The 62,919-nt window shown below is 30.7% G+C and overlaps 8 protein-coding genes across 9 annotated transcripts; 2 read left to right on the top strand and 6 right to left on the bottom strand.

Annotated features, from left to right (window-relative positions):
- Positions 1–38: 38 nt before the first annotated feature.
- LOC121217319 (serine carboxypeptidase-like 44) lies at positions 39–2,872 on the bottom strand. Its single transcript, XM_041092845.1, has 7 exons — positions 2,704–2,872; positions 2,119–2,190; positions 1,744–1,836; positions 1,562–1,654; positions 1,074–1,159; positions 344–646; positions 39–176 (listed from the first exon to the last, which is right to left on the bottom strand). The coding sequence occupies exons 1-7, from the start codon at positions 2,870–2,872 to the stop codon at positions 39–41; spliced, it is 954 nt and encodes a 317-aa protein (XP_040948779.1).
- Positions 2,873–7,921: 5,049 nt separating this feature from the next.
- Positions 7,922–10,970, bottom strand: LOC107902901 (serine carboxypeptidase-like 42). Its single transcript, XM_041092549.1, has 7 exons — positions 10,882–10,970; positions 10,363–10,448; positions 9,633–9,935; positions 9,332–9,465; positions 8,997–9,092; positions 8,725–8,839; positions 7,922–8,226 (listed from the first exon to the last, which is right to left on the bottom strand). The coding sequence occupies exons 1-7, from the start codon at positions 10,952–10,954 to the stop codon at positions 8,089–8,091; spliced, it is 945 nt and encodes a 314-aa protein (XP_040948483.1). The 5' UTR covers positions 10,955–10,970; the 3' UTR covers positions 7,922–8,088.
- A 61-nt stretch (positions 10,971–11,031) lies between these two features.
- LOC121217318 (serine carboxypeptidase-like 44) lies at positions 11,032–12,352 on the bottom strand. The gene is made up of 3 exons (XM_041092844.1): positions 12,021–12,352; positions 11,403–11,507; positions 11,032–11,156 (listed from the first exon to the last, which is right to left on the bottom strand). Exons 1-3 carry the CDS (start codon positions 12,259–12,261, stop codon positions 11,032–11,034), a joined length of 471 nt encoding a protein of 156 aa, XP_040948778.1. The 5' UTR covers positions 12,262–12,352.
- An 11,736-nt stretch (positions 12,353–24,088) lies between these two features.
- LOC107902164 (heavy metal-associated isoprenylated plant protein 47) lies at positions 24,089–25,088 on the top strand. The gene is made up of 3 exons (XM_016828385.2): positions 24,089–24,155; positions 24,323–24,401; positions 24,493–25,088. The coding sequence occupies exons 1-3, from the start codon at positions 24,150–24,152 to the stop codon at positions 24,762–24,764; spliced, it is 357 nt and encodes a 118-aa protein (XP_016683874.2). The 5' UTR covers positions 24,089–24,149; the 3' UTR covers positions 24,765–25,088.
- Positions 25,089–28,492: 3,404 nt separating this feature from the next.
- LOC107902162 (serine carboxypeptidase-like 44) lies at positions 28,493–32,946 on the bottom strand. Its single transcript, XM_016828384.2, has 10 exons — positions 32,656–32,946; positions 32,038–32,142; positions 31,629–31,721; positions 31,447–31,539; positions 30,925–31,010; positions 30,197–30,499; positions 29,896–30,029; positions 29,572–29,667; positions 29,301–29,415; positions 28,493–28,799 (listed from the first exon to the last, which is right to left on the bottom strand). Exons 1-10 carry the CDS (start codon positions 32,894–32,896, stop codon positions 28,662–28,664), a joined length of 1,404 nt encoding a protein of 467 aa, XP_016683873.2. The 5' UTR covers positions 32,897–32,946; the 3' UTR covers positions 28,493–28,661.
- Positions 32,947–38,018: 5,072 nt separating this feature from the next.
- Positions 38,019–42,488, bottom strand: LOC107902900 (serine carboxypeptidase-like 44). Its single transcript, XM_041092548.1, has 10 exons — positions 42,182–42,488; positions 41,565–41,669; positions 41,156–41,248; positions 40,974–41,066; positions 40,451–40,536; positions 39,723–40,025; positions 39,422–39,555; positions 39,098–39,193; positions 38,826–38,940; positions 38,019–38,325 (listed from the first exon to the last, which is right to left on the bottom strand). The coding sequence occupies exons 1-10, from the start codon at positions 42,420–42,422 to the stop codon at positions 38,188–38,190; spliced, it is 1,404 nt and encodes a 467-aa protein (XP_040948482.1). The 5' UTR covers positions 42,423–42,488; the 3' UTR covers positions 38,019–38,187.
- Positions 42,489–47,551: 5,063 nt separating this feature from the next.
- LOC107902161 (serine carboxypeptidase-like 42) lies at positions 47,552–52,020 on the bottom strand. The gene is made up of 10 exons (XM_041092547.1): positions 51,715–52,020; positions 51,098–51,202; positions 50,688–50,780; positions 50,506–50,598; positions 49,984–50,069; positions 49,256–49,558; positions 48,955–49,088; positions 48,632–48,727; positions 48,360–48,474; positions 47,552–47,858 (listed from the first exon to the last, which is right to left on the bottom strand). The coding sequence occupies exons 4-10, from the start codon at positions 50,576–50,578 to the stop codon at positions 47,721–47,723; spliced, it is 945 nt and encodes a 314-aa protein (XP_040948481.1). The 5' UTR covers positions 50,579–50,598; positions 50,688–50,780; positions 51,098–51,202; positions 51,715–52,020; the 3' UTR covers positions 47,552–47,720.
- An 8,269-nt stretch (positions 52,021–60,289) lies between these two features.
- Positions 60,290–61,576, top strand: LOC107902899 (heavy metal-associated isoprenylated plant protein 47). 2 transcript variants are annotated; one of them, XM_016829007.2, is made up of 3 exons: positions 60,290–60,356; positions 60,983–61,061; positions 61,159–61,576. In XM_016829007.2, the coding sequence occupies exons 1-3, from the start codon at positions 60,351–60,353 to the stop codon at positions 61,422–61,424; spliced, it is 351 nt and encodes a 116-aa protein (XP_016684496.1). In that variant the 5' UTR covers positions 60,290–60,350; the 3' UTR covers positions 61,425–61,576. The 2 variants fall into 2 exon arrangements, with proteins under 2 accessions (XP_016684496.1, XP_016684497.1); XM_016829008.2 differs by having other exon boundaries at positions 60,297–60,842.
- Positions 61,577–62,919: the final 1,343 nt, after the last annotated feature.

Genomic DNA, 62,919 nt, shown 5'->3' with positions numbered 1-62,919 from the left:
AAAAAAAAATCAATTATTTTCAAATTTTAAGGGAGAACTTACGTGAAATAACCCTTCCATCTATATGACAAGTTTGTTTGATTCCCATGGAAAGCTTTTTGAACTTCTGGGAGATTAAAGTAAAATTGCACCCTTAATGGATGGTACATGTCTACTTCTGTGCTAACTATAGGAACCTGGACCAAAAAATAAAGTTTTATGCTTTTGCTATGACCAATAAAAGAAAAATAACACAAATTAGTTGTACTCGGTTGATCAGTTAATTCGATTCTATACGAACATATGTTATTTGTAGTTTCAAATTGAAGTAAAGTAAGAGGAATGTAAAGAAATAAATGAAAACCTGTTTTCCTAAGTTCAAATCTTGCTCCGTTTCAGCACAAGGAGGGTGAAAGACATCAAATAGCTTCTGTGGGGAGAAGTTATGAGCATCGGTCTTGAAAGCAGCCAAATCGGCCTCAAACACAAGGTTTTTGCATTTTGCGCTCCAAGTGGTTTTGATGCTAGAAAAGTAATTATTTTCATCAATGGCATTGCATTCTTTCTTGATTTCGTTATAAAACGAGTTGTTTATTATCTTCCGAGAGAAAAAGAAATCAATTTTTGCAAGATCGTCTAGCTTTTTACGAAGCATTGGGTTTCCCAGCTGTTCAAAATAGTTACAATTAAGAAAATAAAAATAAAGTTCACAATAAAATATTTAAATTAACATTGAATTGAACCTAACCATGTTTGCGGGAGATTTGGACTGCAACACATGTTATTTTTGTTTTACCTCGGCCCGATAAAATTCTTAATAATATTTTAGTGTAATTTTATTTTTTTTATGTTAGTGTGGATGCTTGATTTAAATAAAAATTTAGTGTCTATGATGTAAGCTAATGAACAATAATCAAAGTGATAATGGTTTGATCCAAAACGTAGAAGTCAGTATCCTAATCCAATAAAATAAAGCTAAGCCTTCTCGAATTAGGCAAGTTACTCAAGCATGAACATTTCTAACTAATCCTTTTTATGCAAATATATATTAAAGTGGCAATTAAATTTGACTAATTAGATAAAATTTTACTTACAACCAATCCTTTGAGGTTAAATTTCGACTGCTTGGATTGCTTGTTGTCGTTGAGTAAAGCATTAGCAAGATTTGGTACGAAGTGTCCTGAAATAAAATCCTCAAGTTTAATTAGAGTAACTAAACATGTTATACTTTTTGTATTGTTGCATAGAGACTTATCCATAACTTGTATTAAGACAATATCATTTGATTGTTATATTTCTATTAAATAATTAGTTTGACATATTCAATTAAAGAAGTACGTTTCAAAAAAAATTATGAAAATATTTATATTAATTTAATAAGAAATTTGATTAATTATTTGAGTTTGAATCTAAAAATAATAGTGTTGCAAGCTTGATATGTAAATAATAAAGTACAATATATAGATAGAAAAAACTATATGCTAGAGACATTTTGTTTAGTTATTCATTAAGTATGTTTTGGTGTATTAAAAATATGTTGATATATAACCAGATAAGAGAAAAGAAGCAAGAAATTGTTCACCTGCAAAACTTGATCCAGCTAGATATAGATCTTTCGACTTGAAGACTGGATATTTTTCATACCATTTTTGCATAAATGCAAGCAATATTTTATCTGTACGAAACAAACAATTGAAAACTATCAATATATATAATATCCAAACTATTTTAATTAATAATGAAGAATATATACTATGATCTTACTAGTGCTATCATCTCCGTTATTATAATCACTACTTGTGTTTGAATATGACCATCCAGATCCAATAGGGGAGTCGATAAACAATAGATTTGACACTGAAACATATATTAGCCAGAATTTTATATAGATATAGAAATACAAAAAAAAAACAATATAAGAAAGACAATGCAATTCATTTAATCACAATAAAGAAAACGAGACGTACTGTAACATTTTATATATAGTTCTAAAACATTTAATATATTTTGATAAATTTATACGGATATGAAAAAAATAAGAATGAAACATGACGTATATACAAAAAAAAAATATCAATAAAAGATAAGCGTAGGAAGTTAGACAACCTTTGTTCCAAGATATGAAATTTGTTTGGAGACCATGAGCATCTCTCGTAACAATAAAAGGACCAACACTTCCAAAGGCATCTCCAACTGAAGAACACCCTGGTCCTGAATAGTATTACACTAAAGATTTTATTATACATGAGTAATCAAACAAACTTATCGGCTAGACTCAAGTAAAGCTAGAAAAATAGAGTAATGGTTCGATCTAACATATTGACTAGTCTAGTTCGACAAGTATTAAATATATGTTTAAACGTATCGCTTTCCAGTTGAGGAACAAATCATAGTCAGAGCAAGGCTAAAAATTTTGTGTTAGGGATGGAGATAAAGCTAAAGTCTTTGCATGGAAATGGCCTAAATTGAATTATTACTTTCTAACAAGGGCAGAAAGTGATAATGTTTCCATTTGAAGGGGCAAAAGGGGGTTAAATTGAATTCTAATTTTTTGGGAAAGGCTAAAAATGCAATTGTAACAATTAACCAATAGGGCCGAAGCCCTAGCTTCCCTTTGCTTTGGCTTGCGCATGGTAAATTTAAGCTAACTTATTCATATAGGATACCTTCTGGAAAATCCGCATAACATCAGAAACTACAAGAAAAAAATTCAAAGATGTTAACCTCCAGTTAACCAAACAGTGAAGGGTTGAGTTAGGGGATCTTTTTCAGCTTCAACAAAATAGTAAAAAAGACTTCGACCAACGACATTTTCATCCACATCAATATATCCAGCAAATTGTTTGAAATTAACATCTGGTTGTCCTGGCAATTTGCTTATCAAATCATTCATTGGGAAGGCATTGGAGTTAACTCCAAGTTGAAAAATAAGAAAACTAACAAAGATTACTCCCCGAAATTCCATTTGAAATTATTCTAATATCAAAGAGATAAGGGTAACAAATGTTTATCGAATTCTTTACTTTCTAATGCCTAAAATTAATGGAGAGAGCTACCTTATATATTGTGTTTTTTTCTGTTTTAAAGTAAATATATTGTTTTAATAGCTAACATTTTGAAACCGTGAAACATAGGTTTCAAGTTGTCATTGTTTTCAGCCATTATTTGGTTATGTTAGTTTGCCTAATAATTGTTTTTGTGATGAATAACCTTTATGAATTATAGGTTTACTTGATATAAACATATTATAGGATATAGCATCAACACATTCATTAATTTTGTGGACAAATATGATTCCAGGTAACTAATGAAATGAAATGTAAATTTCTTCCCATTTTTTTAAACTTCATATTTCAAGTATATTTTGAATTTTGAATTTAATAGGGTGAGATTTTTTTCTCTTTCAGTAATGAAAATGGCCGAGTACATTAATAGAAAATGCTTTATTATCCACAAAAGGGTTGGGCTAAGAGAGTTTCATGCTGGACCTATTGTGCTTTCCTTTTGGAAAAGATAAGATATATATGGTGGTGTATTTATTTGATTTGGACTCTTTTCATTTGCTATTCCCTTTTTTCTATTGTGCTTATATTTTCTTTTAGGGAAATAAATATTGTCATATCCCAAAATTCGGGTTAGTAGAAATTGGGTTAGTGAACCGAGAGTTGTAAAGCCCAAAATTTTATAATTGATGAGTTTAATTGTATTAATAAATTTGATTTGGCTCAGTAGTTAACTGTTTTGGTTTTATGGTAGAGGTCCTGTGTTTGATTCCCTTCCTTGACTTTTGTTGATATTTCCTGGTTCAATGGTAAGGCTTCAGCTTATCCTTAGGTTTCGTGTTTTGTTGATTCTGATTGTACTGATTCACTAGTAAATCAATTGGCTTGTTTTGGTTTTTTTGTGTTTCAGTTTATGTCAGCTTATCCTAGCCCATACTGTAACGCCCCAAAATTTCTAATTTCGTTATTGTGAAAATATAACACAAATATCTGTTAGCTTTAGTGGTTATGTGTTTTGGGAGTGCTTGGGAGGTCTCAAGTTTAAGCCTTCGCTTGAGCAAATTTTGGTATTTTGAATGAATTGGGTCTTACTCTTGTTCAGTAGGCTTTTATTTGATTGTTGGGTAAATTACATTAGTATGGGCCTGCTGGTCTGGTGGTTAAATGGTGTATTATTATGGTGGAGGTCATGGGTTTGAATCTTTGGGATGGCAAGGGTTGAATTTTTTTTTTTTTGCTCCTAATTTCAGCAAGAGTTGTAAGGAACTGGGTTTCTGAGCGGTGGATGTGTAGTGAAGTGGGGGAGAGATTTTAAGAGTGAATTAGGGGAGTATATCCAAAATCTGATTATTTTTTCCTTTTTCAAAAAAAAGAGAGTTGCTTTTCTCTCCATCTTTCTGATGTTTTCTCCTCCATCTCTGTCGAATTTTTCTTTTTTCTTTGTTTCTTACTCTGTTACCTTTTCTTTTTCTTTCCTCTACTACGGCTGAAGTTCCCTTGTTTCCCCTATTTCATTCTTTCCTCTTGATTTCGTAGCGTTAAGCAGCACTTGTGCAAATTCAGTAAGTTGTTGGGTATCATTTTAAGATATTATTTTGTGTTCAATAGTCTATTTCTGGGGTGTTGGTAGCAGCATTTCGCGAGGATTAAGGCTCTCATCGTGATTTTCGTAAATGTACCGATTTAAAGTTTTGCGGTAAGTGTTCATCATTTTATGAGTAAGTATTTTTGTTTTGGGATTTTGATTAATCGCGAGGTAAGACTGATTATGATGTTATTTGTTCAATTATAGGCTTTGGAGTGCTCGGGGACTGTTTTAGCATCATACAAAACCAGATGTGTACCCGAAACGCAAAAATAAGGGATTCAGCGAAATGACGAAATTCCTTGCTGTTTGGACAACAACAATAGGCTGACTTTGAAAATTTGTCATAAATTTTGGAAATTGAATTAGTGGATGAAAAAAATGTGGAATTAAAGCTTGTTGAGTTTAGTTTCTCATAGAAGAAACGGTGTTAGTAATGGAATTTTAAATCTTGAGATATAACAAACTTTGTAAGACAATGTTAGAATAAATTCGAGTTCCCCTATTTTGACTTTGGAAAATTATTAAAAATTGGAGAAAAATAATTAGGGGTTAAAATTTACATGTTTAAATTATTAATTAGTCTATTTTCAATAGAAACAAATGGAAACATCATCCAAATTATTAACTTATTGGCTAAACCAAAAATTATAGAAATTTTATGGTAGAAAGGTACTTGAGTCTAGTTTCAAAGACATCAAGAGGATCTTAATTCGAAATTCTATGGCTCAAGATATAAATAATTTAGTAACAGTGACTCAAGTAGACAACTTTGAAAGATCATATAAGTAAATAGTGGAAACACTTGTGAATAATTATCTAGCACGGGTTACATTAAAATGGATCACGAGGTCAAGGCCAATTTGGGCCATGTGGGCCACACGGGCATGCGGACCTACATGGGCAAACATCATGGGCTTGTAGGCCCATTTTCACTGTTTTATTGCTAAGGTTGCATTGGTCGCCTGAGTTGACTGTGGACATACTGTAGGATCGGTAAGCTTACCTAGACCCCTAGCTGACTGAAATGACTTTATGACTAATATGATTAAGCCTGATGGTGTCCCACTGATTTGATACTGTATGCCCTGTTTACATGCATGATATTATGTTATAGCAAGTCATATATGTATGTTACATTGCATTGGGCTGGGGGATTGTAATGTTCGGAGGAAGTGTACTGAAAGGCCTCGAGCCTAATTTACTGGCAGCTCAGCTGTAAACTACTGTCTAGTGCCACATTTGGTACTACTTGGAGTGTAGGGATGAGTGGGTTGATTATATCCCCACATGGAGTGTAAGGTTGGACGAAGATGGTTTGTAGAGGTTGGTTGGGTAGGATATTTGTAACTACATATATGCTACTGCTATTGATACTGTGATGGGCTAAAGCCTTACGCATGCCTATTTTTGTACTGAGATGGGCTAAGGCCCAAACTGGACTAATACTGAAAAGGGCTTAAGCCCAGACTGTGATTATCTATTTCCTATCTATACATTTGTACGAGGATTACACACTGGGTTTATGTAAACTCACCCCTTCTGTTTAATCTGTACAGGTAATCCCCAAATATAGGTGGATCAGTGCGACGGAGGACTCAGTGGTGGCCACAAGACTTCTTTTACACTGTTTATTACCTATTCATGATTTTACTTTTATTTGGGAGCAGTTTGTTGTAATTATGGCCTTTACGGATTTTGGTTTAAATTTGGATTTTATACGGTTTTCTGATTTAAATCTGCTAGTGTTAGGTAAAACTCGGGTTTTCAAATGAAATTAATATTTTATCAAAAATACCACGAATATGCAAACTGTTTAAAAGCTTCCGCAATAAAAAAATGTTTGGATATTTAATAACGATTTCTAAAATAATGTTTTGGAAACGAAAGACACGATTTGAAATTAACATAGGAAAATGAAAAAAAATGGTTCAATAGAAAAGGGGATTTAGCGACGACATAGTTTTCAAAAAGCACTACCATGTGACATCGTCAGATCCGGCCATAATGTGTAGGCCGGGTTCGGGGTGTTACACATAACGATTGGCATAAGATATTCACAGTTTCAGTAAAAAATTTACGCTATTTTGTCTTAAAAAGTAAGATCTTTATTTTATAGTTACATTTAGAAATAAAATATAATCATTCGATGCAATTAGTATTTAAAAAAATATATATAAATAAATTGTTAAATGTATATTGTTATGGTATATTTGCATATATAATATATTTTATCGAGAAACTAAGATATAAACAGGAAAATATATTTAAGAAACAACAATAAGGCTGAAACAAAACATAAAATACACTAGTACGATTACCAAAACAAAAACTTTGCATCCACTAGTATGATACTGACTACTTGATCTAGCTAGAGAAGTTGAGCTATTGAGAAATGAAGATAAAAGAAGAGAGCGTAATTGATTGGAGAAATGAAGTTATTGACATATTTTGATAGTCGCTTAAGTACATGGATTGGGAAATTGTGTAATTTTAACAAACCAAAAGAAACTTTCATTAAAGTAAAAGTTGTTGCATAAGCATTTGACGATATAAAAAGGTGGTAGAATGCATCGAAAATCGAACAAAATAACTCTTGGAACAGGGCCTGCAAATACTAGGATTTCCTTTACAAATTTATTGAAAGCATGGAGGAAAGTAATTGGAGAGAATTGGTGCATCAAGTCATTATGCATTCACAAGCCTTTCTCTTGCATGCAACCGGATCGTATTTATTGACTACAAAAGCAAAACTAAAATTTAAAAGACAAGGGAGACACTAGAGTCGAAAAAAAGAACTAGGACAAAGAAAGGCCAAGACACAACAAACTTGAAAGCCATTTGTTGTCCACCCCAATGTGCCATAAAATCACACCCATCTTGTTCTTTGATGTTTCCACAACAATGCCAAATTTGTAATGAAAACAAGCACCCTGATGCAGGAGATGAGACAGCGGCTATGAAACAGGCTCAATCGTGTTGCTTCCCGAAATTGCTCTTCCAAAACCACCCCGACAAGGGGTAACGAAAGAAATCGAAAAAAGTAAAATTAAGAGGGAAGTAATAGAAAGGAGAAGGTGGTGGCCAATCACACAACAACGCAAATCTAAGGTTAAGTTTTCTTTTGTAGGAGAGTTTAAGGAAAAAGGGTTTTGTGTGCATATTGTTATCGTCTTTTATAATAAGTACACTTATGATCAAGAAAATATAAGAAATTACTATTCACATTGTTTTAGAGTATGTATCAGTAAAACATTGTTACGCATATTAGGTTGAGTTCTCTTTATTTGTTAATTTCATGTATGAAAATTGCACGATTTTATTAAAATAATAATTATTCGTTAGATATCAGATTATTTAACTAATTATATTATTGCATAATATAAAAATTTATGATCTCCATGCATCATAAAATAATACATATCATCACAATAAATTATTACAACGACAAGTCTTATTATGGTGAATGATGGATTCAACATGAATCATGATCGTGTGCTCCATAAGTTTCATTACCAATCCTCAATGCATCCATTTAATTGTGAAACTTGTGAAAATAGAAAAAGCTTGCAATGGTCGAGAAGATGTAACATGATGATTACCTCCCTTCACCGTCAAGAATTTTAGTAAGTCTCCAAATTCATACTTCAACCCTCCTTCCTGTTAAATATTTATAGTTAATTTTATAGTATTAAAATAGAAATTTATAAATATAAATAGTAAAAAAGAAAACCCATTCCATTGTTCGATATATATGAAATGTTGTAAAATTATTTTCTTCTAATATATTTACTTTTTTATGATTAAGTTAGCTCGAGCCAACCTATTGGCTCGACTAACTATTAATTAGTAAATATAAAATATGTTTACATTAATATTTTAATGTTTAAATGAAAATTCAGGATGAGTTGCCCAAAATTTGTGAAAAATCTTGTTCACGGCCCGGCACTTATTGGTCAAGCCTATTGAACTAGGTAAGTAGTGTGAGCTTGCCTTGAACGCGCTAATCAAGCCAATCGAGTCAACACTTAAAATTTCTTGTTCAAGTTTAGATCCAAATTGGTAACCATATCCGGCCGATAATTTGATGCTTAAATATATCTAATCATAATATATAAAAAAAGCTAATATATATAATTAAATGTGTAAACATAAAACCTTGGTTCCAAAACTCCATGTTTCCTTTTTTGTTAACTTGATGTTTAACTCCTCGGCCAACTTTTCCAAATGTTGTAAGGTTCCCTCTATCGGTATTATACCGTCTTGATCTCCACTATAACATTGTAATCATATTAATAAGATAAAATAAAAAATCAGTCAAATGGCACGAGAATTTCTTTTCAAGATCGTTCACTTCGATTCTTCATACTTATTTAACTTATTTCAAGAAAGTATTGGGAAAAAGTAGGGCGTACAAATACAATACCAACCTGAATATTGTAATGGGAACGGATAGTTGAAGAAGATTTTTAAGCGCAGGAAGCATGTCAAGGTCCTTATCAGCTTCGTTGTATTTAAAATTAGCTCTAAATAAATAAGTGTGGCATATAATGAAAATTTCAAGGTTAAAAATTTTTACACATCATCCACCTCAATAAACAAGTAATTTATTTATTTTACCAAAACAAGAGGTGACAATATGGAAATAAGGAAAATTGACCGCTGAGTCTTAAAACTTGAATTTAAAATAATTTCTAAAAAGTAATTATATCAACATATCTAGAAAAAAAAATCAATTATTTTCAAATTTTAAGGGAGAACTTACGTGAAACAACCCTTCCATCTATATGACAAGTTTGTTTGATTCCCATGGAAAGCTTTTTGAACTTCTGGGAGATTAAAGTAAAATTGCACCCTTAATGGATGGCACATGTCTACTTCTGTGCTAACTATAGGAACCTGGACCAAAAAATAAAGTTTTATGCTTTTGCTATGACCAATAAAAGAAAAATAACACAAATTAGTTGTACTCGGTTGATCAGTTAATTCGATTCTATACGAACATATGTTATTTGTAGTTTCAAATTGAAGTAAAGTAAGAGGAATGTAAAGAAATAAATGAAAACCTGTTTTCCTAAGTTCAAATCTTGCTCAGTTTCAGCACAAGGAGGGCGAAAGACATCAAATAGCTTCTGTGGGGAGTAGTTATGAGCATCGGTCTTGAAAGCAGCCAAATCGGCCTCAAACACAAGGTTTTTGCATTTTGCGCTCCAAGTGGTTTTGATGCTAGAAAAGTAATTATTTTCATCAATGGCATTGCATTCTTTCTTGATTTCGTTATACAACGAGCTGTTTATCATCTTCCGAGAGAAAAAGAAATCAATTTTTGCAAGATCGTCTAGCTTTTTACGAAGCATTGGGTTTCCCAGCTGTTCAAAATAGTTACAATTAAGAAAATAAAAATAAAGTTCACAATAAAATATTTAAATTAACATTGAATTGAACCTAACCATGTTTGCGGGAGATTTGAACTGCAACACATGTTATTTTTGTTTTATCTAGGCCCGATAAAATTCTTAATAATATTTCAGTGTAATCTTTTTTTTTTTTATGTTAGTGTGGATGCTTGATTTAAATCAAAATTTATTGTCTATGATGTAAGTTAATGAACAATAATCAAAGTGATAATGGTTTGATCCAAAACGTAGAAGTCAGTATCCTAATCCAATAAAATAAAGCTAAGCCTTCTCGAATTAGGCAAGTTACTCAAGCATGAACATTTCTAACTAATCCTTTTATGCAAATATATATTAAAGTGGCAATTAAATTTGATTAATTAGATACAATTTTACTTACAACCAATCCTTTGAGGTTAAATTTCGACTGCTTGGATTGCTTGTTGTCGTCGAGTAAAGCATTAGCAAGATTTGGTACGAAGTGTCCTGAAATAAAATCCTCAAGTTTAATTATAGTAACTAAACATGTTATACTTTTTGTATTGTTGCATAGAGACTTATCCATAACTCGTATTAAGACAAGATCATTTGATTGTTATATTTCTATTAAATAATTAGTTTGACATATTCAATTAAAGAAGTATGTTTCAAAAAAAATAATTTATGAAAATATTTATATTTTTTGAATTATTTTTACAAAATTATTAATTTAATAAGAAATTTGATTAATTATTTGAGTTTGAATCTAAAAAATAATACTGTTGCAAGCTTGATATGTAAATAATAAAGTGCAATATATAGATAGAAAAAACTATATGCTAGAGACATTTTGTTTAGTTATTCATTAAGTATGTTTTGGTGTATTAAAAATATGTTGATATACAACCAGATAAGAGAAAAGAAGCAATAAATTGTTCACCTGCAAAACTTGATCCAGCTAGATATAGATCTTTCGACTTGAAGACTGGATATTTTTCATACCATTTTTGCATAAATGTAAGCAATATTTTATCTATACAAAACAAACAATTGAAAACTATCAATATATATAATATCCAAACTATTTTAATTAATAATGAAGAATATATACTATGATCTTACTAGTGCTATCATCTCCGTTACTATAATCACTAATTATGTTTGAATATGACCATCCAGATCCAATAGGGGAGTCGATAAACAATAGATTTGACACTGAAACATATATTCGACAGAATTTTATATAGATATAGAAATACAAAAAAACAATATAAGAAAGACAATGCAATTCATTTAATCACAATAAAGAAAACGAGTCGTACTGTAACATTTTATATATAGTTCTAAAACATTTAATATATTTTGATAAATTTATATGGATATGAAAAAAATAAGAATGAAACATGACGTATATACACAAAAAAAATATCAATAAAAGATAAGCGTAGGAAGTTAGACAACCTTTGTTCCAAGATATGAAATTTGTTTGGAGACCATGAGCATCTTTCGTAACAATAAAAGGACCAACACTTCCAAAGGCATCTCCAACTGAAGAACACCCTGGTCCTGAATAGTATTACACTAAAGATTTTATTATACGTGAGTAATCAAACAAACTTATCGGCTAGACTTAGGTAAAGCTAGAAAAATAGAGTAATGGTTTGATCTAACGTAATGATTAGTCTAGTTCGACAAGTATTAAATATATGTTTAAACGTATCGCTTTCCAGATGAGGAAAAAATCATAGTCAGAGCAAGGCTAAAAATTTTGTGTTAGGGATGGAGATAAAGCTAAAGTCTTTGCATGGAAATGGCCTAAATTGAATTATTACTTTCTAACAAGGGCAGAAAGTGATAATGTTTCCATTTGAAGGGGCAAAAGGGGATTAAATTGAATTCTAATTTTTTGAGAAAGGCTAAAAATGCAATTGTAACAATTAACCAATAGGGCCGAAGCCCTAGCTTCCCTTTGCTTTGGCTTGCGCATGGTAAATTTAATCTAACTTATTCATATAGGATACCTACTGAAAAATCTGCATAACATTAGAAACTACAATAAAAAAATTCAAAGAAGTTAACCTCCAGTTAACCAAACAGTGAGGGGTTGAGTTAGGGGATCTTTTTCAGCTTCAACAAAATAGTAAAAAAGACTTCGACCAACGACATTATCATCCACATCAATATATCCAGCAAATTGTCTGAAATTAACATCTGGTTGTCCTGGCAATTTGCTTATCAAATCATTCACTGGGAAGGCATTGGAGTTGACTCCAAGTTGAAAAATAAGAAAACTAACAAAGATTACTCCCCGAAATTCCATTTGAAATTATTCTAATATCAAAGAGATAAGGGTAACAAATGTTTATCGAATTCTTTACTTTCTAATGCCTAAAATTAATGGAGAGAGCTACCTTATATATTGTGTTTTTTTTTTTGTTTTAAAGTAAATATATTGTTTTAATAGCTAACATTTTGAAACCGTGAAACATAGGTTTCAAGTTGTCATTGTTTTTAGGCATTATTTGGTTTTGTTAGTTTGCCTAATAATTTTTTTTTTTTGTGATGAATAACCTTTATGAATTATAGGTTTACTTTATATAAACATATTATAGGATATAGCATCAAAATATTCATTAATTTCGTGGACAAACATGATTTCAGGTAACTAATTAATGAAATGAAATGTAAATTTCTTCCCATTTTTTTAAACTTCATATTTCAATTATATTTTGAAATTTGAATTTAATAGGGTAAGATTTTTTTTCTTTTAGTAATGACAATGCCCGAGTACATTAATAGAAAATGCTTTTATTATCCACAAAAGGGTTGGGTTAAGAGAGTTTCATGTTGGACCTATTGTGCTTTCCCTTTGAAAAAAGATAAGATATATATGGAGGTGTATTTATCTGATTTGGACTCTTTTCATTTTCTATTCCCTTTTTTTATTGTGCTTATATTTTCTTTTAGAGAAATAAATATTGTTACATCTTAAAAATTGAGTTAGTAAAAATTGGGTTAGTAAACCGAGAATTGTAACGTCCAAAATTTTATAATTTATGGGTTTAATTGTATTGAGAAATTTGATTTGGCTCAATAGTTAATTGTGTGCTAGAGGTCCTGTGTTTGATTCCCTTCCCGTGACTTTTGTTGATATTTGCTTCTTCAATTAAATAACTCTACTTATTTAAAATACTTCTCAAGCAGTTTTGCAAGGCTCGAGCCGTGAAAGTATCACAGCTTTCTTCTTTACTTATTGAATCATCAACTTGAGCAACCTGGGAAGATCAAATTCCTCCCCTGAAACACTCACCCATATCTTCACATCGAAATAACAAATAACTCTATCATCCTTGTATACCAATTTAGCCACCGTAGTTTTCCCTAGACCACCAATTCCAACAATGCAAACAGCAGGGAAATTTCGATCCTCACTTGGTTTCATCAAATGACGAGCAATTTTCTCTTTATGTTCACCTCTACCACAAACATCCCAAGAATTAACAGAAGAGTGAGTCTCTGTGTAAAAAACATGTTGGTTTTCCCTACATTGTCTCAGATTAAAGCTGTCCCACTCAGTAGTAAGTTCATTTAGCCTCTTATTGGTATCTTTGAGTTTCCAAGCCAGTTTTAAAGAGGACGGATGACCAGATAATGAAGTTAAAGGTCGCACCTTTTTGCTGATGTTGTGATCATGGACAACCTGTTTTCGAAGAGCTTTACACTTGAAATCATCAACTACATCTTCAGCATCGTAAAAGATTTCTCTAAGCTTCCATATACAGAGGTGTAAGCTTTCATTTTCGTGTTGCTGCCGCTCAGCATCCAAAAGCACAGCTTGAATGCGGCTCATGGTCTCCTCGAGCTTTTCGAAATCTTTTCGGACATTATAGGCCGTGCGAATTTCTTCTGACACATTGGTGGCCATTTGCTCCAGTACCCTTGCTGCAATAGAGGACAAGAAAGCTTCTGCCATGTTTGAACTCTTAATTAGCAGCAAAAAAAAATTAAAGAAATGCGATTGTTTTTAGAGATAGACAAGGTAATGAAGCACTCTTTTTTCTTCTCGAGAAAACCTTCTGGTTTGATCGACCAAAAATGTTTAGTTCTTCGTAGTTGACTTGACTTCAAGGGTGTCCAGCCAAGCTGCCAAAGACGCGTCTACTTCAATTCTCATTAATTTTTTGATGTAGTTTTTCTTACATTATTAAACATTTTTTCATCAAATATGCTTTTTATGGGAGGATAGCTGGTGTAAAATTATTTCAGTTTTATATCATTTTGTAATATTAATATTTAAACTTTTTATTAAATTTATTGATATAATAACTTCTCATGCATGTAAATTTCTGAACCTATCTGATGTATCTATGATATCGATCTAAAATACTTAAAGGATTATAAAATGCGTTAAAATATTAATTGTACAAAAATATATGAAAAGATGTAAAATGATTTTAAATTTATACTTATATAAATAGATGCCTTCCTATAAGCATTTGATAATTTATTTTACAAAAATTAAAATTATATTTTAACTCTTAATTTATTTTAAATGAAAATGTAAAACAAACATAAAAAAATATAAGTTAAAAAAGAAAAAAAAATCTTGTACGGGATGCTTGAAATGAAGTAATGCAGGCCAGGGCAATGGTTATACATACTTGTCAATAACAAATATAGACAGTTAAGTCTTAATTAATCTCTATCTTATATATTCCATTCAATATATTATGCCAGCATACAATTCAAGTTAGTATTGTGTGAGTTTTAAGTTGATTGATACGAAATTTAGGGTTTAATTCTTGTGTTTATACACTCTTTTTCCTTCCTCTTTGTAGTCAAGTGAGCCAAATGTTCACATATATAAAAAGAAAGAAAACAAGTATATCAATTAAGGAGGCTTAAAAGTGAGGCTTAAACTAAGAAGGAAAAATCGATTAGCTTGCGATATGTTCTGCAAATATGGGATTTTACATAAGGTGTGCTATTGTTGAGGTAGGTTGAGCAATGGATAGGGAATGCCCTACAAGGAAACTCGAATAGCAACAACTCAACAATTTGGTGAAACCAAAAGCTTAATAGTGGAGCAGGTATTTTACACACACACACACACGAGGGAAAGATGTGAAGCTTGAAAGGGGATGGTAAGAGCATTAATGAGACAACTATTGGTAAATGGATTTAGATACGACTATAAAGCCCCATTATTGAGCTAGAAGGCCTACTTTCATAAGGACTATAAATGGGTCTTTTGATGGTTTATCTATAACCACTTCATATAAAGAAGAAATTTTTCTAGCAGAATGGGATTTTGTTTTACTTATAACAGGAACCATCATAATTATGAAGTAAATTCTTTAATAAATTAATTTTCTATAACAATCTATTTTCTCATTTTTTAATTAAAACTATAACTATTTCGTATAAACAAACCCATTAATTATCATTTATTAAATAAAAATGATCTTAGTTAAGATATTACTTTAATAAAATGTTTAAATTTCACATAAAATCATATTAATTATATTTAATTAAATAAAAATATTATTTAATAAATGAAATTAAAGATTTCAATTTAATAAACTATTGGAAATATGACCATGCGTTGCGTGATTTGACTTTTTATTAGTTTAACATAAAAAAAATTCTATAATCAATTTTATTTTTATTTTTTAAAGCATATAAATATTTTTTTCATTCAATATTATCTTTTACATTTTATAATTTGACTTATAAATAATCTATTTGATTTTTTAAAACCCAATATTTAAAATTAACTATTTATGAAGAAAATGGCAAACGTTTCCTGCTTTAGAAAAGGAAAAAAAAAACTCTACTTGAAGAGTGACATTAAAATGTAACTCTAAAATAATTAAAAACAATTAATTTGATATAAATAAAAATATTGTAACTTTTTTAAAAAAATTTCTAGAAGGTAACTCTCAAAAATTAATAAAAATAATTTGATATAAATAAAAATAATTTAGTTAATAATAAAACAAAAATGTAACTCTCAAAAATTAAAAACAATTAATTTCATATAAATGAAAATCATTTACTTAAAAATAAAAAAATATTAATAAAATATATAATTCAATTAAATTATAATTAGTTATATAATAAAATTTCATAATTTAATTAATATATTTGGAATATCAAGAATACCCTTAATATGTGTTGAAATATCAAGAGTACTCTTATTAACTCCAATGACTTCAAAAAGAATTGAAAACATATAATATAATTATTAAAAAGAAAAAATAATTAATTAGACAAAAAATAATTTTTGAACATTAAATAATAATTAAATCATGAATAATTAAAATGAAATACTAAAATTTAAATTAACCTTATGTAATTGAAGTTAAAAATTTAAAGTTTAATTTTCTTTCTTTTAAAAAGTTAAAACTAATAAATTTTTATAGTAAATCATTTTGAGATTTTATCATTTGTTAATTTCATCTATATTTTTGTATGAACTGGATTAAATTGTTAAATATTTTTTATAAACTAATTTAAAAGAATGTTGATATAGATATTTGTAATGCGATCAATGAGAATATTTACAAAGCATCTCCAAAGTCTTTATTTATAAGCATAAGAAGTATAAATAAAGTAGAGATATAATTCTAATGGCTATTAGAATTTAAAGTACATCAAAGCTTATCTTGATCTTGATAGACATCCCCGTTAGATGTCCATTGGTAGATAATGTGCCTCGTTAAATCCTTATTAGGAAAAACCTAATGAAGAAAAAAGAGTACGCAATCTATAATACGCATAATATGTTACTTTATTAAAAACCTTACCAAGAAAACCCAATGAAACAAAATCTTGAGTATAACGCGTATTTACTCCCACCCATTAAAACATCACATACTTTACCATATTCTTAAAATACAATTAATTGGGATAAATACTACAAAAGTAACTTTAAACAAATTAAAAAACTAATCAAAAGCACAAATAATAAAAAAATAATTAATTAACTTTTATCAAATTTTTTAGATTGTTGTTAATTTTTAATACCTAAATTACCCTTACTCCTAAATTTTAATATCTAAATCACCCTTGTCTGATTCTAGAAATTCATAACTGCTTTGGACTTTTAATTAGTTTATCTTAGATTTTTTTTTTAATTTTGTTTTATATTGAAAAACAGAAGCAGAAAAAGTGAAATAAAAGTAAGGCAGCACTTGAGTCTTGACCAAGCAACATTGAATAATTTGTGTAGTGGAGTTTATTAGATTTCCAATTCAACTACTCTTAGCTTTATCTACATTTCTATGTAATTCCACACTTTTAGGATCGCTTTTGGCTTACTTTGTTACATCTTTCATGTAACAAAAGTCATCTATGTAATTACATGGAATCCACGTATTACTATGTGATATCTGTAATTAATTAATTTTTTAAAATTAAAAATAATTTATTGCATATATGTCACACGTATTAATTTTTTTTATCCATTTTGAGGTGATTTGACAAACCGCGTAAGTTTAAAGGTCAAAAGAGGGAAAAAATTAAATGGAGGTCTAAGATGAGTTTTTCTGTATAATAGTATACCAAAATAAATTTAGGGATAATGTTCAAAAGTACACATGAAATTTCGTCCAATATGCAATGCTATATATGAATTTTCACAAATCACTAACACAATTATCAATATAACATCATTTTACGTTAACATATTGCATACACAAATAATTACATTTATTCGATATAAAAAAATTGATGTATTTATTTCCTCAAGTGTGTATGGTTGAATCAAAATAAAAGTTTTATGTACGCATTGAATTTTAATTAAAGCTTCATATGTATAATTGTACCAAATTAAGATTCGTATATTAAATTACACATTAAATCAAAATTCATGTATAACTTTGATATTTAATTCATTAATTTAATATAGAAAATAAAATAATGTGCACACTTAGGTCTTGAATGTTGATAATATTAATTTAAGACTTTTAATATTGACTAAATAGGGTCAAATTTGGTTTCGGTATGACTTTCTTTTCTATTCCATCAATTCTAGAGTTTGACAAAATCAAAAGCAACTAAATTAATCAAATTAAAATGCATTGTGAACGTTACAATGAATTTTGATGGCATATTGCCGACAGTCATCCTCAAATTTTATAAAAAATTCAATTTTAACTAATAAAATGTTCTAGAAGAAAAATTAGAGATCAAATTTTAGCAAATAGTTGAACTAAAACCTATCTAGAAAATAATATTTACCAATTAACATCATGGTTGTTCGAATCGAATGGAACCAATCAATAAGTTAAAATTTTCATGTCACAAAATTCATCTAATACACGTAAAAAGAATTGGAAAAAGAAAAGAACTCGTGATCACCGAAGATCTAAGTTAACAAAGCAATCTTGCATCAGACTACTTGTTTTCTTGTAGTTGGATCTCCAAGTTTTTGGAATGCTCCAAGTTCCACTTGCGTATCCAAAGTTGGATCAATACTGGCAAAAACATCTCTGAACTTGGTTCTAGCACCATGCCAAATGTGTTCGAAGAAGAAAAGCAAGGCAAACGAAGCATGCCCAAAAGTAAACCAACCCCTCGGACTGCTACGAAAAACACCATCGGATTTCAAAGTAGCATGATCTAATTAAAAAGTTTCACCCAATTGAGCACGTCTAGCATATTTTTTCACAGTAGTAGGATCACTATAACTCACTCCATTGAGTTTGCCGCCATAGAACTCAACAGTTACAATGGATTTTTGTTTAATTTATTTTTAGGCATAATCACTTATTTAACTCTCTATTTTATTTTTCACCTCTTTTTGCCATTGAACTTATATTGTTTGTTAAATCACCTTAAAATGGATGGAAAATTTAACTTTGCTAACATGGAATTCATGTAATTCACATGTATAATATTAACAAATAATTAATATTTTAAGCATTAAAAATATTTTTTATATTTTTAATAATTTTTAAAATTTGTAAATGATTTTATATTTTTCAAAATTTTAAAATTTTTAAAAATAATTGTTAACATGGAATCCACATGTATGCCATGTCAATAAAATTAACAAACATTGACTTTTTTTTATATATATTTTGAGGTGTTTTGACAAACAACACAAGTTTAAGGGCCAAAAGAGGTAAAAAAAAATAGAGGTCTAAAATGACTTTTTTGTAAAGTTGGTGGGCCAAATAAGTCATTATGCCTTTTTTTATGATAGTTGTACCAAAATAAAATTAGGGGTAATGTTCAAAGTTACACTTGAACTTTGGTCCAAAGTGCAATGCTATACATGCATTTTGATTTTGTGTAATTTTATACATTAAATATTAATTTGATTTGATTTTCACGAATCACTAACACAATTGTCAATATAACATCATTTTACCTTAACATACTACATACACAAATAATTATATTTATTCAATATAAAAATAACTTGAAATATTTATTTCTTCAAGTGTGTACAGTTGAATCAAAATCAAATATATAATTATACCAAATTAAGATTCACACATCAAATTACACATTACACTAAAATTCATATATAATTTTAATATTTAACCCATAAATTTAATATAGAAAATAATGTGCACACTTAGGTATTGAATCTTATAATATTAATTTAAGACCTTTAGTATTGACTAAATAATGTCAAATTTGGTGCCCGTATGACTTTCTTTTTGTATTCCAGTACTTATTAATTAATCAATCATCAAATGTAGAATAGAGTAAGAGTGAGTATTTGATCGAATCGAGTTAAAAAAATTGGAGTTAATCGAGTTGACGAATCCTATTTTAGCAACCGAATTCAATTTGAATTTTTTTAATCGAATCAAATCGAGTCAAATGTATATGTCACGTTAGCAAAGTTAACGAGCACTAATATTTCTATCTATTTTGAAGTGTTTTGACAAACAACGCAAGTTTAAAGGCCAAAAGGGGCAAAAAAATAATTAAATGGATGTCTAAAATGACTTTTTTTTTATAAAGTTCGAGGGCTAAATAAGTCATGATAGATATACTGAAATACATTCAGGGATCATGTTTAAAGCTACACATGTACTTTGGTCCAATGTGCAATGCTATACCTGAATTTTAATTTTGTGCAATTTTATACATGTTAATTTGATTCAATTTTTACAAATCACTAATATAGTTATCAATATAACATCATTTTACCTTAACACACTATATACACAAATAATTATATTTATTCAATAAAAATAAATTGATATATTTATTTCTTTAAATATTTACAGTTGAATCTAAATTAAAATTAATGTATAATTTTAATATTTAACCCATAAGTTTAATATAGAAAACAAAATCATGTTCATACTTGATAGTTCTTGAATCTTGATAATATTAATGTAAGACTTTTAGTATTGATTTTATTTTCTATTCACATTATTAGAATAAAGTTTGACAAAATCAAAAGCAACTAAATTAATCAAATTTAAAATGCATTGTGAACTGTGATCCATATGTACCTTCCATTATACAATGAATCTGATGAATTTGCATGGCATATTACCAACTCTAATCCTCAAATTTTATAATAAAAAAATTAAATTTAACTAATATGAATTATCCCTAATATTGCATTTTCTTTTACAATAAATAATTGTTAATTAAGCCAATTCTCTTCTCAAATTCTGAAGTGAACTAACATCCTAACATGATTATAATTTGCATTCAGATTGTTGTGATGAATGTGTTTTTGTTGCTGTTGTTGTGATAAATTTATTTAAATGTGCTCAATTTATTATTATTGTAATTAGTATAATATTTTGTTTATGACTTTGCATCAACAAAAATGTCTTCACACCTCAAAGTCTTAATTTGTTTTTCTCCCCTACATATTTTTCAAACACCATATATTGGTTCATATTATTGTATTTTATCCAAATCATAATATGGGAGAACTTTTTTTTAGGGAGGGTCGAAATTAAATTTTAAATTTTAATAGTTTATATATTTATAATTTTTAAAAGATTAAATCAAATTTTTATTATTTTAGGAGTGTTAACTGCAATTTTACTTCTACTAATTTAACATTTTAAAATTTCTAAAATACCTAAATAGACAATTTTCCATTTTAGGGGAGGTTAAGGCCTCCACCAATCCCCCTAGATATGCCTCTCTATATATATCACACATATCAATGAAAAAAAATAGAGATCAAATTTTTGCAAATGATTCAATTAAAACCTATCCATAAAATAATATATACCAAAAAACATCATGGTTGTTGGAATCGGATCATACCAACCAATATATTAGTATAGATAAAGGTATTGAATCGATTTTTGAGTGAGCTGTTTAATATCAGTCGAACCAATTTTATAATTTATAATAATTTATTTAATTAAAATCAAATCGATTGAACTAGAAATTGATGGTCTAATAGGTCTAATTGAACCGATTTGACACCAACCCGATTTTTTATTGTTGGCATGCGTTAATCCATGCTTAGAATTCTTTTCCATTTTCGACTAAAAAAGATCTCTTCTCAAGATATTTAGATTAAATTTGAATTATTTTATTTGAATTATTTTAGATCAAAATCAAAACTTGATATACACATTTAAATTGTAATTGAATTTTAATATATATAATTATACCGAATAAAAATTATACATAAAATTACACATTAAACTAAAATTAACGTAGAATTTTAATATTTAACCCATAAATTTAATATAGAAGTTAAAATCAAGTGCATACTTGATAGTTCTTGAATCTTCATATATAAGATTAATGTAAGACTTTTAGTATTGACTTTGTTTTCTATTCCAAGTAACTATTAGAATAGAGTTTGACAAAATCAAAAGGAACTAAATTAATCAAATTAAAATACATTGTGAACTGCGATCCATATGTACCTTCCATTATTATACAATGAATCTGATGAATTTGCATGGCATTTTATCAACCCTAATCCTCAAATTTTAAAAAAATTAAATTTACCTAATAAAATGTTCCAGATAATTAATTATCTCTAATATTGTCAATAAATAATTGTTAATTAAGCCAATTCTCTTCTTAAATTCTTAAGTGAACACTTGTTAATGTAATCATCATAAATATAATAAAAATGATAAAATGTGCATGAAATATTATAATTTGTGTTCAAATTGTTGTGATTAATGTATTTTTGGTTGTTGTTGTGATAAATTTATTTAAATGTGCTCTATTTATTATATTTATTTTGTATTGAATATGATATGAAAAAAATTAGAGATTAAATTTTTGCAAATGGTTCAATTAAAACCTATCTGTAAAATAATATATACCAAATAATGTGGTTGGAATCGGATCATATCATCTAATATATCAGTGCAAATAAATGGATTAAATCAATTTTTGAGTGAATTGTTGAATCCCATTTGAACTGATTTTATAACTTTTTAAATAATTTTTATAATTTTTTAATAATTTAAATTATTTAATTAAAATCAAATCGATCAAACTAGAAATTGATGGTCTGATAGGTCTAATTGAACCGATTTGGCACCAATCCGATTTTTTATTGTTGGAATTAATCACTACTTGTCCTATTTTTATGATTTTTTTTTTGATTTAATCCTTTGGATTTGTAAACTGTCTTGGACTTGTCTAATTTTTCTTTTTATAATCTCATCAGTATCTGCCAAGTCTAAAATGAAATTACAAAATCCTCTAAATTGACTAAAATGATTTTCTGATTTTCAAAGTTAAAACTCTGACAAGAAGTATGTTTTTACTACGTTGGTATAGCTCGTCTAGATTCGGCTTAAACTTCTAGGCTGGGTTTGGAGTGTTACATATATCATACATATCAATGAAAAAAATTAGAGATCAAATTTTTACAAATGATTCAATTAAAACCTATCCATAAAATAATACATACCAAATAACATCATGGTTGTTGGAATCAGATCATACCGACCAATATATCAGTACATATAAAGGTATTGAATCGATTTTTGAGTAAACTGTTCAATGCCAGTCGACTTGATTTTATAATTTTTTTAATAATTTATTTAATTAAAATCAAACCGATCGAACTAAAAAATGATGGTCTAATCGGTCTAATTGAACCGATATGACACCAATCCAATTTTTTATTGTTGGCATTAATCACTACTTAGAATTGTTTTCCATTTTCGGCTAAAAAAATCTCTTCTCGACATATTGATTAAATTTGGATTATTTTATTTTAATACTACTCTCAACCTAAAGAGAATTATTTAATACTATACTCGTAAAACCTAAAGAAAAACATTGCACCAGGTGCAGAAAAAGTTGCATGTTTGCTGAGGTTAAGCATCAACTAACATGATTACGTCAAATCCAACCCCAAAGTTTCCAAAACCACATTTTTCTGCAAGTCGTTGAGCTGAACAATGAAAATGGATCCATATAAGTTGTTTGTTTGATGTACTTTGGTTTCAATCATGTGCTTATAAAATCTTCTTAATATTCGTTCCCCATTGATTAACAATCTGATCATTAAATAAGAATTGACTTTTGAATTTTTAATTATTAACTACTCAAGATTAAGCTAATTGGTTTGATAGGCTAAGCTATTGGCGTTGAACCCGCAATTTATGGATCATCATTAACTTAATCCTTAAACTTCCATTGAAGCTAAATTTAATTTATTATTTATGGATAATAACAAAGTTAGTCATTAATTTTTATTTTTTTATCAATTTGGTCATTATTCTTTTTTAGTTAAATCGGTCCTTCTTTCAAAATGAGTCAAATTATTACTATTTTTTGAATGGAGATATTGACTAAAAACCTTAAATTTTTAGGTATGATAACCTGAATGACAATCCAAGTGTACTTCATGCTATTTCTTTTCGAATTTATATATATTTAAAATTTTTATTTGTTTGAATATTTTTATAATTTTTGAATTATTTGTTGACGTATGTAAACTTTGTTAAAAAAATAATATTTTAGTTTTCACTTTTGTTAAAAAAGAAGAAGAAATTTGACTTCTTTTAAAGAATAATGGTCAAATTTAGCTCAAAATAAGAATAAAGGTCAAATTGACATAAAGATATAAGCATTGAGGACTAAATTTGGAATTATACCTATTGATCCTTGTATCTAATAACATTATATAAATAGCAAGTGATGACTGCTTTTATTCTGCAGGAATCAGCTACTGTAAAAAAGCCTAATTGTCTAAAAGCAACATTCTTTTCGGTGCCAGAGAATATGAAGGTATAGTATAGTAATATAGCAATTTATATTCTTATATATTTCACTTTTTTCAGTGAAAAATAACATTTTAGGGTCTTCATATAGGAATGCCTACATATTTCTGATAATTTATTGATTGTGTATAAAATTTTCAGAAACCTGATGTTTAATTTGTTTCAAATGTGCAGCAAAAGATAGTTATTAAAGTTTCAATGCATTGCAGCAAATGCCGAACAGAAGCTTTACAGGTTGCTGCTGTTGCATATGGTATGTTTACTGTTAGTAATCTTAATTGATTCAATCAAATAAAAACATATTTAATGAAACAATGGTTTTAATTCATGTAATGGATTCTCAGGGGTTAATTCGGTGGCCTTACATGGACCGGAAAAGGACAAGCTAATGATATTAGGTGAAGGGGTAGATGTAGCATGCTTGACTGAGGCATTGAGGAAGAAGCTTTGCCATGCAACCATTGAAATAGTTGAAGAAGTAAAAGAACCATCACCACCCAAACCACCAGCTCCACCGACACCGCCTCCTCAAATTATATACTGTCAACAACCGCCACAGTTTGAATGTTACAGAGTGGTTGCTGATCCTTCTCCTGCTCCTTGTACTATTATGTGAATCTAAAATGACACGACTGTCAGCAATAATGTCTTGTTAATTAGCAATTATAACTTCAATTACGGTATGTTTTCTTCGTCGGTTTTATATCAATTTTAGGTACCAAAACAGTAACCTATGTTATCCCATTTGATTGAATTGGATCTGAATTCGAGTTTATTTAACTTTTTAAAACTTATTTTTTATATATTCAAAAGATTTGTACCATGTTTATATGCAAAATGTGCATATGAGGATTGGTTTTATATCAGTTTTAGGTACCAAAACACTAATCTATGTTATCCCATTGGATGGAATTTGAATTCGAGTTTATTAAACTTTTTAAAGTTTATTTTTTATATATTCAAAAGATTTGTACTATGTTTATATGCAAAATGTGCATATGAGGACAAGAATCACCAATGACTCATTCTACAAGTATATGTTTTTACTGAAACTATGAACAGTATGCTCAATTCGAAAATTAAAATATAAATTTGTTATTGTATTAACTTATATTTTTATATATTTTCAAAGATTAAGTTAAACTTTTTTACTATTTTAAAGGTTTCAAATACAATTTAATCATTTACTAATAATTTTATTAACTTTAAAGGGATCAAAGTGATTTTTTTTAGTTTAAGGGTGGCCTGACCCCTACCAGCTCCCTTGGCGTCGTCCTTGTTTTGCCCACTGTACGGGTACGGGTAAGATGTTGGGTCTAATCTCTTTGAGGTAAAATAAACAAATTCTTGATGCAATTTGCATTAAGGAAAAATTAATAAATATTGAGTATAATGATAGAAATGAGAACTCAAGGAAGAATAGTTATCAACCCAAAATATTAGTTTTTATGAAGGGTATTCTTTAAAATAGAACCTTCGTTGATGTTGTATAAGATAACTGAATGGAAAAGGAAAAGTCAGCACAGCACATGGAGATCCCGAGAAAGGAAGAGACAGAGCGTATTGCGTATATATTTAATGGATTCTAGGAATTTACTTAGAAAACTATATATGCATGGTCCAGCTTAGGATCATTATAATATAAACATATGCATTGTCCAGTTTATCACGATTCTCTCTGCTATTATATTGGTACTATGGGTTGATATGTACTGCTTCAATTCTAGATTAGTCTAAGTAATTTAAATTTAGTTTTGATAGTTTTTTTTTGTCTATTTTGAGCAAAATCGATTCATACTGATTAGAATATGTTAAAAACTGAACATCGATAATGGCAATATAAAAATATTGTTAAAAAAAAAAGAACACACAGATTTTTCGTGGAAACCCTTTAGGAAAAAAACCACGGGCAGAGGAGAAAAAAATTCACTAATGTCGAATTCGAATAATACAAGAGAAGTTTCGATTACATCTATTTATAGGTTGAAAAACCTAATTCTAATCAATGTCATACAATCTCATACATAGTCATAATTCAATACTTTCACAATTTATTGGTATGTTCAACATGCCCTCAAATTATCAAATACATTCAGTGAGTAAGATCATCGATCCAACTTTCAATTTACCTTCAAGGTGGTATAATTTAACAAATCACAATTTCATGTACATTTACAACTTTTCTGTGTGAATGTATAGCAATCTTTCGAACATTTCATAGCAAATCACTTGTACGAATATATCATGTATAAGCCTTACTTTCATTCAAAAACTGGCTATACATGCAACCAATCATACATCAAACTAACCAAACATTCATGACAACATCAATCATTCAGTCAAACTAGCAACATTGCTATCATGCCAAATAGTTAGGACTTGAAACGTACCCGATTTGACCACTTACAAATTTAATTACTTAGCTAATTAGCCCAGCCCGATCAGCAAGTGAAACCATCATTTATGTCATTAAAATCATTATAAACATCCAAGTCTTAGAGTTAGGACCCACACCTTATTTTACACTCATCTACAGCATACTAGCGAATCTCGCGGTTTCTTTAATAAGCTTTCAAATTAACCTAAATTAAAAATCAGTATTAAACTTGATTACTATACCTATTAAACAGCCCCCCTAACACCCACTTATGGGTTCAATCCAACCTTTACAATTATAACAATTTTTTGAATCCAAACTAGTTAAGTTTCTTACACTAATTTGATGTGAATCGTACGCACGAACATCTTTCGGCCTCACTGTTGATTTGGGGCAATTATCAATCTACCCCCAATATCTAAACGGAAACTATAAACTAGTTTATAATTAACCATATTCATGCTTCCCGAATTATTAGATCTGAATTACCGATTGATCAAGATTGATTTTCCCTAATTAAAACATGATTAAAGACTGATTAAGAAGGGTTCAAGAACTCAAGATAATTTTGGAAAAAGATGGAAAGAAATTAAACAAGAACAACCCCCTTTTCCAACACATAGGTGCGCACACCACCACCCACGATGACCAAATTGGGGCTGACTTAAAACCACTTTTAAGATCAATTAAAAAGCTCGAAAATACCTATTAAATATTTAAAACTCCTCAAATTCCACTACTACGGTTACCTATCAGTACCAAAACAAAAACTACAAAAACTTTGCATCTACTAGTATGATACTGACTACTTGATCTAGGGAAGCTGAGCTATTGAGAAATGAAGATAAAAGAAAAGAGCGTAATTGATTGGGGAAATGAAGTTATTGACATATTTTGATATTCGTTTAAGTACATGGATTGGGAAATTGTGTAATTTTAACAAACGAAAAGAAACTTTCATTAAAGTAAAATTTGTTGCATAAGCATTTGACAATACAGAGCGATATAAAAAGGTGGTAGAATGCATCGAAAATCGAACAAAATAACTCTTGGAACAGGGCCTGCAAAGACTAGGTTTTCCTTTACTAATTTATTGAAAGCATGGAGGAAAGTAATTGGAGAGAATTGGTGCATCAAGTCATTATGCATTCACAAGCCTTTCTCCTGCATGCAACCTGATCGTATTTCTTGACTACAACCCAAGGGCTAAAGCAAAACTAAAATTTAAAAGACAAGGGAGACACTAGAGTCGAACAAAAGAACTAGGACAAAGAAAGGCCAAGACACAACAAACTCGAAAGTCATTTGTTGTCCACCCCAATGTGACATAAAAGCACACTCATCTTGTTCTTTGACGTTTCCACAACAATGCCAAATTTGTAATGAAAACAAGCACCCTAATGCAGGAGATGAGAGGGCGGCTATGAGACAAGCACAATCGTGTTGCTTCCGAATATTGTTGCTCCAAAACCACCCCACAAGGGGTAACGAAAGAAATCGAAAAAAGTAAAATAAAGAGGGAAGTAATAGAAGGGAGAAGGTGGTGGCCAATCACAGAGTAACGCAAATCTAAGGCTATGTTTTCTTTTGTAGGAGAGTTTAAGGAAAAAGGGTTTTGTGTACAAATTGTGATCGTCTTTTGTAATAAGCACTACGCAAATGTATTACTCGATCTTTTTTCGTAATTATTTATATAATACACTTATGATCAAGAAAATATAAGAAATTACTATTCACATTGTTTTAGAGTCTGTATCCAATATATTCAAATATACAAAATGCTTATAACAAAGTTATAAAAGGTGTTTGAAAAGGTTGATGCATTAATCAATTTATTTGACATTAGAAAACAAAATCTTCAATAAAAAATTGTTACGTATATTGGGTTGAGTTCTCTTTATTTGTTATTTTCATGTATGAAAATTGCATGATTTTATTAAAATAATAATTATTCGTTAGATATCAGATGATTTAACTAATTTTATTATTGCATAATATAAAAATTTATGATGTCCATGCATCATAAAATAATACATATCATCACAATAAATTATTACAACGACAAGCCTTATTATGGTGAATGGTGGATTCAACATGAATCATGATCGTGTGCTCCATAAGTTTCATCACCAATCCTCAATGCATCGCTTTAATTGTGAAATTTGAGAAAATAGAAAAAGCTTGTGATGGTCGAGAAGATGTAACATGATGATTACCTCCCTTCACCGTCAAGAATTTTAGTAAGTCTCCAAATTCATACTTCAAGCCTCCTTCCTGTTAAATATTTATAATTAATTTTATGGTATTAAAATACAAATTTATAAATATAAATAGTAAAGAAGAAAACCCATTCCATTATTCAATATATATGACATTCTGTAAAATTAATTTCTTCTAATATATTTACTTTTTTATGATTAAGTTAGCTCGAGCCAACCTATCGGCTCGACTAACTATTTGGTAAATATAAATTATGTTTACATTAATATTTTCATATTTAAATAAAAATTTAGGACGAGTTGCCCAAAATTTGTGGAAAATCATGATCACGGCCTAGCACGTATTGGTCAAGCCCATTGAACTGGGTAAGTAGTGTGAGCTTGCCTTGAATGCGCTAATCAAGCCAATCTAGTCAACACTTAAAATTTCTTGTTCAAGTTTAGATCCAAATTGGTAACCATATCTGCCGGATAACTTGATGCTTAAATATATCTAATCATAATATAAAAAAAGAAGAAGCTAATATATATATAATTAAATGTGTAAACATAAAACCTTGGTTCCAAGACTCCATGTTTCCTTTTTGGTTAACTTGATGTTTAACTCCTCGGCCAACTTTTCCAAATGTTGTAAGGTTCCCTCTATCGGTATTATACCATCTTGATCTCCACTATAACATTGTAATCATATTAATAAAATAAAATAAAAAATCAGTCAAATGGCACGAGAATTTCTTTTCATAATTGTTCACTTCGATTCTTCATACTTATTTAACTTATTTCAAGAAAGTATTGGAAAAATTATGGCATACAAATACAATACCAACCTGAATATTGTAATGGGAACGGATAGTTGAAGAAGATTTTTAAGCGCAGGAAGCATGTCAAGGTCCTTATCAGCTTCGTTGTATTTAAAATTAGCTCTAAATAAATAAGAGTGACATATAATGAAAATTTTAAGGTTAACAATTTTTACACAGCATCCACATCAATAAATAAGTAATTTATTTATTTTACCAAAACAAGAGGTGACAATATGGAGATAATGAGTCTTAAAACTTGAATTTAAAATAATTTCTAAAAAGTAATTATATCAACATATCTGGAATAAAAAAACATCAATTATTTTCAAATTTTAAGGGAGAACTTACGTGAAACAACCCTTCCATCTGTATGACAAGTTTGTTTGATTCCCATGGAAAGCTTTTTGAACTTCTGGGAGATTAAAGTAAAATTGCACCCGTAATGGATGGCACATGTCTACTTCTGTGCTAACTAAAGGAACCTGGACCGAAAAATAAAGTTTTATGCTTTTGCTATGACCAATAAAAGAAAAATAACACAAATTAGTTCTACTCGGTTGTTCAGTTAATTCGATTCTATATGAACGTATGTTATTTGCAGTTCCGAATTGAAGTAAAGTAAGGGGAATGTAAAGAAATAAATGAAAACCTGTTTTCCTAAGTTCAAATCTTTCTCAGTTTCAGCACAAGGAGGGCGAAAGACATCAAATAGCTTCTGCGGGGAGTAATTATGAGCATCGGTCTTGAAAGCAGCCAAATCGGCCTCAAACACAAGGTTTTTACATTTTGCACTCCAAGTGGTTTTGATGCTAGAAAAGTAATTATTTTCATCAATGGCATTGCATTCTTTCTTGATTTCGTTATACAACGAGCTATTTATCATCTCTCGAGAGAAAAAGAAATCAATTTTTGCAATATCGTCTAGCTTTTTACGAAGCATTGGGTTTCCCAGCTGTTCAAAATAGTTGCAATTAAAAAAATAAAAATAAAGTTCACAATAAAATATTTAAATTAACATTGAATTGAACCTAACCATGTTTACGGAAGATTTGAGCTGCAACACATGTTATTTTTGTTTTATCCAGGCCCGATAAAATTCTTAAAAATATTTCAGAATAATTTTAACTTTTTATGTTAGTGTGGATGCTTGATTTAAACCAAAATATATTTTCTATGATGCAATCTAATGAACAATAATCAAAGTCATAATGGTTTGATCCAAAACGTAGAAGTCGGTATCCTAATCCAATCTAGTAAAGCTAAGCCTTCTCGAATTAGGCAAGTTACTCAACCATGAACATTTCTAACTAATCCTTTTATGCAAATATATATTAAAGTGGCAATTAAATTTGATTATTTAGATACGATTTTACTTACAACCAGTCCTTTGAGGTTAAATTTCGACTGCTTGGATTGCTTGTTGTCGTCGAGTAAAGCATTAGCAAGATTTGGTACATAGTGTCCTGAAATAAAATCCACAGATTTGATTATAGTAACGAACATGTTATATTGTTTGTATTGTTCCATAGAGACTTATCCATAACTCGTATTAAGACAAGATCATTTGCTTGTTATATTTCTTTTGAATAATTAGTTTGACATATTCAATTAAAGAAGTATGTTACAAAAATAATTTATGAAAATATTTATTTTTTTTAATTATTTTTACAAAATTATTAATTTAATAAGAAATTTGATTAATTATTTGAGTTTGAATCTAAAAAATAATAGTGTTGCAAGCTTGATATGTAAATAATAACGTACAATATATAGATAGAAAATACTATATGCTAGAGATCGCATTATATTTTGTTTAGGTATTCATTAAGTATGTTTTGGTGTATTAAAAATATGTTGATATACAACCAGATAAGAGAAAAGAAGCAAGAAATTGTTCACCTGCAAAACTTGATCCAGCTAGATATAGATCTTTCGACTTGAAGACCGGATATTTTTCATACCATTTTTGCATAAATGTAAGCAATATTTTATCTGTACGTAACAAACAATTGGAAACTATCAATATATATAATATCCAAACTATTTTAATTAATAATGAAGAATATATACTACGATCTTACTAGTGGTATCATCTCCGTTATTATAATCACTACTTGTGTTTGAATATGACCATCCAGATCCAATAGGGGAGTCAATAAACAATAGATTTGACACTGAAACATATATTAGACAGAATCTTATATAGACATAGAAATACAAAAAAAAACAATATAAGAAAGGCAATGCAATTCATTTAAACACAATAATGAAAACTAGACGTACTGTAACATTTTATATATAGTTCTAAAACATTTAATATATTTTGTTAAATTTATATGGATGTGAAAATATATATATATATATAGTTCTAAAACATTTAATATATTTTGTTAAATTTATATGGATGTGAAAAAAAATAACTATGAAACATGATATATATATATGCACAAAAAAATATATCAATAAAATAAGCGTAGGAAATTAGACAACCTTTGCTCCAAGATAAGAAATTTGTTTGGAGACCATGAGCATCTTTTGTAACAATAAAAGGACCAACACTTCCAAAGGCATCTCCAACTGAAGAACACCCTGGTCCTGAATAGTATTACACTAAAGATTTTATTATATGTGAGTAATCAAACAAACTTATCGGCTAGACTTAAGTAAAGCTAGAAAAATAGAGTGATGGTTCGATCTAACGTAATGACTAGTCTAGTTCGACATGTATTCAATATATGTTTAAACGTATGGGTTTCCAGATGAGGAAAAAATCATAGTCAGAGAAAGGCTATAAATTTTGAGTTAGAGATGGAGATAAAGATAAAATCTTTGCATGGAAACGGCCTAAATTGAATTATTACTTTCTAACGAGGGCAGGAAGGGATAATGTTTCCATTTGAAGGGGCAAAAGGGGATTAAATTGAATTCTAATTTTTTGGGAAAGGCTAAAAATGTAATTGTAACATTTAACCAATGGGGCCGAAGCCCCAGCTTCCCTTTGCTTTGGCTTGCGCATAGTAAATTTTATCTAACTTGTTCGTATAGGATACCTACTGGAAAATCCGCATAACATCAAAAACTGCAATAAAAAATTTCAAAGAAGTTAACCTCCAGTTAACCAAACAGTGACGGGTTGAGTTAGGGGATCTTTTTCAGCTTCAACAAAATAGTAAAAAAGACTTCGACCAACGACATTTTCATCCACATCAATATATCCAGCAAATTGCCTGAAATTAACATCTGGTTGTCCTGGCAATTTGCTTATCAAATCATTCATTGGAAAGGCATTAGAGTTAACTCGAAGTTGAAAAATAAGAAAACTAACAAAGATTACTCCCCGAAATTCCATTTGAAATTATTCTAATATCAAAGAGATAAGGGTAGCAAATGTTTATTGAATTCTTTACTTTCTAATGCTTAAAATTAATGGAGATAGCTACCTTATATATTGTGTTTTTTTCTATTTTAAAGTAAATATATTGTTTTAATAGCTAACATTTTGAAACCGTGAAACATAGGTTTCAAGTTGTCATTGTTTTAAGGCATTATTTGGTTTTGTTAGTTTGCCTAATAATTTTGGTTTTGTTAGTAAATATATTTAATAGGGTAAGATTTTTATTTTTTAGTAATGATAATGCCCGAGTACATTAATAGAAAATGCTTTTATTATCCACAAAAGGGTTGGGTTAAGAGAGTTTCATGTTGGACCTATTGTGCTTTCCCTTTCGAAATGATAAGATATATATGGAGGTGTATTTATTTGATTTGGACTCTTTCCATTTTCTATTCCCTTTTTTTATTGTGCTTATATTTTCTTTTAGGGAAATAAATATTGTCACATCCCAAAAACCGGGTTAGTAGAAATTGGGTTAGTGAACCGAGAGTTGTAACGCCCAAAATTTTATAATTTATGGGTTTATTTGATTTGGTTCAGTAGTTAAGTGTTTTGGTTGTGTGCTAGAGGTCCTGTATTCGATTCCCTTCCCTTGACTTTTGTTGATATTTGCTCCTTCAATTGGCTGTTCACATACAAGTTATAATTTTTTCTTATTAGTTTGTTGACAAGAATGAGCCTGCTGGTTTAATGGTAAGGCTTCAGCTTGTCCTTAGGTTTCATGTTTGAATCTTGTGTGTGTAAAACGAAAATAACTTTTGTTTCCCTTAAGTCGTACTGCCCAAAACAGTAGTATGTGGGTAAAATTCAAATTCTTAGTGATCAGATAAGTGAATTTATCTTCGAATTGTTGACAGAACTAGTGAATCAAAATTGAGATTTCGCCATTCACTAGATTCTGATTGTATTGATTCACTAGTAAATCAATTGGTTTGTTTTGGTTTTTTTTGTGTTTCAATTTATTTCGGCTTCTCCTAGCCCATACCGATTGGCATAAGATTTTCACAGTTTCAATAAAAAAATTACGCTATTTTGTCTTAAAAAGTAAGATTTTTAATTTATTGTTGCATTTAGAAATAAAATATAATCATTGGATGCAATTAATATTTGGAAAATATATATATTTCAATAAATTGTTCGAACGTATATTGTTATGGTTTATTTGCATATATAATATATTTTATCGAGAAACTAAGATATAAACAGGAAAATATATTTAAGAAACAACAATAAGGCCGAAACAAAACATAAAATACACTAGCACGTACGGTTACCAAAACAAAAACTTTGCATCCACTAGTATGATACTGACTACTTGATCTAGAGAAGCTGAGCTATTGAGAAATGATGGTAAAAGAAGAGAGCGTAATTGATTGGGGAAATGAAGTTATTGACATATTCTGATATTCGTTTAAGTACATGGATTGGGAACTTGTGTAATTTTAACAAACGGAAAGAAACTTTCATTAAAGTAAAAGTTGTTGCATAAGCATTTGACAATACAGAGCTGTACAGCGCAAATTTACCTGGGGCCCAACAAACCCACCTAACCCTAGCCCAAATCAAACCCAACCTAAGGACTTAGCCCAAGGCCCAACTAGCCTAACCCAAAACCTAGCCCAACAAAATTAAACCCAAACCCAGAGCCCAAAACTAGGCCCAACAGACCCAGAAACCAAAGTCAGCCTACTGAAACCCTAAGCGTCGCACCTTGCTTCAGACCTTTGGTCTCCTGGCCACCACTTGCTTCAGACCCTTGGTCTCCGAGCCACCGCGAGTCTACCACCGCCGCTGTCACGTCGACCGTCGCCCATCAACCCTGCAAAATAGAGGACACACACAAGCAGCCCAAAAAATAATAATAGAAAAATAGAAGCAAATCGGCTATAAAAGCCAAACACTCTTTCTGTATTTTTTTTACGACTGGTGAATGAAAAGCATGAAAAAAACTTAAAGAAAATGTTGTTTTAAAAATTTCTTTGTTCTTTACTTTGTGTTCCTGTTCATTATTGTTTGTGTTTATTTATTTTATTTTACTTTTTTACGAGCCTTTTTAATAAAAGATAAAGCAAAAAATACATGTTTGCTTCGAAAGTCGGCGCTGGAGTCTATCTTTGCCATCACCGGAGTCGACCAGGGAGAAGACCCCTTTGCTTCCTTTTCTTTTGATCACGCGGTTGAAAAGGCCTAGCCTTCGGGGACGCCGTGAGGCGAGGGTTCAAAAACCCTGTTTGCGCAACGCCGTCCATTAGCCACGGTGGCGTTACGGTGGTGGCGATGGTCAGATCTGGAGAGAAAGGCTGAGAGGGAGAGAGACTTTGTCTCTCTGTTCTTTTTTCTGAGAAATGAAAGGAAAAATGTTTTTTTAGTTATTTTTCAAAATTTATATATAGTGTGAAACGACGTTGTTTCACTTGGAGGGGTTTTACCGCGAAAACAGCCCCGTTTTTCGTGACCCGTGCGCGACCTGACCCGCACCCAAGGATCCACGTGTTTTTCACTTGAGGGACTATTTGCGCAATAGATCCTCAGCCTTTGCATTTTCTGTCAATTTGGTCCTTTGTTTTATTTGATTTAGGCCACCAAGTTTTGGCTTTTGTTTCAATCTGGTCCAGAGACCATGCGCACGGGCTTGCCAGAACGGCACCGTTTGATCAACGTGGGAATATTGCCTTTTGGTCCCCCTCCTTTCGCGCGTGTCACAAGTTGACCGTTTTCTTTATTTCCATTCCTAATTTTGGCCCATAAACTTTGTTTAATTTCAAATTAGCCCCCAGTTTATTATTTTAATTATTTGTTCATCAAATTAACTATTTTAGTATTTGTTACTCCTTTCATACAATATCATTACTATTTTATTTTCTATTATTATTACCATGTGTTCATACACATTTGTATATCTTATAATTTATATATGCACATTCATATATATATATATATATATATATATTTTACATGTATATAAAAACATATTTTTGTATACCTTTTATAATTTATATATGCATGTATGTATGTACCTTTTTATGCACATATGTATGCTTTTACTTACTTATATTTTCTTGTATAATAATCTTACAATATATACATATGTATATATCTTTTTTACATTTCCATAGTGCTATTCATTTTCTTTGTTTACTTCCTTATTCGTATTCGCATTATTTAGAATGAATGTTTTAATTTTGTAGCTTATGTGCTTGCTATTGTGTACCATATTAGTTTGTCCTTTTATTTATTTTATTTAAAGCCCATGCTTGTATTCCTCTATTTACATTATCATCATTATCATTATGTTACATCCATTTTTACTCAAAGTTGTCAAAAACAGAAAAATTTCAAAACAAAAGCAACACTCGGTATTTGGGATCTTCGAGAGAATTCAGCCCTAACGTTTTGGGTTCCAATTTTCTTCATTGAATCTAAATAATCGAGAGTGCTCTTTAAAATAAAAAACGTAAATAAAAGGCTCATTATCGGGAATTCAATACGTTGTGTCCTAACGCATTGGACATGACACGTTGTTTTCTCGAGATGAGGATTTTTCTAAGAAATCATAAAGGTAATATTCAATGTTTAGAATTTTGAGAAATTGCGCCCTAACGTATTGGGCTGCGATTTCTTCATCCGACTTAAACAATTGAGTATCCTTTTAAATTTTATTGCATGAGTTTTTTTAGGACAAGCTCATTTTTGGGGAAGTGAAATATCATACCCTAACTCATCGGGTATAACATTTTCTCTCTCCAAAATGAGAGGGTCTTAATATGAAATTTGATTTATATCAGTCTTTAAAAAAGGATTGTATTTTAAATCTCTTCAAAGTTTTCAATCTTCGACACTAAGACATTAATTAATCAACTAGGTACCAATTTTGGGCGTTACGAGGGTACTAATCCTTCCTCGTGCGTAACTGACTCCCAAACCTATTTTTCTAAATTTCGTGGATCAAAATTGTTGTTTTAATCAAATCATTTATTAAAAACAACCACTTTTCAAGGTGATCCAATCACACCTCATCAAAAAGGATTGGTGGTGACTCCTATTTTTTTTATTTTCGTTTTCAAAATCCAAGTCGACCCCGTTTCACCAAAAAAAATGGTGTCAACAAGAGCAATATAAAAAAGTGGTAGAATGCATCGAAAATCGAACAAAATAACTCTTAGAACAGGGCCTGCAAAGACTAGGTTTTCCTTTACTAATTTATTAAAAGCATGGAGGAAAGTAATTGGAGAGAATTGGTGCATCAAGTCATTATGCATTCACAAGCCTTTCTCTTGCATGCAACCTGATCGTATTTCTTGACTACAACCCAAGGGCTAAAGCAAAACTGAAATTTAAAAGACAAGGGAGACACTAGAGTCGAACAAAAGAACTAGGACAAAGAAAGGCCAAGACACAACAAACTCGAAAGTCATTTGTTGTCCACCCCAATGTGACATAAAAGCACACTCATCTTGTTCTTTGACGTTTCCACAACAATGCCAAATTTGTAATGAAAACAAGCACCCTAATGCAGGAGATGAGAGGGCGGCTATGAGACAAGCACAATCGTGTTGCTTCCGAAAATTGTTGCTCCAAAACCACCCCCACAAGGGGTAACGAAAGAAATCGAAAAAAGTAAAATAAAGAGGGAAGTAATAGAAGGGAGAAGGTGGTGGCCAATCACAGAGTAACGCAAATCTAAGGCTATGTTTTCTTTTGTATGAGAGTTTAAGGAAAAAGGGTTTTGTGTACAAATTGTGATCGTCTTTTGTAATAAGCACTACGCAAATGTATTACTCCATCTTTTTTCGTAATTATTTATATAATACACTTATGATCAAGAAAATATAAGAAATTACTATTCACATTGTTTTAGAGTCTGTATCTAATATATTCAAATATACAAAATGCTTATAACAAAGTCATAAATGGTGTTTGAGAAGGTTGATGCATTAATCAATTTATTTGACATTAGAAAACAAAATCTTCAATAAAAATTGTTACGCATATTGGGTTGAGTTCTCTTTATTTGTTATTTTCATGTATGAAAATTACATGATTTTATTAAAATAATAATTATTCGTTAGATATCAGATGATTTAACTAATTATATTATTGCATAATATAAAAATTTATGATGTCCATGCATCATAAAATAATACATATCATCACAATAAATTATTACAACGACAAGTCTTATTATGGTGAATGGTGGCTTCAACATGAATCATGATCGTGTGCTCCATAAGTTTCATCACCAATCCTCAATGCATCGCTTTAATTGTGAAATTTGAGAAAATAGAAAAAGCTTGTGATGGTCGAGAAGATGTAACATGATGATTACCTCCCTTCACCGTCAAGAATTTTAGTAAGTCTCCAAATTCATACTTCAAGCCTCCTTCCTGTTAAATATTTATAATTAATTTTATCGTATTAAAATACAAATTTATAAAGATAAATAGTAAAGAAGAAAACCCATTCCATTATTCAATATATATGACATTCTGCAAAATTATTTTCTTCTAATATATTTACTTTTTTATGATTAAGTTAGCTCGAGCCAACCTATCGGCTCGACTAACTATTTAGTAAATATAAATTATGTTTACATTAATATTTTCATATTTAAATAAAAATTTAGGACGAGTTGCCCAAAATTTGTGGAAAATCATGATCACGGCCTAGCACGTATTGGTCAAGCCCATTGAACTGGGTAAGTAGTGTGAGCTTGCCTTGAATGCGCTAATCAAGCCAATCGAGTCAACACTTAAAATTTCTTGTTCAAGTTTAGATCCAAATTGGTAACCATATCTGCCGGATAACTTGATGCTTAAATATATCTAATCATAATATAAAAAAGAAGAAGCTAATATATATATAATTAAATGTGTAAACATAAAACCTTGGTTCCAAGACTCCATGTTTCCTTTTTGGTTAACTTGATGTTTAACTCCTCGGCCAACTTTTCCAAATGTTGTAAGGTTCCCTCTATCGGTATTATACCATCTTGATCTCCACTATAACATTGTAATCATATTAATAAAATAAAATAAAAAATCAGTCAAATGGCACGAGAATTTGTTTTCATAATCGTTCACTTCGATTCTTCATACTTAGTTAACTTATTTCAAGAAAGTATTGGAAAAAATTATGGCAGACAAATACAATACCAACCTGAATATTGTAATGGGAACGGATAGTTGAAGAAGATTTTTAAGCGCAGGAAGCATGTCAAGGTCCTTATCAGCTTCGTTGTATTTAAAATTAGCTCTAAATAAATAAGAGTGACATATAATGAAAATTTTAAGGTTAACAATTTTTACACGGCATCCACATCAATAAATAAGTAATTTATTTATTTTACCAAAACAAGAGGTGACAATATGGAGATAATGAGTCTTAAAACTTGAATTTAAAATAATTTCTAAAAAGTAATTATATCAACATATCTGGAATAAAAAAACATCAATTATTTTCAAATTTTAAGGGAGAACTTACGTGAAACAACCCTTCCATCTGTATGACAAGTTTGTTTGATTCCCATGGAAAGCTTTTTGAACTTCTGGGAGATTAAAGTAAAATTGCACCCGTAATGGATGGCACATGTCTACTTCTGTGCTAACTAAAGGAACCTGGACTGAAAAATAAAGTTTTATGCTTTTGCTATGACCAATAAAAGAAAAATAACACAAATTAGTTCTACTCGGTTGTTCAGTTAATTCGATTCTATACGAACGTATGTTATTTGCAGTTCCGAATTAAAGTAAAGTAAGAGGAATGTAAAGAAATAAATGAAAACCTGTTTTTCTAAGTTCAAATCTTTCTCAGTTTCAGCACAAGGAGGGCGAAAGACATCAAATAGCTTCTGCGGGGAGTAATTATGAGCATCGGTCTTGAAAGCAGCCAAATCGGCCTCAAACACAAGGTTTTTACATTTTGCACTCCAAGTGGTTTTGATGCTAGAAAAGTAATTATTTTCATCAATGGCATTGCATTCTTTCTTGATTTCGTTATACAACGAGCTATTTATCATCTCTCGAGAGAAAAAGAAATCAATTTTTGCAATATCGTCTAGCTTTTTACGAAGCATTGGGTTTCCCAGCTGTTCAAAATAGTTGCAATTAAAAAAATAAAAATAAAGTTCACAATAAAATATTTAAATTAACATTGAATTGAACCTAACCATGTTTACGGAAGATTTGAGCTGCAACACATGTTATTTTTGTTTTATCCAGGCCCGATAAAATTCTTAAAAATATTTCAGAATAATTTTAACTTTTTATGTTAGTGTGGATGCTTGATTTAAACCAAAATATATTTTCTATGATGCAATCTAATGAACAATAATCAAAGTCATAATGGTTTGATCCAAAACGTAGAAGTCGGTATCCTAATCCAATCTAGTAAAGCTAAGCCTTCTCGAATTAGGCAAGTTACTCAACCATGAACATTTCTAACTAATCCTTTTATGCAAATATATATTAAAGTGGCAATTAAATTTGATTATTTAGATACGATTTTACTTACAACCAGTCCTTTGAGGTTAAATTTCGACTGCTTGGATTGCTTGTTGTCGTCGAGTAAAGCATTAGCAAGATTTGGTACATAGTGTCCTGAAATAAAATCCACAGATTTGATTATAGTAACGAACATGTTATATTGTTTGTATTGTTCCATAGAGACTTATCCATAACTCGTATTAAGACAAGATCATTTGCTTGTTATATTTCTTTTGAATAATTAGTTTGACATATTCAATTAAAGAAGTATGTTACAAAAAATAATTTAAGAAAATATTTATTTTTTTTAATTATTTTTACAAAATTATTAATTTAATAAGAAATTTGATTAATTATTTGAGTTTGAATCTAAAAAATAATAGTGTTGCAAGCTTGATATGTAAATAATAACGTACAATATATAGATAGAAAATACTATATGCTAGAGATCGCATTATATTTTGTTTAGGTATTCATTAAGTATGTTTTGGTGTATTAAAAATATGTTGATATACAACCAGATAAGAGAAAAGAAGCAAGAAATTGTTCACCTGCAAAACTTGATCCAGCTAGATATAGATCTTTCGACTTGAAGACCGGATATTTTTCATACCATTTTTGCATAAATGTAAGCAATATTTTATCTGTACGTAACAAACAATTGGAAACTATCAATATATATAATATCCAAACTATTTTAATTAATAATGAAGAATATATACTACGATCTTACTAGTGGTATCATCTCCGTTATTATAATCACTACTTGTGTTTGAATATGACCATCCAGATCCAATAGGGGAGTCAATAAACAATAGATTTGACACTGAAACATATATTAGACAGAATCTTATATAGACATAGAAATACAAAAAAAAACAATATAAGAAAGGCAATGCAATTCATTTAAACACAATAATGAAAACTAGACGTACTGTAACATTTTATATATAGTTCTAAAACATTTAATATATTTTGTTAAATTTATATGGATGTGAAAATATATATATATATATAGTTCTAAAACATTTAATATATTTTGTTAAATTTATATGGATGTGAAAAAAAATAACTATGAAACATGATATATATATATGCACAAAAATATATATCAATAAAATAAGCGTAGGAAATTAGACAACCTTTGCTCCAAGATAAGAAATTTGTTTGGAGACCATGAGCATCTTTTGTAACAATAAAAGGACCAACACTTCCAAAGGCATCTCCAACTGAAGAACACCCTGGTCCTGAATAGTATTACACTAAAGATTTTATTATATGTGAGTAATCAAACAAACTTATCGGCTAGACTTAAGTAAAGCTAGAAAAATAGAGTGATGGTTCGATCTAACGTAATGACTAGTCTAGTTCGACATGTATTCAATATATGTTTAAACGTATGGGTTTCCAGATGAGGAAAAAATCATAGTCAGAGAAAGGCTATAAATTTTGTGTTAGAGATGGAGATAAAGATAAAATCTTTGCATGGAAACGGCCTAAATTGAATTATTACTTTCTAACGAGGGCAGGAAGTGATAATGTTTCCATTTGAAGGGGAAAAAGGGGATTAAATTGAATTCTAATTTTTGGGAAAGGCTAAAAATGTAATTGTAACATTTAACCAATGGGGCCGAAGCCCCAGCTTCCCTTTGCTTTGGCTTGCGCATAGTAAATTTTATCTAACTTGTTCGTATAGGATACCTACTGGAAAATCCGCATAACATCAAAAACTGCAATAAAAAATTTCAAAGAAGTTAACCTCCAGTTAACCAAACAGTGAGGGGTTGAGTTAGGGGATCTTTTTCAGCTTCAACAAAATAGTAAAAAAGACTTCGACCAACGACATTTTCATCCACATCAATATATCCAGCAAATTGCCTGAAATTAACATCTGGTTGTCCTGGCAATTTGCTTATCAAATCATTCATTGGAAAGGCATTAGAGTTAACTCGAAGTTGAAAAATAAGAAAACTAACAAAGATTACTCCCCGAAATTCCATTTGAAATTATTCTAATATCAAAGAGATAAGGGTAGCAAATGTTTATTGAATTCTTTACTTTCTAATGCTTAAAATTAATGGAGATAGCTACCTTATATATTGTGTTTTTTTCTATTTTAAAGTAAATATATTGTTTTAATAGCTAACATTTTGAAACCGTGAAACATAGGTTTCAAGTTGTCATTGTTTTAAGGCATTATTTGGTTTTGTTAGTTTGCCTAATAATTTTGGTTTTGTTAGTAAATATATTTAATAGGGTAAGATTTTTATTTTTTAGTAATGATAATGCCCGAGTACATTAATAGAAAATGCTTTTATTATCCACAAAAGGGTTGGGTTAAGAGAGTTTCATGTTGGACCTATTGTGCTTTCCCTTTCGAAATGATAAGATATATATGGAGGTGTATTTATTTGATTTGGACTCTTTCCATTTCTATTCCCTTTTTTATTGTGCTTATATTTTCTTTTAGGGAAATAAATATTGTCACATCCCAAAAACCGGGTTAGTAGAAATTGGGTTAGTGAACCGAGAGTTGTAACGCCCAAAATTTTATAATTTATGGGTTTATTTGATTTGGTTCAGTAGTTAAGTGTTTTGGTTGTGTGCTAGAGGTCCTGTATTCGATTCCCTTCCCTTGACTTTTGTTGATATTTGCTCCTTCAATTGGCTGTTCACATACAAGTTATAATTTATTCTTATTAGTTTGTTGACAAGAATGAGCCTGCTGGTTTAATGGTAAGGCTTCAGCTTGTCCTTAGGTTTCATGTTTGAATCTTGTGTGTGTAAAACGAAAATAACTTTTGTTTCCCTTAAGTCGTACTGCCCAAAACAGTAGTATGTGGGTAAAATTCAAATTCTTAGTGATCAGATAAGTGAATTTATCTTCGAATTGTTGACAGAACTAGTGAATCAAAATTGAGATTTCGCCATTCACTAGATTCTGATTGTATTGATTCACTAGTAAATCAATTGGTTTGTTTTGGTTTTTTTTGTGTTTCAATTTATTTCGGCTTCTCCTAGCCCATACCGATTGGCATAAGATTTTCACAGTTTCAATAAAAAAATTACGCTATTTTGTCTTAAAAAGTAAGATTTTTAATTTATTGTTGCATTTAGAAATAAAATATAATCATTGGATGCAATTAATATTTGGAAAATATATATATTTCAATAAATTGTTCGAACGTATATTGTTATGGTTTATTTGCATATATAATATATTTTATCGAGAAACTAAGATATAAACAGGAAAATATATTTAAGAAACAACAATAAGGCCGAAACAAAACATAAAATACACTAGCACGTACGGTTACCAAAACAAAAACTTTGCATCCACTAGTATGATACTGACTACTTGATCTAGAGAAGCTGAGCTATTGAGAAATGATGGTAAAAGAAGAGAGCGTAATTGATTGGGGAAATGAAGTTATTGACATATTCTGATATTCGTTTAAGTACATGGATTGGGAACTTGTGTAATTTTAACAAACGGAAAGAAACTTTCATTAAAGTAAAAGTTGTTGCATAAGCATTTGACAATACAGAGCTGTACAGCGCAAATTTACCTGGGCCCAACAAACCCACCTAACCCTAGCCCAAATCAAACCCAACCTAAGGACTTAGCCCAAGGCCCAACTAGCCTAACCCAAAACCTAGCCCAACAAAATTAAACCCAAACCCAGAGCCCAAAACCAGGCCCAACAGACCCAGAAACCAAAGTCAGCCTACTGAAACCCTAAGCGTCGCACCTTGCTTCAGACCTTTGGTCTCCTGGCCACCACTTGCTTCAGACCCTTGGTCTCCGAGCCACCGCGAGTCTACCACCGCCGCTGTCACGTCGACCGTCGCCCATCAACCCTGCAAAATAGAGGACACACACAAGCAGCCCAAAAAATAATAATAGAAAAATAGAAGCAAATCGGCTATAAAAGCCAAACACTCTTTCTGTATTTTTTTTACGACTGGTGAATGAAAAGCATGAAAAAAACTTAAAGAAAATGTTGTTTTAAAAATTTCTTTGTTCTTTACTTTGTGTTCCTGTTCATTATTGTTTGTGTTTATTTATTTTATTTTACTTTTTTACGAGCCTTTTTAATAAAAGATAAAGCAAAAAATACATGTTTGCTTCGAAAGTCGGCGCTGGAGTCTATCTTTGCCATCACCGGAGTCGAACAGGGAGAAGACCCCTTTGCTTCCTTTTCTTTTGATCACGCGGTTGAGAAGGCCTAGCCTTCGGGGACGCCGTGAGGCGAGGGTTCAAAAACCCTGTTTGCGCAACGCCGTCCATTAGCCACGGTGGCGTTACGGTGGTGGCGATGGTCAGATCTGGAGAGAAAGGCTGAGAGGGAGAGAGACTTTGTCTCTCTGTTCTTTTTTCTGAGAAATGAAAGGAAAAATGTTTTTTTTAGTTATTTTTCAAAATTTATATATAGTGTGAAACGACGTTGTTTCACTTGGAGGGGTTTTACCGCGAAAACAGCCCCGTTTTTCGTGACCCGTGCGCGACCTGACCCGCACCCAAGGATCCACGTGTTTTTCACTTGAGGGACTATTTGCGCAATAGATCCTCGGCCTTTGCATTTTCTGTCAATTTGGTCCTTTGTTTTATTTGATTTAGGCCACCAAGTTTTGGCTTTTGTTTCAATCTGGTCCAGAGACCATGCGCACGGGCTTGCCAGAACGGCACCGTTTGATCAACGTGGGAATATTGCCTTTTGGTCCCCCTCCTTTCGCGCGTGTCACAAGTTGACCGTTTTCTTTATTTCCATTCCTAATTTTGGCCCATAAACTTTGTTTAATTTCAAATTAGCCCCCAGTTTATTATTTTAATTATTTGTTCATCAAATTAACTATTTTAGTATTTGTTACTCCTTTCATACAATATCATTACTATTTTTATTTTCTATTATTATTACCATGTGTTCATACACATTTGTATATCTTATAATTTATATATGCACATTCATATATATATATATATATATATGTATATATTTTTTACATGTATATAAAAACATATTTTTGTATACCTTTTATAATTTATATATGCATGTATGTATGTACCTTTCTATGCACATATGTATGCTTTTACTAACTTATATTTTCTTGTATAATAATCTTACAATATATACATATGTATATATCTTTTTTACATTTCCATAGTGCTATTCATTTTCTTTGTTTACTTCCTTATTCGTATTCGCATTATTTAGAATGAATGTTTTAATTTTGTAGCTTATGTGCTTGCTATTGTGTACCATATTAGTTTGTCCTTTTATTTATTTTATTTTAAAGCCCATGCTTGTATTCCTCTATTTACATTATCATCATTATCATTATGTTACATCCATTTTTACTCAAAGTTGTCAAAAACAGAAAAATTTCAAAACAAAAGCAACACTCGGTATTTGGGATCTTCGAGAGAATTCAGCCCTAACGTTTTGGGTTCCAATTTTCTTCATTGAATCTAAATAATCGAGAGTGCTCTTTAAAATAAAAAATGTAAATAAAAGGCTCATTATCGGGAATTCAATACGTTGTGTCCTAACGCATTGGACATGACACGTTGTTTTCTCGAGATGAGGATTTTTCTAAGAAATCATAAAGGTAATATTCAATGTTTAGAATTTTGAGAAATTGCGCCCTAACGTATTGGGCTGTGATTTCTTCATCCGACTTAAACAATTGAGTATCCTTTTAAATTTTATTGCGTGAGTTTTTTTAGGACAAGCTCATCTTTGGGGAAGTTAAATATCATACCCTAACTCATCGGGTATAACATTTTCTCTCTCCAAAATGAGAGGGTCTTAATATGAAATTTGATTTATATCAGTCTTTAAAAAAGCATTGTATTTTAAATCTCTTCAAAGTTTTCAATCTTCGACACTAAGACATTAATTAATCAACTAGGTACCAATTTTGGGCGTTACGAGGGTACTAATCCTTCCTCGTGCGTAACTGACTCCCAAACCTATTTTTCTAAATTTCGTGGATCAAAATTGTTGTTTTAATCAAATCATTTATTAAAAACAACCACTTTTCAAGGTGATCCAATCACACCTCATCAAAAAGGATTGGTGGTGACTCCCATTTTTTTTATTTTCGTTTTCAAAATCCAAGTCGACCCCGTTTCACCAAAAAAAATGGTGTCAACAAGAGCGATATAAAAAAGTGGTAGAATGCATCGAAAATCGAACAAAATAACTCTTAGAACAGGGCCTGCAAAGACTAGGTTTTCCTTTACTAATTTATTAAAAGCATGGAGGAAAGTAATTGGAGAGAATTGGTGCATCAAGTCATTATGCATTCACAAGCCTTTCTCTTGCATGCAACCTGATCGTATTTCTTGACTACAACCCAAGGGCTAAAGCAAAACTGAAATTTAAAAGACAAGGGAGACACTAGAGTCGAACAAAAGAACTAGGACAAAGAAAGGCCAAGACACAACAAACTCGAAAGTCATTTGTTGTCCACCCCAATGTGACATAAAAGCACACTCATCTTGTTCTTTGACGTTTCCACAACAATGCCAAATTTGTAATGAAAACAAGCACCCTAATGCAGGAGATGAGAGGGCGGCTATGAGACAAGCACAATCGTGTTGCTTCCGAAAATTGTTGCTCCAAAACCACCCCCACAAGGGGTAACGAAAGAAATCGAAAAAAGTAAAATAAAGAGGGAAGTAATAGAAGGGAGAAGGTGGTGGCCAATCACAGAGTAACGCAAATCTAAGGCTATGTTTTCTTTTGTATGAGAGTTTAAGGAAAAAGGGTTTTGTGTACAAATTGTGATCGTCTTTTGTAATAAGCACTACGCAAATGTATTACTCCATCTTTTTTCGTAATTATTTATATAATACACTTATGATCAAGAAAATATAAGAAATTACTATTCACATTGTTTTAGAGTCTGTATCTAATATATTCAAATATACAAAATGCTTATAACAAAGTCATAAATGGTGTTTGAGAAGGTTGATGCATTAATCAATTTATTTGACATTAGAAAACAAAATCTTCAATAAAAAATTGTTACGCATATTGGGTTGAGTTCTCTTTATTTGTTATTTTCATGTATGAAAATTACATGATTTTATTAAAATAATAATTATTCGTTAGATATCAGATGATTTAACTAATTATATTATTGCATAATATAAAAATTTATGATGTCCATGCATCATAAAATAATACATATCATCACAATAAATTATTACAACGACAAGTCTTATTATGGTGAATGGTGGCTTCAACATGAATCATGATCGTGTGCTCCATAAGTTTCATCACCAATCCTCAATGCATCGCTTTAATTGTGAAATTTGAGAAAATAGAAAAAGCTTGTGATGGTCGAGAAGATGTAACATGATGATTACCTCCCTTCACCGTCAAGAATTTTAGTAAGTCTCCAAATTCATACTTCAAGCCTCCTTCCTGTTAAATATTTATAATTAATTTTATCGTATTAAAATACAAATTTATAAAGATAAATAGTAAAGAAGAAAACCCATTCCATTATTCAATATATATGACATTCTGCAAAATTATTTTCTTCTAATATATTTACTTTTTTATGATTAAGTTAGCTCGAGCCAACCTATCGGCTCGACTAACTATTTAGTAAATATAAATTATGTTTACATTAATATTTTCATATTTAAATAAAAATTTAGGACGAGTTGCCCAAAATTTGTGGAAAATCATGATCACGGCCTAGCACGTATTGGTCAAGCCCATTGAACTGGGTAAGTAGTGTGAGCTTGCCTTGAATGCGCTAATCAAGCCAATCGAGTCAACACTTAAAATTTCTTGTTCAAGTTTAGATCCAAATTGGTAACCATATCTGCCGGATAACTTGATGCTTAAATATATCTAATCATAATATAAAAAAAGAAGAAGCTAATATATATATAATTAAATGTGTAAACATAAAACCTTGGTTCCAAGACTCCATGTTTCCTTTTTGGTTAACTTGATGTTTAACTCCTCGGCCAACTTTTCCAAATGTTGTAAGGTTCCCTCTATCGGTATTATACCATCTTGATCTCCACTATAACATTGTAATCATATTAATAAAATAAAATAAAAAATCAGTCAAATGGCACGAGAATTTGTTTTCATAATCGTTCACTTCGATTCTTCATACTTAGTTAACTTATTTCAAGAAAGTATTGGAAAAAATTATGGCATACAAATACAATACCAACCTGAATATTGTAATGGGAACGGATAGTTGAAGAAGATTTTTAAGCGCAGGAAGCATGTCAAGGTCCTTATCAGCTTCGTTGTATTTAAAATTAGCTCTAAATAAATAAGAGTGACATATAATGAAAATTTTAAGGTTAACAATTTTTACACGGCATCCACATCAATAAATAAGTAATTTATTTATTTTACCAAAACAAGAGGTGACAATATGGAGATAATGAGTCTTAAAACTTGAATTTAAAATAATTTCTAAAAAGTAATTATATCAACATATCTGGAATAAAAAAACATCAATTATTTCAAATTTTAAGGGAGAACTTACGTGAAACAACCCTTCCATCTGTATGACAAGTTTGTTTGATTCCCATGGAAAGCTTTTTGAACTTCTGGGAGATTAAAGTAAAATTGCACCCGTAATGGATGGCACATGTCTACTTCTGTGCTAACTAAAGGAACCTGGACTGAAAAATAAAGTTTTATGCTTTTGCTATGACCAATAAAAGAAAAATAACACAAATTAGTTCTACTCGGTTGTTCAGTTAATTCGATTCTATACGAACGTATGTTATTTGCAGTTCCGAATTAAAGTAAAGTAAGAGGAATGTAAAGAAATAAATGAAAACCTGTTTTTCTAAGTTCAAATCTTTCTCAGTTTCAGCACAAGGAGGGCGAAAGACATCAAATAGCTTCTGCGGGGAGTAATTATGAGCATCGGTCTTGAAAGCAGCCAAATCGGCCTCAAACACAAGGTTTTTACATTTTGCACTCCAAGTGGTTTTGATGCTAGAAAAGTAATTATTTTCATCAATGGCATTGCATTCTTTCTTGATTTCGTTATACAACGAGCTATTTATCATCTCTCGAGAGAAAAAGAAATCAATTTTTGCAATATCGTCTAGCTTTTTACGAAGCATTGGGTTTCCCAGCTGTTCAAAATAGTTGCAATTAAAAAAATAAAAATAAAGTTCACAATAAAATATTTAAATTAACATTGAATTGAACCTAACCATGTTTACGGAAGATTTGAGCTGCAACACATGTTATTTTTGTTTTATCCAGGCCCGATAAAATTCTTAAAAATATTTCAGAATAATTTTAACTTTTTATGTTAGTGTGGATGCTTGATTTAAACCAAAATATATTTTCTATGATGCAATCTAATGAACAATAATCAAAGTCATAATGGTTTGATCCAAAACGTAGAAGTCGGTATCCTAATCCAATCTAGTAAAGCTAAGCCTTCTCGAATTAGGCAAGTTACTCAACCATGAACATTTCTAACTAATCCTTTTATGCAAATATATATTAAAGTGGCAATTAAATTTGATTATTTAGATACGATTTTACTTACAACCAGTCCTTTGAGGTTAAATTTCGACTGCTTGGATTGCTTGTTGTCGTCGAGTAAAGCATTAGCAAGATTTGGTACATAGTGTCCTGAAATAAAATCCACAGATTTGATTATAGTAACGAACATGTTATATTGTTTGTATTGTTCCATAGAGACTTATCCATAACTCGTATTAAGACAAGATCATTTGCTTGTTATATTTCTTTTGAATAATTAGTTTGACATATTCAATTAAAGAAGTATGTTACAAAAAATAATTTATGAAAATATTTATTTTTTTAATTATTTTTACAAAATTATTAATTTAATAAGAAATTTGATTAATTATTTGAGTTTGAATCTAAAAAATAATAGTGTTGCAAGCTTGATATGTAAATAATAACGTACAATATATAGATAGAAAATACTATATGCTAGAGATCGCATTATATTTTGTTTAGGTATTCATTAAGTATGTTTTGGTGTATTAAAAATATGTTGATATACAACCAGATAAGAGAAAAGAAGCAAGAAATTGTTCACCTGCAAAACTTGATCCAGCTAGATATAGATCTTTCGACTTGAAGACCGGATATTTTTCATACCATTTTTGCATAAATGTAAGCAATATTTTATCTGTACGTAACAAACAATTGGAAACTATCAATATATATAATATCCAAACTATTTTAATTAATAATGAAGAATATATACTACGATCTTACTAGTGGTATCATCTCCGTTATTATAATCACTACTTGTGTTTGAATATGACCATCCAGATCCAATAGGGGAGTCAATAAACAATAGATTTGACACTGAAACATATATTAGACAGAATCTTATATAGACATAGAAATACAAAAAAAAACAATATAAGAAAGGCAATGCAATTCATTTAAACACAATAATGAAAACTAGACGTACTGTAACATTTTATATATAGTTCTAAAACATTTAATATATTTTGTTAAATTTATATGGATGTGAAAATATATATATATATATAGTTCTAAAACATTTAATATATTTTGTTAAATTTATATGGATGTGAAAAAAAATAACTATGAAACATGATATATATATATGCACAAAAAATATATATCAATAAAATAAGCGTAGGAAATTAGACAACCTTTGCTCCAAGATAAGAAATTTGTTTGGAGACCATGAGCATCTTTTGTAACAATAAAAGGACCAACACTTCCAAAGGCATCTCCAACTGAAGAACACCCTGGTCCTGAATAGTATTACACTAAAGATTTTATTATATGTGAGTAATCAAACAAACTTATCGGCTAGACTTAAGTAAAGCTAGAAAAATAGAGTGATGGTTCGATCTAACGTAATGACTAGTCTAGTTCGACATGTATTCAATATATGTTTAAACGTATGGGTTTCCAGATGAGGAAAAAATCATAGTCAGAGAAAGGCTATAAATTTTGTGTTAGAGATGGAGATAAAGATAAAATCTTTGCATGGAAACGGCCTAAATTGAATTATTACTTTCTAACGAGGGCAGGAAGTGATAATGTTTCCATTTGAAGGGGAAAAAGGGGATTAAATTGAATTCTAATTTTTGGGAAAGGCTAAAAATGTAATTGTAACATTTAACCAATGGGGCCGAAGCCCCAGCTTCCCTTTGCTTTGGCTTGCGCATAGTAAATTTTATCTAACTTGTTCGTATAGGATACCTACTGGAAAATCCGCATAACATCAAAAACTGCAATAAAAAATTTCAAAGAAGTTAACCTCCAGTTAACCAAACAGTGAGGGGTTGAGTTAGGGGATCTTTTCAGCTTCAACAAAATAGTAAAAAAGACTTCGACCAACGACATTTTCATCCACATCAATATATCCAGCAAATTGCCTGAAATTAACATCTGGTTGTCCTGGCAATTTGCTTATCAAATCATTCATTGGAAAGGCATTAGAGTTAACTCGAAGTTGAAAAATAAGAAAACTAACAAAGATTACTCCCCGAAATTCCATTTGAAATTATTCTAATATCAAAGAGATAAGGGTAGCAAATGTTTATTGAATTCTTTACTTTCTAATGCTTAAAATTAATGGAGATAGCTACCTTATATATTGTGTTTTTTTCTATTTTAAAGTAAATATATTGTTTTAATAGCTAACATTTTGAAACCGTGAAACATAGGTTTCAAGTTGTCATTGTTTTAAGGCATTATTTGGTTTTGTTAGTTTGCCTAATAATTTTGGTTTTGTTAGTAAATATATTTAATAGGGTAAGATTTTTATTTTTTAGTAATGATAATGCCCGAGTACATTAATAGAAAATGCTTTTATTATCCACAAAAGGGTTGGGTTAAGAGAGTTTCATGTTGGACCTATTGTGCTTTCCCTTTCGAAATGATAAGATATATATGGAGGTGTATTTATTTGATTTGGACTCTTTCCATTTTCTATTCCCTTTTTTATTGTGCTTATATTTTCTTTTAGGGAAATAAATATTGTCACATCCCAAAAACCGGGTTAGTAGAAATTGGGTTAGTGAACCGAGAGTTGTAACGCCCAAAATTTTATAATTTATGGGTTTATTTGATTTGGTTCAGTAGTTAAGTGTTTTGGTTGTGTGCTAGAGGTCCTGTATTCGATTCCCTTCCCTTGACTTTTGTTGATATTTGCTCCTTCAATTGGCTGTTCACATACAAGTTATAATTTATTCTTATTAGTTTGTTGACAAGAATGAGCCTGCTGGTTTAATGGTAAGGCTTCAGCTTGTCCTTAGGTTTCATGTTTGAATCTTGTGTGTGTAAAACGAAAATAACTTTTGTTTCCCTTAAGTCGTACTGCCCAGAACAGTAGTATGTGGGTAAAATTCAAATTCTTAGTGATCAGATAAGTGAATTTATCTTCGAATTGTTGACAGAACTAGTGAATCAAAATTGAGATTTTGCCATTCACTAGATTCTGATTGTATTGATTCACTAGTAAATCAATTGGTTTGTTTTGGTTTTTTTTGTGTTTCAATTTATTTCGGCTTCTCCTAGCCCATACCGATTGGCATAAGATTTTCACAGTTTCAATAAAAAATTACGCTATTTTGTCTTAAAAAGTAAGATTTTTAATTTATTGTTGCATTTAGAAATAAAATATAATCATTGGATGCAATTAATATTTGGAAAATATATATTTCAATAAATTGTTCGAACGTATATTGTTATGGTTTATTTGCATATATAATATATTTTATCGAGAAACTAAGATATAAACAGGAAAATATATTTAAGAAACAACAATAAGGCCGAAACAAAACATAAAATACACTAGCACGTACGGTTACCAAAACAAAAACTTTGCATCCACTAGTATGATACTGACTACTTGATCTAGAGAAGCTGAGCTATTGAGAAATGATGGTAAAAGAAGAGAGCGTAATTGATTGGGGAAATGAAGTTATTGACATATTCTGATATTCGTTTAAGTACATGGATTGGGAACTTGTGTAATTTTAACAAACGGAAAGAAACTTTCATTAAAGTAAAAGTTGTTGCATAAGCATTTGACAATACAGAGCTGTACAGCGCAAATTTACCTGGGGCCCAACAAACCCACCTAACCCTAGCCCAAATCAAACCCAACCTAAGGACTTAGCCCAAGGCCCAACTAGCCTAACCCAAAACCTAGCCCAACAAAATTAAACCCAAACCCAGAGCCCAAAACCAGGCCCAACAGACCCAGAAACCAAAGTCAGCCTACTGAAACCCTAAGCGTCGCACCTTGCTTGAGACCTTTGGTCTCCTGGCCACCACTTGCTTCAGACCCTTGGTCTCCGAGCCACCGCGAGTCTACCACCGCCGCTGTCACGTCGACCGTCGCCCATCAACCCTGCAAAATAGAGGACACACACAAGCAGCCCAAAAAATAATAATAGAAAAATAGAAGCAAATCGGCTATAAAAGCCAAACACTCTTTCTGTATTTTTTTTACGACTGGTGAATGAAAAGCATGAAAAAAACTTAAAGAAAATGTTGTTTTAAAATTTCTTTGTTCTTTACTTTGTGTTCCTGTTCATTATTGTTTGTGTTTATTTATTTTATTTTACTTTTTTACGAGCCTTTTTAATAAAAGATAAAGCAAAAAATACATGTTTGCTTCGAAAGTCGGCGCTGGAGTCTGTCTTTGCCATCACCGGAGTCGAATAGGGAGAAGACCCCTTTGCTTCCTTTTCTTTTGATCACGCGGTTGAGAAGGCCTAGCCTTCGGGGACGCCGTGAGGTGAGGGTTCAAAAACCCTGTTTGCGCAACGCCGTCCATTAGCCACGGTGGCGCTACGGTGGTGGCGATGGTCAGATCTGGAGAGAAAGGCTGAGAGGGAGAGAGACTTTGTCTCTCTGTTCTTTTTTCTGAGAAATGAAAGGAAAAATGTTTTTTTTAGTTATTTTTCAAAATTTATATATAGTGTGAAACGACGTTGTTTCACTTGGAGGGGTTTTACCGCCAAAATAGCGCCGTTTTTCGTGACCCGTGAGCGACCCGATCCGCACCCAAGGATCCGCGTGTTTTTCACTTGAGGGACTATTTGCGCAATAGATCCTCGGCCTTTGCATTTTGTGTCAATATGGTCCTTTGTTTTATTTGATTTAGGCCACCAAGTTTTGGCTTTTGTTTCAATCTGGTCCAGAGACCATGCGCACGGGCTTGCCAGAACGGCACCGTTTGATCAACGTGGGAATATTGCCTTTTGGTCCCCCTCCTTTCGCGCGTGTCACAAGTTGACCCTTTTCTTTCTTTGTTTGTTTCCTATAAACCTTCACAATCTTCCTTCTTTCTTTTGTTTCCTGTGAACTTTGGGCTAATAAAAAAATTGCTTCTACTATTCCTTCTTCTTCATTCCTCTCTTGCAGCCACTTCCTCTGTTTTCTTCCTTTTGTTTTGTGGTTTTCCATATTTTTCCATATTTTTCCATATTTTTGTGGTTTTCTTCTTCAGTTCACATAAAGTTAAGTGGACTTTTAATTGGTTTTAATGTTGAGTTTGAACATTCTTGTATTGATAAAGGAATATTGTGAGACACACAACGATCCTCTAGCGAGTTAAGTGTTGTTAAAGGCTCTTGTTCTTCTCCAAGGGTAAGTGTTTAAATGTTCAAATTAAAGGTTAGTTTCATTTAGTTTATAGGAACCGATTATTTAGGTTGTATTAGTATGTGTATTAGTTAATTGGTTCGATTTGGATTTCGTAGGTAGTTTCCAAAATTTTTGTTGTTGAGACAACATACCAAAAGTGTTCGTGTGTGTCTTTCTAACTCGAGAACACTAAAAAATCACAAAAAATCTGGAATTTTGTGATTGAAGCTGGTAGGCTGCATCACACGGTCGTGTGGTTGGTCGTGTACATCACACAACTGTATGTTAAGCCTTGTGGTAGACCGTGTGGGTCACACGACTGTATGGTAAACCCTGTGGGAAGTAGTGTAGGTCACACGGCCATTTGGTAGGCCATGTGGTAGATCGTGAGCCACATGGCCCGATCAAGTAGGGTGTGTGGGCCACACAAGAGTGTGGGCCCATTTTGGGTAGTTTGTGGCCTCTATTTGGCCAAAAGTAGATTTTTGAAATTAGGTAGGTAGATATTTTGTAATCTAGTAAGAATGTGAAATACATAATCTAAATGTTTGCATTTTGGTAAAGCATAACTCTGATTAGCAAAACTCTATGTAGGCTATGTGACATAATCTGTTTTAATGAAACTTGTGTAAGCATGTTATAAATTTGTTTTGTTATGATCATGTAGCATGAGATATTGGTATGTTTTTGCATGTGCATTGGGGTAGGATATGATATATGATGGAGAAGTGTGCTCTAGCAGTTTTACTGCAATTCTGGTAGTATACCCACCAAATCTATTCTAGCAGCACAACTACAAATTTTCTATGTAGGATATGTCAAGAAATTTGATTTGATTCTAGCCTAGACGTTATGGCCGCATCTGGAGTGATTATATAAAATGGTTGAAGATTTAACTTTCTAGAAACATTGAAAAATAGCACAAATTCCGTTACTAAAGAAATCTCCAATTTAGTGGAAATTATTCTTAGTTAGCTTTTCAGTTGAATCCATGTTCAATTATGTTTTCTAAAAATTAGTTACTTTGTAGCGAAAATTCTTAGACCATTATATTTTGGAAAACCAGGTTTGTTTTCTTGAAATCATTTGTTTGCAGGAAAACAGACATTTTCGATAAATCATTTTACCTGTATCACGCAAAAATCGAAAATAAAATCCAAACCAAAAATAATCCTAAATGTCCAGAGAGTCCAAAATTTACAAAACTCTTAAACCAGAACTTTAAATAAGTCAAATTTAAATAAACTGAGTTTGCGAAAATGTGGATATAACCGAGCTCCCATCGCACTGACTCGCTTAAGTCTGAGGGTTACTTGAAAATGGCATACAATCAAAAACAATGAGTTTTCATAACTCAATATGTAACTTAAAACAAAACAGAATCATAGATTTAACTTTAGATTTATTACATAGTAGACCAGATACAGATGTATATCTCATATAGAATCAGAATCATATGCAAATTTACAATCTTACCCCATCCACAACACACCATCTCCAACCATCCCTACACATTATGTAGGGTCTTAAAGACCCATGCAGCCCTACACATCACTTAGTGTCGATATGACACTTTTTAGAATATTCGCAACAGTGCTACCAATATAATGAGTAAAAAATCGCTTCTCTCATAAACACTTGCTCCACATAATATATCCCACCCCAGAATCAGGTATAGACAGAACAGAAATCATGTATAACATTTCAAATGCAAATCATGTACGTATTTAACGTCACACTCAATTTGAATTATCATATGACATCTCAGATACATTTACTGATATCAAAATTCATAATAACATATGATCAAATTTCATGTTTTATAGTATATTTAATCACATGCCGACCCTACGGAAGGCCCACAATCGATCGAAACAATGTGTACGGCCCTAGGGAAAAATTTTAATTTTTGTGCCCACACAACCCAAATAGCCTAGCCCGTGTGGTCCACATGGCCCAAAATAGCCCAAACCGTGTCACACACGGCCTATCACACAGCAGTGTGGCGTCGATAGTACTCAATTTTAGCTTTCGTCTTTCACTATTTTCTAGGTTTCTTGTTACACACCTAGTTCGCTTGTTGCGTGAATGCAACTACGAGATAGCGAAAACCTAAAAACGACAATAGATCGCCCAAAATCAATCCCAAATTCCTCAATTCTCACCGAGCCATTCACTTGGCTAAAACACAAACATGAGCAATTCCAACTAAAATTGAACATATAAATGCTCGAATACTTACCCACGTTCACAGCAGCCCCTAAAACAACCCACTCGTAGGAGGGAAATTCCAATCTTCTTGATTAGCACCCAACAGTGAATATTACACAGTATTAACCCAAGCTTCGAAAGGGTAATAAAACATTAACCAAAAACCTTTATAAACTCTACAAAACTTACTCACAAATACCCCAAAAAAAAAAACAGTATTGCATGAGAGAGCAGAATCGATAGCCACCCACAAGAACGCAAGTGAAGGCACAAACAGACGGGCACCCAGAACCGATGGAATAAAAGAACAAAAAGGAATAGAAACAAAATGGCAAGAGGTGGCGCAAGAAACGATGAACAAAAGAAAGGGGAAAAAAATGGATAGCGAAGGTAGAAAGAGACGTGGAAATCAAAATAGCTTACAAAAAAATTGAAAAAAAATAAGAGAACAAATTGATTTGAAAGAAAAAGAAAAAGAAATTAAATTCAAACCCCCACACCCCCTGCCAACAAATCTCTAACAAGCCCACTAATCCACTAAGTCTCAACAGTTTTTTTAAAACATTTGAATTTACTTAAAACTTAACTAATTAAACAACACATAAATTTATTGTCATACCGCTCACGAAAGGACTTGAAGCCCACACCCACGCCTTTAACCACTAAATTATATGACAATATTCAGCAAATCTCGTATACACACTTTGGGGGGTTACACTTGAAAACCTGATGAATCTATAACCCCTTACAAACGGCTCTAATTTTCCTCCAAGAAAGAAAACTTAGCAAGAAAAAGCCTGAATATGATCCTCAAAATCTGAAAAAATTTGTTAAAACTCTTCTAAAAGAAAACTCAAGATAAATTTTTAAAAAGAAAACTCAAACTAATGAATGAATTGATTGTTGAATAATTGTGTACAATGAAGAGACCTGCAAGCTAAGTAAATCCAAATAAAACTCTAATTAACTTAAAAAAAAGTAATTTTAAACTAAATTTTCTTATTGACATAAAACTCCTAAATAACTAAAAATACTTAAAATTTATTCAAAATTTGGAATCAATAAATAATAAAATAATAAAACTTAATAAATACAATATTGGGCTTGTGTATGATAAAAATTAAGCCTAAAACTTGAACCCAATATTATTTAAACTTGAATAAAAATTCTGAAACTCGTACTTTCCGTATTATCCTCATCCAAAAACTTTGTTCGTGCAATCTTCACTAAAATAATCATAACTTGAGCTCCTAAACTTAAAATTGAGTGATTCAAAGTGCGTTTCGAAGATAAAAGATAGCTCTTGAACCGCTATTCAAACATCTAAGCCTATAAATGTCTAGATCACATCCAAAAATTTGTTGCAACTTGACTAATCTTTTCATCTTGAAAATTGGCATTTTGGTTGGATTGACTTCAATAAGTTTCACTCATTTCGTGCATGTATCATTCCCCCTTTCCTCGAAAAAATTCGTCCTCACATATTGTCTTTGATCAAATCTTTGTTTGATTTGTTTGGCATTTGATCTTATTATTGGGTCTTGAGATAGTGTAAGCCTAAAATTGAGCCTTGAGACTCCCATCAAATCCACTTAGTGTAAAAATGTAAAAACTAAAGATTGTTTTACATACTTTCATAACTATTTATATGATTAATATTTTAATAATCCAACTGTTGAATTTATCTATATAATTTTACTTATCATGCATGTAAATTTTCGATTCAATCTGATATCTCTATCATCTCCATCTAAAATACTCTATATATTATATATTCAACAGTTGAATTTTTTTACATAAAACAAATGGTTAGAAATTTTAATTTTAGATCAAATTTGACTTACATAATCTACACAAATAAACCGTGAAATATAATATTTAAAGCGTTGACATATTAATTTGTACTTTTACTCTATATATATATATATATATAAAGAAATTAACTCACCATGTTTCCTTTTTCAAATTGGGGTTTGTAATTTTTATGGGGATAATTATAGATAATCTGATCATGTGTACACTTAATGGTCTTGAATCATGATATTACTAATTTATGACACAATGAATCAGATTCATTGTAAAATGATATTAAGAATACCTTAACCCTACTTAAAAAAATTCCTAAACATGCATAAAATATCCTAAACATGAAGCATTATGTGTATTTAACTTGTTTATATTATTATTCATGATACTTGGAACCCTTTCTCATGATTGTATTTATTTAGTAAATGTTGGCATTGCAAAGATGTAGTTGATGAGATCAGCCATCACGTAAGATCAATACGTCAAAGCCAACCTTAAAAAAATTAATCCTCTACTTATATGTTGAGAAATTTTGGTTAAAATATGATACAAGCTCCTATACTCTTCGAACAGTTGGAACTTAGTCCCTCTACTCATCTACTTTTCATATTTAAAAATTCAGGTCGAATTGTTAACACTGTTAAAATTCTTTGGTTAAATTCGATGGTGTAATATTTTGAAATAAAAAAATACTCACTTAATGGTCACGTAACAAATAAATGATATTGTAATAAACTTGAATTTAATAGAATATTTTTAACAGCGTCAACAATTGGACTTAGATTTTTAATATTTGAAAATCAAAGGGACTAAATTCCATATAATTTTTAAACTATTGACTTTCTAACATCAACTCCAATATTATTTCAATCATGTCCTTTAAAACTCTTAAAAAATATTCGTTTCGCATTGTTAACAACTAATCACTACAATAATAGTTGACTTTTGTAAACATATTTAATTAATTAACGTGTTTAACTCAAGATTGAGTTAACACTACCAAAAGATTTTTTTTTGTGTGTGTGTTTTTGAATAGGTTAGCTCTTGGCGTTGAACCCATAAATTGTGGATCATCTACTAACTTAATTCTTAAACTTTCATTAAATTATATTTTATATATATATATATATATATATATAATATATTATGTATGAGTTTAAACCTTAGAGGTCATGACCTTATATAAAGAGCTACCAATGGCTACTTTAATTTTCAAGTGATCAGCTATTGGAAAAGCCTAATTGTCTAGGAGCTACATTCTTTTCGGTGCTTGAGAATATGAAGGTATAGTATATAGCAATTTATGTTCTTTGTTAATGGAGGTGATTACTTCCGAAGAAATCTTCGAAGTGATGTTTATCAAATACTCAATTGATTCTTTGGTAGAAATTGCTTCTTGTTGTGTTCTCTTGAGAGTCGATTTATAGAGTCGAAAGTACTTCAATTAGTGAACCTGTAAGACTCAAAAGAAGTGTTAATACAGTTTACTTACATGTGAGTACTCAAACCTCGAGGCTTATAAAACTCTTACTTACAACCATAGCATCAATTGCACTACATGGCTGAAGTAAAACCACTCTAAATTGTCACATCACCAAAAGGTTATACCGCCACCACCACTAGGAGACAAGGATGTGAACCACTCACCTATGAGATGCTTACTCGTATGAAAACCCTCTCGCCTCATTAGAAAGGAAGAGAAGACACCTTTTCTCTCTATCCATCTCCCTAACCACCCTTCTTCTGCAACGGCTCTCTGCCCTTCTTAGGGTAAACCATCTTTTTCCTCCGCCAACTCCTCTCCAATTCCTCTATATCAACATTTTTATATACATTAAACTTTCTTCAATGAAAAAAACATTTTAGGGTCTTCAAAATTGTGATGTTTAAGTTGTGTTTCAAATGTGCAGCAAAAGATAGTTCTTAAAGTGTCAATGCATTGCAGCAAATGCCGAAAAAAAGCTTTAAAAGTAGCTGCTGTTGCATATGGTATGTTTTAACAATGAATCTATTGATTCAACCAAATAAAAACATAATTAATGAAACCATTGATGTGTTTTTATAAGTTCATGTAATGGATTGGCAGGGGTGACATCGGTGGCATTACATGGACCAGAAAAGGACAAGCTAATGATATTAGGTGATGGGGTGGATGCAGCATGTTTGACCGAGGCATTAAGGAAGAAGCTTTGTCATGCAAGCATTGAAATAGTTGAAGAAGTGAAAGATACACCCAAACCAGTAGATCCGCCAAAGCCCCCGTCTCCTCAAATTATAATCTGTCAACCACAGCCGTTTGAATATTATAGAGTGGTTCCTGATCCTACTCCAGCTCCTTGTACTATTATGTGAAACTAAAAGCACACTACTATCAGCAATAAGGCCATGTTGATTAGCAATGTAACTCCAATTATAGGCCTGCCTTTTTTTTCCTTATTCTTAGCTCTGTTTTATGTTACCAATAGGTTTGTCTCTATGTATTGTGTGGGTTTGAGTAAATTCAATTTTTTTTCAAAAAATTTTAGATGTCTATATGTGTTTAGTATAACCTCACAATATTATGTTGAGGTAACCTTGAATGATTTGTAAGGCAATCATAATCATAATTAACCTTCAAAAAATGGGCTAAAATCAAATCGAATTGAAGAGTTTCGAAGAGATGAAATTTCTCTATATGTATACAATATTTCCAGACTATAAGGAAGTGCATGTGCATGTGCATGTGAATCATTGATGATTCATTCAATCTTTAGGTTTTTTTTTTTAATTTCATTAGTTTAATTCAGCACAGCAAGTGGAAATTGGAGATAAAGAATATATATATATAAGGATTGAATTAAATTAATTTTTCTATTAGTAAATACGTTAATTTTATCTTTATATTATTAAAAAATTAATAAGTTTAAATTACAATGGAGTAAATATTTTTAGCTTAAAAAGTAACATTTACGCTTAACAAAATTAATATTTTGAAAGCTTTTTATAATTCTGTAAATTAAATTTTATTTAAAGTTAGATTGCGAAAAAAGAATTTCCATATCAATTTTTTTTAGTAGAAAAAGAGACAGCTTAAAATGAAAAACTCAAAATTCATTGGTTTGAAGATTAGTCGTCATACACTTGGCCATATAATCAGCTATTATATTTTGTGACCTCAGAATATGATGAACAATGACCTTCCAAGTTTGACTCAATAAATGATGGATAAGACGCATTTCAGTCAAATGACTATCTGCAACTCCGCTAGCTAAAATCAATTCAACTAAGAGAGCATTATCACATTCCACTTTCAACTGTCAATAAACTTTCCTCCATGATATGGATATTCTGTTGCGGAAGCGACGATAATATTAATAACAATATTATCAGAAATATTTAGATAATTATTATGCCAACAATTATACTAAGAAAATTCCCAGTTAAATTGGAGGGGTCACAAATGGTCCCGCTTAAAACCCAACAACTAGACAGAACTCACTTAGATATTTATAGCAATAATAACTAAATAAATATAACCAACATAAAGCTATTAAATATAAGCAAACAAATAAGAAATAAAATACCAGAGTTTTAACGAGGTTCGGCCAATTTAGCTTACGTCCTCGAACACTACCAAATTAATATTTCCTCTAGAAATATTACAATAGAGAAGATCAACACCAAGTTACAATTAGCTACTTGGATTTTTGGGATGATAAAACCTAAGGGGGAAGGGTTCTATATATAACAAACCAAAACCCCCTCCCTTTCTATCTTTACCTAATGTGGGATATTGCCAATATTCAACAAATCTCCACCTTGGCGATTCCACATCTTCGAACATCTTCTCATAACACAAACTTCAATA

Source organism: Gossypium hirsutum, chromosome D05, assembly GCF_007990345.1.
Source record: "Gossypium hirsutum isolate 1008001.06 chromosome D05, Gossypium_hirsutum_v2.1, whole genome shotgun sequence".
Taxonomy (NCBI): Eukaryota; Viridiplantae; Streptophyta; class Magnoliopsida; order Malvales; family Malvaceae; genus Gossypium; species Gossypium hirsutum.
Note: the sequence above shows the minus strand (reverse complement) of the source record. Positions and strands in the feature narration are given on the sequence as shown.

What these genes read in the sequence shown, in the direction of transcription:
- LOC121217319 (XM_041092845.1), bottom strand. Translation starts at nt 2,872, where the DNA reads ATGAATGATTTGATAAGCAAATTGCCAGGACAACCAGATGTTAATTTC. An exon ending in TGTTACGAGAGATGCTCATG is followed by an intron (nt 1,837 to 2,118) that starts GTCTCCAAACAA and finishes TATATGTTTCAG; the next exon opens with TGTCAAATCTATTGTTTATC. An exon ending in AGCTGGATCAAGTTTTGCAG is followed by an intron (nt 1,160 to 1,561) that starts GTGAACAATTTC and finishes ATTTTATTTCAG; the next exon opens with GACACTTCGTACCAAATCTT.
- LOC107902901 (XM_041092549.1), bottom strand. Translation starts at nt 10,954, where the DNA reads ATGCAAAAATGGTATGAAAAATATCCAGTCTTCAAGTCGAAAGATCTA. An exon ending in AGCTGGATCAAGTTTTGCAG is followed by an intron (nt 10,449 to 10,881) that starts GTGAACAATTTA and finishes ATTTTATTTCAG; the next exon opens with GACACTTCGTACCAAATCTT. An exon ending in CATGGAGTTTTGGAACCAAG is followed by an intron (nt 8,227 to 8,724) that starts GTTTTATGTTTA and finishes AATATTTAACAG; the next exon opens with GAAGGAGGGTTGAAGTATGA.
- LOC121217318 (XM_041092844.1), bottom strand. Translation starts at nt 12,261, where the DNA reads ATGGAATTTCGGGGAGTAATCTTTGTTAGTTTTCTTATTTTTCAACTT. An exon ending in CACTGTTTGGTTAACTGGAG is followed by an intron (nt 11,508 to 12,020) that starts GTTAACTTCTTT and finishes AATACTATTCAG; the next exon opens with GACCAGGGTGTTCTTCAGTT. An exon ending in TTTCATATCTTGGAACAAAG is followed by an intron (nt 11,157 to 11,402) that starts GTTGTCTAACTT and finishes TATATGTTTCAG; the next exon opens with TGTCAAATCTATTGTTTATC.
- LOC107902164 (XM_016828385.2), top strand. An exon ending in GGTTGCTGCTGTTGCATATG is followed by an intron (nt 24,402 to 24,492) that starts GTATGTTTACTG and finishes ATGGATTCTCAG; the next exon opens with GGGTTAATTCGGTGGCCTTA.
- LOC107902162 (XM_016828384.2), bottom strand. Translation starts at nt 32,896, where the DNA reads ATGGAATTTCGGGGAGTAATCTTTGTTAGTTTTCTTATTTTTCAACTT. An exon ending in TTTCTTATCTTGGAGCAAAG is followed by an intron (nt 31,722 to 32,037) that starts GTTGTCTAATTT and finishes TATATGTTTCAG; the next exon opens with TGTCAAATCTATTGTTTATT. An exon ending in GTTCCCATTACAATATTCAG is followed by an intron (nt 29,416 to 29,571) that starts GTTGGTATTGTA and finishes ACAATGTTATAG; the next exon opens with TGGAGATCAAGATGGTATAA.
- LOC107902900 (XM_041092548.1), bottom strand. Translation starts at nt 42,422, where the DNA reads ATGGAATTTCGGGGAGTAATCTTTGTTAGTTTTCTTATTTTTCAACTT. An exon ending in AGCTGGATCAAGTTTTGCAG is followed by an intron (nt 40,537 to 40,973) that starts GTGAACAATTTC and finishes ATTTTATTTCAG; the next exon opens with GACACTATGTACCAAATCTT. An exon ending in CATGGAGTCTTGGAACCAAG is followed by an intron (nt 38,326 to 38,825) that starts GTTTTATGTTTA and finishes AATATTTAACAG; the next exon opens with GAAGGAGGCTTGAAGTATGA.
- LOC107902161 (XM_041092547.1), bottom strand. Translation starts at nt 50,578, where the DNA reads ATGCAAAAATGGTATGAAAAATATCCGGTCTTCAAGTCGAAAGATCTA. An exon ending in AGCTGGATCAAGTTTTGCAG is followed by an intron (nt 50,070 to 50,505) that starts GTGAACAATTTC and finishes ATTTTATTTCAG; the next exon opens with GACACTATGTACCAAATCTT. An exon ending in CATGGAGTCTTGGAACCAAG is followed by an intron (nt 47,859 to 48,359) that starts GTTTTATGTTTA and finishes AATATTTAACAG; the next exon opens with GAAGGAGGCTTGAAGTATGA.
- LOC107902899 (XM_016829007.2), top strand. An exon ending in AGTAGCTGCTGTTGCATATG is followed by an intron (nt 61,062 to 61,158) that starts GTATGTTTTAAC and finishes ATGGATTGGCAG; the next exon opens with GGGTGACATCGGTGGCATTA.